The following is a 68,506-nucleotide window of genomic DNA, read 5'->3' as shown; positions in this document are numbered from 1 at the left end:
CAAAAAACAAACAAAAAAACCCAAAATATTAGACTTCAATGATAAATTTTACCAAATACTTAAGGAAAAAGAAAATAACACAAAACTCCCTGAGAATAGGTACAGAGAAAAGATTTCTCAACTCATTTTATGAGGCAAAAAGTCCTGACAAGGAAATTATAAAAATTAAATGAACAAAATATTATAAGCAAAATACTTGCAAACTGAATCCACATACATACATTATGACAAGATGATTTATAGGAACACAATTTTACTTTACCATTTGAGAATCAATAAGTGTGATTCATAACATTCAGGGGAAAAAAGATATAAAACACTTGTCATGTCAAGAAATGCAGAATAAGCACCTAATAAACTTCAACAACTATCCATAATAATGATGACTAGAAAAAGTTTTTAATAAATTTGAAAAAAATGTCCTTAATCTGATTTTTAAAAAAAGTAAATTGGAGCACACAGCAATTATCATAACTAATGTTAACTCCTGGATAATTCTTATCTAATAAAAGTAAAAAGATGAAGGGGCACCTGGGTGGCACAGCTGGTTAACTTCTGACTGTTGGTTTAGGCTCAGGTCATGATCTCAGGGTCGTGGGATTGAGCCTCATTCATGACTCCGTGCTCAGTGAGGATTCTCTCTCCCTTTGTCTCTTCTCCTCCTCCCTATCCTCTCTCTTGCTCTCTCTCAAATAAATAAATATTTTTTTAAAAACGAGAATGTCAGCTCTCAATAATTCTATGCATCATTTTCCTGCAAGTCACAATCAGTGTAATTGGGAGAGGAAATACAACAAAAGATGGAAGGATTAAAAAACAATTAAAATTTTCAAAAAAAAAAAACAATTAAAATTTTCATATTTAGAGATGTCAGGAGATTATGTATAGAAAATCCAAAAGGATCTACAGATAAAATATTAAACTGAATAAGTTAACTAAACTTGTCTACTGGAAGCAAGGTGAAACTATTTTAAACATATTTTTGTATATTAGCAGAACTCACACACACACACGTATACACATTCTCACACAAAAGGAGTTGGAAAGTCCTTGTGTTTGAGACTAAGGATCTAATTCTGAAGGCCATTCACCAAGAAGTCATAGTTAAATCATAGAAGCATTAATTAAGGTTTTCCAGGTTAAGGACAATCAGAGGAAAGTCATAAACCCAAGAAACCACCTCGGAGGGATGACTTGGGGAAGGGAGGAGACAAGGAGGGTAAATAAAAAGTATAAGAAGAAAATAAAGGAGCAGAGGCAAGACATCAGAGATCATGGGGTATTAGAATTTTCAAGCAACTAAAGTTCTAGCCCAGCCAGTTCAAAGGGAGAAATGAAATCCTTAAATAACTGTTTTTATTTGTTCTACTTTATTTGTGAACTTCATTCCTGGGTCAGCTTTACTTCTGGAACAAAACTCCACAGTGATTTCGAGCTTTGAAGACATTGTACCACCCCAACCAAGAGAGAGCCCCTTCTTCCTCAACCACCAAATAGAAAGTCAAGCTTCAGGTGGTTTGTACCAAATTAGGTCACGTTTGCACCATGAACCGATTATTCTAACTAAGCAGGGGGATGGAATTCTGTTCATTATCGTACACCTTGATTCTCATCTGGAGTCAGTTTTGCCCCATAGGAGACATTTGGCAAGGTCTGAAGATGCATTTGGTTGTTAAAACTGGGGAGGTGTCACTGGTATCTAATGGGTAGAGGACGGAGATGCTGAACATCTTAGTGTACAGGACAACTCTCCATAACAGAGAAAGATCTGGCCCAAAATGTCAATAGAGTGAATGTTGAGAACTATTTAGAGACGGGTTTCTCAAACTTAATTGTACATCAGAATAATCAGAAAGGCTTGTTAAAAATACAGATTTCTGGTTCTCATTCCTGGATTTCCTGATTCCATAGGTCTAGGGTAGGCCTGAAAACTACTTTGCTCACAAGCTCATAGGTACCATTCCAGCTGCTGATTCATTGTCCACACTCCAAAAAACACACTCATCAGAGCCCCGGGTGGTAGCTGAGGGCGCCTCTGCTCTAAGGGAAGGTGGAGTTTAACGCATCCTGGAAAACTCACCAGCTCTGGTAACAGAGAGGGGAGGAAGCTGTACATTTATTTCAGCCATCTCCTAACCTTCCTCAATCCTGAAATTCATATTCTCCTCAAATTTCCAGTTGGGAGAATTGTTTTCAGTACCTTTGGCTTCTCCAACGTCTCTGCTCATTCTAGTCTCCCTTCCCAAAGTCCTATAACAAATACCCTCAAATTCTCCCCTTTCTCCTCCTGCTATTTTAATCAAACTGAGTTTGATTTTTTCTTAAATGAGGTTTCTTTTTTTATATATATATAAATTAATTTTTATTGGTGTTCAATTTACCAACATACAGAACAACACCCAGTGCTCATCCCGTCAAGTGTCCCCCTCCGTGCCCGTCACCCATTCACCCCCACCCCCCGCCCTCCTCCCCTTCCACCACCCCTAGTTCATTTCCCAGAGTTAGAAGTCTTTATGTTCTGTGTCCCTTTCTGATATCTCCCACACATTTCTTCTCCCTTCCCTTATATTCCCCTTCACTATTATTCATATTCCCCAAATGAGTGAGAACATACACTGTTTGTCCTTCTCCGATTGACTTACTTCACTCAGCATAATACCCTCCAGTTCCATCCACGTTGAAGCAAATGGTGGGTATTTGTCGTTTCTAATGGCTGAGTAATATTCCATTGTATACATAGACCACATCTTCTTTATCCATTCATCTTTCGATGGGCACCGAGGCTCCTTCCACAGTTTGGCTATTGTGGACATGGCTGCTAGAAACATCGGGGTGCAGGTGCCCCGGCGTTTCATTGCATCTGAATCTTCGGGGTAAATCCCTAACAGTGCAATTGCTGGGTCGTAGGGCAGGTCTATTTTTAATTCTTTGAGGAACCTCCACACAGTTTTCCAGAGTGGCTGCACCAGTTCACATTCCCACCAACAGTGTAAGAGTGTTCCCTTTTCTCCGCATCCTCTCCAACATTTGTTGTTTCCTGCCTTATTAATTTTCCCCATTCTCACTGGTGTGAGGTGGTATCTCATTGTGGTTTTGATTTGTATTTCCCTGATGGCAAGTGATGCAGAGCATTTTCTCATGTGCATGTTGGCCATGTCTATGTCTTCCTCTGTGAGATTTCTCTTCATGTCTTTTGCCCATTTCATGATTGGATTGTTTGTTTCTTTGGTGTTGAGTTTAAGAAGTTCTTTATAGATTTTGGAAACTAGCCCTTTATCTGATATGTTATTTGCAAATATCTTCTCCCATTCTGTAGGTAGTCTTTGAGTTTTGTTGACTGTATCCTTTGCTGTGCAAAAGCTTCTTATCGAGACTGAAGAAAGAGAAATTAAGGAGTCAATCCCATTTACAATTGCACCCAAAAGCATAAGATACCTAGGAATAAACCTAACCAAAGAGGTAAAGGATCTATACCCTAAAAACTATAGAACACTTCTGAAAGAAATTGAGGAAGACACAAAGAGATGGAAAAATATTCCATGCTCATGGATTGGCAGAATTAATATTGTGAAAATGTCAATGCTACCCAGGGCAATTTACACGTTCAATGCAATCCCTATCAAAATACCATGGACTTTCTTCAGAGACTTAGAACAAATTATTTTAAGATTTGTGTGGAATCAGAAAAGACCCCGAATAGCCAGGGGAATTTTAAAAAAGAAAACCATAGCTGGGGGCATCACAATGCCAGATTTCAGGTTGTACTACAAAGCTGTGGTCATCAAGACAGTGTGGGACTGGCACAAAAACAGACACATAGACCAATGGAACAGAATAGAGAACCCAGAAATGGACCCTGAACTTTATGGTCAACTAATATTCGACAAAGGAGGAAAGACGATCCACTGGAAGAAAGACAGTCTCTTCAATAAATGGTGCTGGGAAAATTGGTCATCCACATGCAGAAGAATGAAACTGGACCACTCTCTTGCACCATACACAAAGATAAACTCAAAATGGATGAAAGATTTAAATGTGAGACAAGACTCCATCAAAATCCTAGAGGAGAACACAGGCAACACCCTTTTTGAACTTGGCCACAGTAACTTCTTGCAAGATACATCCACGAAAACAAAAGAAACAAAAGCAAAAATGAACTATTGGGACTTCATCAAGTTAAATGAGGTTTCTAAAAAACCATGGAATAAGCAAAAGAAGGAGCAAACGTAAATCAAAATACAACTGAATTGCTATAGCACAGATATTTTTTGAAAGCCCTCTTGAGTCTTTCGAGTGAATATTTAACAGCCCACCTGCATCATCATCATCCCTCCTCCTTCCTGCCTCTCTTTCCCACTGGAAATGTGAGGAGCAGGATCCCATCCAGATGAAGCTCTGCAAGTGGGCTAAATCACAGCACAGACACAAGCAATTTCCCATGGAAGGCTTCAGGGCAGAAAAGAGTAGAGCATGGTATTTTTTTGCTAAGTGAGAAATATCTTAGAAAGAAGAAAATCCAGAATCTCAAGGAAGGGGTTGGGGATAGGGAAGGCCATACGTTTGGAAAAGACCATTAATGAGGTAATTCTATCAACTCATACTATTTCACTGAGCAAATGCTTGTGCACGGAAGAGCTCATGCACGCTAGAGATTGACCTGAAGCAGGCCTTGCTCTCAAGGAGCTTGCAAGGAAAACGAGCAGAAACCCGGAAATAGCTCAATGCCAGGGGTACAGAGTGAAGTGACACCAGACAAGGGAGAGCCACTTCCACTGTAGCACTAAGGAAGGCTTCCTGGAGGAAGAAGCGTCTCAGCTGCGCCTCGACGGTCAACCAGGTAGAGTCGGAGACATTATGGTAAACATGCTCAGCATCTCTGCAAACGCAACCTTCCCAGCATAATGATACTTTGCCTACCTGACAAATGACATTTCAGCAGAAGCAGAAAAAAAAAAAAGGTCTAACATCAGAAGCCAAAAGGACGTTACCAGTAAGTTGTATATAATATTTCTTTTTTTTAAGATTTTATTTATTTATTCATGACAGACACCGAGAGAGAGGCAGAGACACAGGCTGAGGGATAAGCAGGCTCCATGCAGGGAGCCTGATATGGGACTTGATCCCGGGTCTCTAGGATCACGCCCTGGGCCGAAGGGGGATGCTCAACAGCTGAGCCACCCAGGTGTCCCAGTATATCATATTTCATTTATTCTGAGACACATTCTCTCCCACACTCATGTGTAGGAAGTCAAGGAGAATCCTACTCTTGATACCACCTCATAATAAACTCATGGTTTTCTCTTATTTTCCTGCTAGAGCTAGTGATTTGCATTACATCCTATAGGAACTCTGATACTATTGAATAGGAGGATTATTCGGTGAAATGAGATGCGATCGACCCCTCCCCGGCTCCCAGGGCTGACAACTTGAATCTGTGGGCTTCCAAGTGCTTATCCCAAATGGAAGAAGAGTTCATGAGATGGCGAGGGTTCATGAGATACTCTGATAGGACCTGTGAAGAACACAAGCAAAAAATAACTGCATAGTTGACGCTCATGCTCCCATGCTCATAGCAATGATATACACAAATCGCCAAAATGTGGAATCAGCCCAGGTGTCCATCGACGGGTGAATAGTAAACACCCTGTGTCCTGTTCGTGCAATGGAAATCATGACTCGGCCTTGAGAACACAGGAAATTGTGACACGTGGATGAACCATGAGGCCTTGTGCTGAGAGGAATAAGCCAATCACAAAAGGACAACGCGTAAACGTATGACTTAAATGAGGTCCCCAGAGGTGTCAAATTCCTAGACAGAGTATAGAATAGTGGGGAGCAGGGGCTGGGGAGGTGTTGTTCAATGTGTACAGAGTTCTAGTTTTCCAAGATGAGATGAGTTCTAGAAATTGGTTGCACGAACATGTGAATGTCCATACTTCTAAGGGTAGGTTTTAGGTCTTATGACGAAGGCTTACCACCATGGAAACAATAGATTTACATAAAGAAGATGGGATTGGGGAGTAAGGGAAGAGGGTCTGGTGGAAAGACTGAGGTAGTGCGATGTAATCGATAAAATGGTAGAAAGAGTGGATGTGTAGACCAAAAAAAAAGAAGATTAAAAATAAAAACTCTTTTTTTATATTTTTATATTACCCAATATAATATCCCCATTTTCATTCATTTGGGGAATATAAAAATATAAAAAATATAAAAATATTAAAAAAGAGTTTTTATTTTTAATCTTCTTTTTTTTTGGTCTACACATCCACTCTTTCTACCATTTTATCGATTACATCGCACTACCTCAGTCTTTCCACCAGACCCTCTTCCCTTACTCCCCAATCCCATCTTCTTTATGTAAATCTATTGTTTCCATGGTGGTAAGCCTTCGTCATAAGACCTAAAACCTACCCTTATAAAATATAAAAAATAGTGAAAGGGAATAAAGGGGAAAGGAGAAAAAATGAGTGGGAAATATCAGAAAGGGAAACAGAACATGAGAGACTCCTAACTCGGGGAAACAAACTAGGGGTGGTGGAAGGGGAGGTGGGCAGGGGGTGGGGGTGACTGGGTGATGGGTACTGAGGGGGGCACTTGATGGGATGAGCACTGGGTGTTATTCTATATGTTGGCAAATTGAACATAAATAAATAAATAAATGCTCAAAAAAATAAAAATAAAAATAAAAACTCACCAGCGCCTCCAAAGCCAAAACGGAAGACCTATCAGAAAGATCAAGACGGGCAGTATTATTGCCAAAGACATCAAGCCAATGGAGATGGAGTTTCCTGGAAATTAGGAAAGGACACAGGAAGTCACTTCAAAACCCGTTCTCTGATTCTTCTCGCCTTCCTTTGCCTGCTCCTGGGGTACACTCCCTCCATCCCTCCCTCTGCCTCCTTCTATCTCTCCATCCCCCTCTCCCTCCATCCCTTTCTTCATCCCTGCCATCTCACCCCGTCCCCCTCTGTCCCTCCCTCCATCCTTCCCTCCTCTTCCCCTACCCCTTCCGTCCCTAACCCCCACCCTCCTCTACTCTCCCTCTCATCTGTCCAGCCCTGCTCACGGCCAGCACCCCCTGGATGCTCGTGGACCCGTTCCCCGTGCCCAGCGGGGCCCCAGGCCCTCCTCACCCCAGTGGAGGACCATGTCCTGGCCCCCTAGACTGCTGTGCTTCACCCTGCAGGACAAGCCAGCGGCCTCCCGCGCCGCCACGTCCAGGGTCGCTTGGAGATACCACGTGCCGTCAGCATGGGGCAGGACGTCGCCTTGCCGGGTGCCCTGCTGCTCCTGCTCACCCCGCATCCACATCACCCACACAGGCTTGGGGTAGAAGCCGGAGACGTGGCACACCAGCTGCAGACGGCCAGGCCCGGGACTGGGGCCAGCGGACAGCCAGGCCTCGGGTCGCACTGGGGCAGGAGGCAGCAGAGAGGTGTCAGACAGTGACTCTGCTCTAGAGCCCAGGGATTGGGAAGCTCACAAGTTGGGACAGGGACCCCTTCTCCTCCTTTGGAAGCCAAATTATCTATTAAGCCCCTCTCTTCCCAGGCACCCGCTACTCTTGAATTTAAAACAAGTGGTGGGAACTGGAATGGAAAAGCCTCTGGGGGTGGAGGCCGGGGACAGGACTAACCTGGCCTCCTCAGCTCTGCCTTCCCGGCATCGAGTAGGCCCAGGAGAAACCGAGGGCAGGTTTCAAAGAGGAGCTTCTCCGCGATATCCCGGATGCCTTCATACTGAAGGGTGAGCTCACAGATGCGCTGCGCCCTGCTGCCGCCCTCCGGGGCAGGCACACAGGAGTGATTCTTGAGGCTCAGGAAGTCCAGGCCCCCTAAGGCTCCCCGCAAGAAGCTCACCGTGCCCCCGTCGGGGTGCAGCTGACAGCCTGCTACGCCCTGGATCTCAAAGGGGTCTGGATGGAAGGAAAATAGAGAAAAAATTATGAAGAAGCAAATGAGAAAGAAATGGGGGAAGAACCTGGGATTTGGGATTCGGGGGATGCGAAAGGTCTAAGGTGTCAAATAAGGGGCCAAAACCTCATTACAGCAAGCAGGGATTTTTCAGAAGGCTGAGACCCAGGGGAAGCATGCATGTCACTAATGGTAGAGACGCAGTTGTGCTGATGCATGTCAGTGGAAGGGAGTGGGGCAGAGTGCGAGGGCTGGGGTGAGCCATCCAGGGGGGCCCGGGAGGGGGACCGCGCGGGAGGTCCCAGGAGGGGCAGTGCAGGAGGAGGTCACCCGGACTTCGGGGCAGGGGAGTGGGGCTCCTTGCTGGGGTTTGAGGGAGCAAGTCGTGCCCAAGCCAAGCAGGAGATGTTAGAGACGGCAGCAGGAAGAACCCGGAAGCCTGTGCGGGGTGTGGAGTCAGAGCAAGCACTTGCTCCCGAGAAGGAGCGCGGGAGGGTGGGCGGGCAGGAGCTCCCAGGAAGCAGCCACCTGGAGCAGGGGGAGAGAAGGCCCCGGGAGCCCCCTCCCCGACCCCAAAGGCCTGGACTCACATTGCATCTGGAACTCCGGGGCGTGGTCCTGCACTTCCAGGATGAACCCGCTCAGGTAGACCTGGATGATCTCCTCCAGCTCGACCATCTCCTCGTCACTGAAGTTGCCCTTGGACCAGGGCTTCAGGAAAACCGCCCTGCCAGCGTCGGCGTCCCAGCCGTGGATCTGCACGTCACCCAGCCACCCAGAGCCCTGGTTCTGTGCCCAGCTGCTGTTGGCAAAGGACGAGATCTGGATGACACGGTACGAGGTGGGCCCCTGAAGGTCTGCGGGCGCTGGAAGGGCGACAGAGGGGCAGGGGAGGGACAGTCGGGGCCCATGACACACGGAGAATTGGAACCTCTGGGTCCCACAGAGAGCCCGAGACAGGAGTCTACAGGGCCTCGGCCCCTGCCCACCTCAGAGAGCAGCCCGACCCTCCCTGGCTGCATCCAGACACCACCCGGGCAGGTGCAGCCGGGTGCCCACCTGCCTCGCCGCCTCCCCCTGGGCACAGAGCCGCGGGCCACAGCAGCAGCAGCAGGAGCCGCATCTCCCCGGACAGCGGGCTGCCCCCCTCGACCGCTGGGCCCGCCACTTCCTCGCCCCTGGCACACAAGAGTTGCGCCTCCCACAGCCCGAGCCTCCCACTCACTCTCAGTTCCCCCCAGCCTGACTCTAGCGTTGATTTTCTTATCTCCCCGGCCTCTAGCTGCTTCCTGTCTTCGGTTCCCTTCATACTTAGCGCCTGGGAAGATGCCCAGTGTGGTTGGAAGGTCACTTCGCCTGCCAGGTCTGCACCCCTACAACCTCCAACAAGAGGGGGACGTCGGGCAACTGCCGGGCTAGCTCCACTCTACAGGGATGCTTCGGGTCCATCCACGTGGCTCAGCCTTCTCCCCACCTCCTTGCTCGGGCCCTGTGTCCTCACCTCCCCCAGCGTCCACACTGGCCCCCGTGGCTCATCTCACGCCTTTGACTCGTCCCTCTAACCCACATTCTCATTTCTGGGCAGGGCGGTTGGGTGGGGGGAGGTGTTGTATGCTGACCATCACTCACACCAAGGCCAGTGAACACCACCCCACCCGACTGCGGTGCTACAGATGCAGATCCCCGAGCCCAATGCAACAAATACCACTGTGCGTGATGCAAGCGATCAATCTCATGCCATAGCCAGTTTTGAGGGTAAAAATGACATCTTCTACCAGCGTATGGTCTTCTTTCAGTCACTCTCAAGCTTTGGAGCACGGGGTAACTAACCTTGAGGCCCGGAGAACCTGGGGAGTCAGTCAAGCATAGCTCTCTGTAGAAGGTTCACAAGCAATAGGGCCTCCTCCTCCTCCTCCTCCTCCTCCTCCTCCTCCTCCTCCTCCTCCTCCTCTTGCAACATCCCCAAGGTCAACATTTTGGCCTTTCTGACACCAGACAAAAGATTACTAGGTGAGCAGGGCACTTGTCGCTTTTCACCAAATGCTCAGAGGTGCTAGTCCTAAGATGCCATCCCCCGTCTTCTCTGGGATGCCCCTGGCATGCTGCAACAGTACACTGAACACCTTCTGAGTGAAATATTTGGACTCTAATCAATATTAGTTGCAAGGATGATTCTTTGATTTTTCTCCAATCAGGAAAAAAAATGACAATTTTGCATAGATCTACATACCGTCTAGCAGAAAGGTGGTGGTAAATCATTCCAAGCATAAGGAGCCTTCAGTAACGGATCCATTTATGTAGATTTAAAAAAAAACGCAAAATGAGGATTGTAACAATCTCTATGCCTGGAAATAAATGGCTCCCGGTGTTAAGAGCGGCCTTTATCCAAGACCGATTGCAAAATCCAAATTGCAAAGTATGTAAGTCAGAACAATATTCCTGGAATCCAATACCTCCTACAAGCTAATTCACTTTTTAGGTCACAGCCAGAGGACAGCAGAGACTTAACGTTACTTGACATTGTCAATTTTTTTTTCTTTGTAAGCCTTGAGTTTGAGACAGAGCGCCCAAGACTCGGTTGGATGTGCTGGCAATTCGCTGGCAAGCACCAGAGTTAAGAATTTAGGGGTGTGTGAGCATAATGAGCAGATTAATTCTCCTATGTGACTAGTATTCCACTGAGGGCGAGGTGGCAGCAGGAGAGGCAGTGCCGGCAGCTGCGGCGGGGAAGCCAGCGTCAGTGTGAGCGCCCACGCCTCCTGGAGCTCACTCAAATCCCACATGAGAACTACAGGCTCCGTTGCAGGGTCAGCACCTGACAGGTGTTCTTGTGCCCCCTTCCCCCCGCGCCCCCGACACTGTCACTGTCACCACCACCACCCCTGCTCCGTGCAAACCAGACCTAAGGCGTGGATGCAAGAGGCACACCCGGAGCTTGGTTACACAGCTACTCCACGCGCAGGCTGTCAGCCTCCTCTCCCGAATGGCCCACGCCTCCAAAACCAAACCCCGGGGGGACACCAATCTTTTGACGCCTGGTTAACGCCGATCAAGGAGCTCAGAAGACAGGGTCCTGCCTTTATGGGTGAAAAGGAGAGAGAACAGGATGAACAGGTGAAAACCCCCCTCTGATTCCTTCCTCCAAGATTCCAGAATTAGAAATACAACAAATATCCTCAAATTCTACCCCAAGAGCAAAGAAGAGAAGCATCTTGGAACCAATCATGAGATTTCTGCAGACTCGGGGCCAGCAGGGGCCCCTCCAGCAAAGCGCAGGCGGCCTGGGAGTTGGCACCCAGCTGGCATCTGGGCTGGGAGCAGCCCTGGGTCCTCAGTGGCCACAGGAGATGGAGCCGGCGGGCAGCCCACTGAATTGCTCGAATTTCGTGATTTCTTTCTTTTTTTCTTTTTAAAGATTTTATTTATTTATTAATGAGAAACACACACAGAGAGAGAGAGAGAGACAGAGACACAGGCAGAGGGAGAAGCAGGCTCCACGCAGGGAGCCCAACGTGGAGTCAATCCCGGGTCCCCAGGATCATGCCCTGGGCTGAAGGCAGCGCCAAACCTCTGAGCCACCCGGGCTGCCCTGAATTTCGTGATTTCAACCGAAGAATGAACGTCAACAACAGACCCAAAAATGGCAAGTGTGCCTTGACCTACTTGTTCATTTATGAGCTCATTCACTTATCCCCCAGGTACCGATTGAGCACCTCCTGTTTGTACGTGTGGCGGCTCAGCACTGTCTCGTCACCGTCGGAATTCCGACCCCCGTCCCGGCGTATCCCAAACCTGGAAGTCAGTTCACAGACTCGCTGTTAAGCTCAGGAACCTTGATGGGCTTGTAGCCTGGGACCCACAGACTCGTGAGAGTCAGAAAGAACCTTAAATTTGAGCTCTGAGGGGTATTTCCAGGGACAATGAACCCTGGCCTCCCCCGGACTAGGTCACAGAGGTTTAAACATTTGAGACAGACTGGAAAACCCACTGCATTTTTGCCTTCTTGGCTTTCAAACCAAACTGCATGTTTGTGGGTTTCGTATTTTTGTTTTATTTTGTTTTGTTTTGCTTCCTAACATGACTCTGTTCCTGTAGGTTCACTTTGGTTTCTGCCGTTGTCTGTCTTTTAAGAGAGCACATGGTGGGGTCCCTACAACCCTTTTATCGGAAGAGCAGACAGAGGTCCAGGTCTGTCTGGATTTCAAATTCAAATGTCAAATTCTAACTTACTATTTTCTTGCATTTGCTGTTGAAGAGGAGACTTCTGTTACCGCATTTGTCATTACTTTGTAGGCGATTTTTCTTTCCAGAGATTTTTCCATCTTTCCTTCCGTTCTTCTCCAAAGTGGGACATCCTCCACTTAGACTCTGGAGTTTCGCATTATAGTGCAAATATCTAATTGCTTATCTGTTTTGTTGTTGGGGTGAAACACAATATAGAATTAACTGTTTTATTTTTTATTTTGTTTTTGAAGAACATCTTTATTCAAAAGAATTAACTGTGTTAAAGTGTTCCGTTCGGTAGCGTTTAGTACATTACACTGTGGCACCACCACTAGCTCCAACAACTTCCAAAACATGCATATCACCCCAAAAGAATATCCCATATCCGTTACCCAGTCCCCCCCACCCCGACCTCATCCCACCCCCGTGCTGATTCTCTGTTAACTGATAATCTTCCTAATGTTTCAAAGGACTTACCTATTCTGAGCATTTCATATAAATGGAATTACACAGCATGAGCATGTTTGTGTCTAGTTTCTTTTACCAAACGTCGTATTTCTGAGGTTCACCCACATTGTATCATTTTTTCTTTCCTTTCTGTGGCTGAATGATGTTTCCTTGTTTGAGTCTACCACATTTGGGGTCACCATTTTTTCACTGGTGGATATTGGGGTTGTTTCTTCCTCTTCCAACGCTGCTGTGAACATCTGCATACAAATGTTTGTCTGGATATCTATTTTCTTTTTCTTTTTAATTTATTCATTTATGAGAGAGACAGAGAGAGAGGCAGAGACACAGGCAGAGGGAGAAGCAGGCTCCATGGAGGGAGCCCGATGCGGGACTCGATCCCAGGACCCCGGGATCATGACCTGAGCCAAAGGCAGACGCTCAGCCGCTGAGCCACCCAGGTGTCCCTGAACATCTATTTTCAGGATATATCTAGGGGTGAAAAGTCTGGGCCAAATGGTTAATTCTATGGTTAACCTTTTGAGGAACTGCCAAACCATTTTCACGGCAGATGTCCCACTTTACGTGCCCCTTGGTGACATAAGAGAGATGGAGTTTTAGATAGTTATTATGTTCGACGTAAACACGAATACATTTTTAAGATATGTGTTTCTTCACTGACTTAAAAACAAACTGAATGTGTCTTAAAAAAAAACATGAGAATAGTCGCTTTGTAGGTTTCTAAAATAGTTTTTGTAATTCTCTTTAACATCTGACTTAATAGAAAGCAGCTATATTTTCATATCTCCTTCCAAATAAAATCGGATGCAATATTACATGCCCATAATCTCTGGAAAGCGATGTACACTAAAATATCATCATAGTGTTGTTATAAGAATAGTCTTGAGCTCACAGAGCCTCCGGAAGGGGGCCAGGGGCTCCCAGGTACACCTGAACACACTGTGACAATAACTGGCCTAAATGTGGTGTTTCTTCGGGGGAAACGCAAAGGTGTTGTACCTTTTTTATTAGTTAAAATATTTCTACAAAGATATATTCTCCTAAATAACTATCTCATTACCCTGATATAACCAAAGACAGAAGAAGTAAGAGATTTTTCCCATTTGTGTACCAGTCTTCTAGAGAATGAATTGTTTGTGTAGCTTCCCAGGTAACCAATGAGTCATTTTTTTCTGCAATAGATGCACGAACGTCAACGTGTTTGAATGGCAAATCAAACTCCAATTAAAAAAATACCAAAAAAGAAAAGAAAATGCTGGACTCTGTCCTAGCCATTGTATTTGCTGAGTCCCATTTGTGACTTGGGATCCTTTCCGTGTCAGCCTGCTTCTGAATTCCCAACACCCCCTCCTCACTGAGCTCTCCATCCCTTCCTGGTGCAGCAGAGCAGCTCCAGACTCGGGTACAAACTCTGCCATTTCCCCCCGGCTCTCGGGTCCCTTATAATGGGAAAATACGATATGGAAGCCGTACGCCGAGACCCGGCTCAGTCTTAGATTCTGGGCTTTGTAAGTGGCTGACCTTTTTTTTTTTTTTTTTTTTTTTTTTTTTAAGAATAAACATGTTGGAGAAGTCCAGATAGACGGAGTGGCTAGCCGACGCTGACAAGGCTGCAGAAAGGAGCTGGTGGCCGTGGGGCTGGGCAAGTGGCTCCACAGCAAGTCCGAGCACACGGAGCAGCATCCGGGAGCACAGTCGCCCATCAGTGTCGTGCAGAGGCCGGAACATCGATGTCACCAGCAAGACCATTGTGAAGAGCGACAATTATCCCGGGGATCTGGAAGGTGTAAGGGCTGGACCTCATGGTGTTAGCCATTGTGTGTCCAGCGCAGCCCAGAGTGGCTCTCAGTTCACGTGGACAGACTGGGTGCCGGCCTGGGTCGAAACACTGCTGTGGGATTCTTGACAACACAGTGTGACCCCCAGAAACCATGATGCCACCGTCACACCCTGTCAGGGGCCCGGGGCTCTCTAGGGGGTCCCAGGAGCTGCTGAGCATCTGCACAAGGAATGACCTCCAGAAGCTCTCGCCCTTGACCCAGGTCTGATGTCCCCACCCCGGCCCTCCAGTCCTCGTGAGCGCGAAGATGCACCCGGGAATAGAGTGGGCCAGTAGGCACCCACAAGGAGCTCTCGCATCTTTGACACCTCCTACCCTTTCTTTTGGTTTGCTTTTGCTTAATATTCTAGAATCTCTCATTCCTTCCAGGCTCTTCAGATTTTAACAACACAATGTCTGGAGGAGCTGTTTCCATACTGCATACTGTTGTACTTTGCTTTCAATGGCTAGGAACTGAGACTCTTGTTGGTTTGATTTATAATGTTACAACATGTCTACATGGAGCAGGACACCCCAATGGCTGGGTGAGGGGCTCAGCACATTCTTTCCCCCAAATACCAGCGATAATACCAGACATAATTTTCTAAATAAATCATTTCAGAATTCTGGAAAAAGACCAAAGGCGTGCAACAGATGGAGAAGCACTTTGTTCAAACATTGCCTTAGCGTCAGCAAGAGCAATGGGGTGACTGAACACACGGCTGCTTCCTTCCACCCCTGGTGCAGTGATTGTGGAGACCGAAGACCTGTAGCGTTGAGGCCACCAGAAGCGTAGACCCAATGTGGAATTCCACAGAGAGGCCCTATGCCCAGGGAGCTTGTAGGAAACAATAGCAAAGGGTAGCAAGAGTCAAAGGTCTACATGCCTGCTGCCTACAGCTGCAATTCCACTCGAAGCAAAGAAGAGAGCAGCTGAAATTTCATAGACACTGGGGAAGTGAGTCATCCACGGTGGACCTTGATGAGCTCTCGAGTACTCCTAGAGACGTGGAAGGTTGCACACAAACTAAGGAGAGAGCAAAGCAGGCCATGGTTACCTGCTTCTTCCTGGCCAGACGTGAAGCTTTGCACAAAGTAGAAGCCAGGGCAGGTCTGTAAGCTGCTTGAATGGTGAACGTGTGCTCCAATCCACACGCGTCCCCCCAACAAAGGGTGTAAACCTTACCTCCTTACCTGTTTGACATGTTGCTAAAACACACAGTTCAACCAAGTGAATCTGAAGATGTCTTGGCTTTATTAAATCATTCATGAATGGGGCAGCATCCCATCTAGGAAGTAGAGGTAGGAGTGACTCAGAGGAAGATGGGACAGTGGGAGGAAAATAGGAAGGGAGGAGAGAAAAGTGATCTTACAGTGACCACTTTGCAGTGTAGACAAAAACCCAAATATTACGTTGTACACCTGGAACTAATATAATGTTACATACCAATTGTCACCTCTATTAAATAAAAAAGAGAGAGAGAGAGAGAGAGCAGGGCAAATGTCAGGGCACCCAGAATCCACAAAATTAGTCCAGGGAGGTAATGGAACAAACAAAGCAACTTTATTCAAAGAACCTCAACCTAGAAACAGAACAAATAACCATCAAAGAAGAGGTGAATGAAAAAAAAGTGCTTTATTCATACATGCAATCAATTGGGCAATAACAAGGAATGTTGACTGACCTACAACCATATGCTAGGTGGGGGGAAAAAACACCTGGATACAAAGAGTACATACAGATGATTTCATTTTAATAAAAATATAGAAAAGAAAAAAAAGAAAAAATATAGAAAAGACAAATGTAAGCTTAACTATAACAAGTAAGCATGCCAGTAGTTGCAAGGGTGCCCCGTTGACAGTTGAGCTGCAAATGGGTGCAGATATATCAGGGTGATGAGTTGTGCTGCATCTTGATTGTGGTCTTGCTTGCATGGGTGTACATGTCTTTCAAAAGGAGCGGAACCACGCACTTAAAACTGATGCATTTTACTGTACGTAAATTCTACATTTACATACAGTAAAATGCGTCAACTTATCTATGGAACTGATTCAGAATTCCTAAAAAGAAACAAAATGATGTACCCAGGACGAAGGACGTAGACTGAAGAAGTAGGCATTGTACCTCCAGGCAGGGGGGTACGGCCCTCACCGTTTCCTCGCCCACCGATTTACGGGTGCGTGTTCCTGTCTCAGGTTCAGTGCTTGACAAGTATTGAGCTTGTGAATGAAACTTAAAGGAAACAAAATCCAGACGAGCGTGTCTGAGATAGATAGGGGCTTGTCTTCCACATGCATCCCTTGCCTTGATCCCATCCTAATGCTGGGGACCAGTTCTCTTTTTCCTTTTTGTTAACCATCCAGCAACATGCCTGCTCCCCTGCCCTGCAGATGTGGCCTATTCAGTCTCTCTTCTTGTTTAGAGTAAGTTGGAGAGAGTTGCCCCATTGTATTTACAAAGTAAGGAGGGCAAGGAGCAAAGCTGCACTTACGTGTTAGGAAGAAAATGAGGGAGCTAAAGGAATGTGGGCTTTCTGGGCTGGGGACACTCTGGAACGTGAAGGGAAATGTCAGTCCTCCCAATACTGCAACCACGTCAGGAAATCGAACTTGGATATGGGTTATTTGGGTTTGATTCTCACTGAGCATATGTTGCATGCAGGAAACGCACCTTCGTCTCGGTCGTTGTCCCAAAGGAGCTTGCACGTTGGGAGGGGAAGAAAGACCTGAGTAACGGCGTGCGGGGTAGAAACGAGGTGCCGGTGTAGCAGAGCTGAAGAAGGGCTTCCCGGGTACGGATGAGGGAACACCCTGGAGGCTGTGAAGCCGAATGGGCTTCAAAAGCACAGGACTATGGACCAAACGGAGATTACAAGCAAGGCGTCCCATACAGAGTCACAGAACTGAGCTAGTTTGTGTGAACAAGGGGTCATAATGCAGAAACAGGAAAAAAAAATTACACGGAGGGTGGAAAGAAGGGTATCATCAGTCTGTTGTCCGAGGCTCCGGAGCCGCTGGGGGAGGCGAGGAGACGAAGCTCACGGGATGTCCTGATAGGAGCTGGGAAAGAGAGACGGGAGACACTGGGTGCGCTGGAGGTGGCGCGGTCAGGACACGGACGCTAAGACAGGTGGAAATGGAACGCGAAATAAGGTAGTGGGAAGAGAGGAGAAAACGGAACTCACCAGCGCTTCCGAAACCACAACGCAAGGACTATGAGAAGCACTAGGGGCACCGTCACGGCCAGCAGGATCAAGTACGTGGGGACGTGATGTCCTGTGGGCATTGGAGAGACACACGGGTGTCGTGGGTGACCCACCGCCAGTTCTACTCCGTCCACACCGACACGTACATTGGCTACACGCACCGTCTCCAACCAGCCCAGTCGCTGTCCTCACACCTGCTCAGGGAAGGCCACCCATCCCTCCCCAAGTCCCTTATATCTGAGGCTCCCTGCGCTCCATCCTCACATCCTTGAAATCACTTGTATTTCTTCCTTCCTGCTGTTACAGGCCCTACTTCTGGCCTCCAGAAACCGTCCTCTGCCCCAGCCTCTAGGCTCAGGAACCCCCGTCGCACACCTCCAGACCCCATCTTCCTCACCCCAGTAGAGAACGATGTCCTGGCTCCCTAGACTGCTGTGCTTCACCCTGCAGGACAGGCCGGCCGCCTCCCGGGCCACCACGTCCAGGGTCACTCGGAGATACCACGTGCCGTCAGCATGGGGCAGGATGTCGCCTCGCCGGGTGCCCTGTTGCTCCTGCTTGCCCCGCATCCATGTCACCTGCACAGGCTTGGGGTGGAAGCCGGAGACGTGGCACGCCAGCTGCAGCCGGCCAGGCCCGGGAGTGGGGCCCATGGACAGCCAGGCCTCGGGTCGCACTGTGGGGAGCATGAAGCACATTCAGAGGGGGGCTCTAAGACACAGCTTAGGGCTTATTAACCGCATCGGCACGTGCGTATTATCTTGCTTTAGGAACATGAACCCAACAAACCTTGTCCCTCTTGAACTCTTCCTTATTCCAACTTGGATAGGGACGGTGGGAAGGGGCAAGAACTGTGTGGAAAAACCTTAGAGGAAGGGGCTGTACGAACCTTGCCTCTTATAATCCACCTTTGCTGCATCGAAGAGACCCAAGACAAATCGGGGACAGGTGCTTGTGATGAGCCTGTACACTATTTCCTTGATGCCTTCGTACTGGTTTATGAGATAACAGACACTCTGGGCTTTGCTATCAGCTCCTGGAGATGGCACCAGGGACATGTTTTGGAAAGTCACAAAATCTGATCCTTCATAAGCTGACTGCAAGAAGCCTTTTGAAATGTCACTGGAATGTAGCTCACAGCCAGCGACCACCTGTAGTTCAAAAGGATCTGGGAAGAAGGAGAAACAGATTTGTGGGGAAAATTGAGAGAAATTATTTAAGAATTTTATTAAAAAGTGGCACATGGTATTATACCGAGTGAAATAAGTCAGTTGGAGAAGGACAAACATTATATGGTCTCATTCATGTGGGGAATATAAAAAATAGTGAAAGGGAATAAAGGGGAAAGGAGAAAAAATGAGTGGGAAACATCAGAAAGGGAGACAGAACATGAGAGACTCCTAACTCTGGGAAACGAACTAGGGGTGGTGGAAGGGGAGGTGGGTGGGGGGACGGGGTGACTGGGTGATGGGCACTAAGGGGGGCACTTGATGGGATGAGCACTGAGTGTTATTCTATATATTGGCAAATTGAATAACCAATAAAAAATAAATTTATAAAAATTTTTCAAAAAGTGGCACATGAAAAAATAAATAAAATAAATAAAAAATTTTAAAAAGTGGCACATGAAAAAATAAATAAATAAAATAAAATAAATAAAAAATTTTAAAAAGTGGCACATGAAAAAAATAAAAATAAAATAAAATAAAACAAATAAAAAATTTTTTAAAGTGGCACATGAAAAAAATAAAAATAAAGTAAAATAAAATAAAAAATTTTAAAAAGTGGCACATAAAAAATAAAATAAAATAAATAAAAATTTTAAAAAGTGGCACATGAAAAAAATAAAAATAAAATAAAATAAAACAAATAAAAAATTTTTTAAAGTGGCACATGAAAAAAATAAAAATAAAATAAATAAAAAATGTTAAAAAGTGACACATGAAAAAAATAAAAATAAAATAAAATAAAATAAAAATTTTTAAAAAGTGGCACATAAAAAAATAAAAAATAAATAAATAAATAAATAAATAAATAAATAAATAAATAAATAAATAAAAGTGGCCCATGAAGATTTTATGAGGATGGAGGTGTAAGCCAAAGATGTGTTTGGGAATGAGGAAGAGAGTTGATGGGATGGGGAAGGTGCCGTAAGGGATACATGGCAAGAATTAAGGATTTGATCTGAAGAAGTCCGGGAAATGATGAGTGAGCCGCAGGTCAGAGGGTGGGGACAGGGGAGGAGCCCAGGTGAAGGAGCTGCAAGTACCGCTCTCCAGGTCTCATGACGTGGGCCATGAGGGTTGTCGAGTTGTGGACATAGACTTGGGGAGACACCCATTGGGGGAAGAGATTATACTTTAAGGGAGTCAGGCGCAGAGGGGGATGGTTGTGTGTCTCCATGTTTTAGGCCATAGAAGGGAAACCACTGGGGAAAGATGAAAATGCACAAGAGAAAAGGAATCCGAGGAAGCGAGAGTCTACGACATCTTGAGAGTCGATATCTGGAATGACCCCCAAGAAGTTTATGCACAAAGATTTTTACGGTGGAGCAGGAATAACAGGCAGAAGGTCCAGAAGGGGGTGAGGATGCTCCCCAGAAATCGGAGAACCTCCTGAGGGGTTCCCTTAGGAACTTATTCCTAGGAACTTTCCTAATTCCCTTAGGATTGAACTTACACGTGAAGTGCAGTTGACTGGCATATTCTTGGGCCTCCCGGGTTAATCCAATGAGGTAGACACGGAACAGCATCTCCAGATCTATGAGTTCCTCGTCACTGAAGTTGCCCTTAGACCAGGTGTGCAGGAAAATGATGGTGCCAGAGTCGCTGTCCCAGCCATGAGTCTGCACGTCACCCAGCCACCCTGAGCCCCGATGCTGCGCCCAGGACTGATTGACAAAGGATGAGATCTGGATGATAGTGAACACAAGGTGTTCCTGGATGGCTGTGGGTAGTAGAGGGGTAGTGGGTCAGGTAGAGAGAGAGACAGGGAGAGACAGAGAGACAGAGACAGGGCGGGGGGAGATGAGCTGTGACTGGGTTGGTGATGGTGCTTCTGGGGCCCCCGACTCACCACCATCCCATCAAGGAGTAAACAGGACCCCTCCGGGCGTGAGCACTCTGGTGACCTGAGAGTCACCGTCTGTCTTGGGAGCGGCCGGGATGTCCCACCAGGCCCCAGGGACTGGGCGGCCGGCGAGCTCTTACCTTGCGCGCTGTCGCCCCACAGGAGAAGAGCGGCCAGCAGGACACGCTCCAGAGGCAGCATGTCACCTGCAGATGCTTCCCTGCTCCCTGCCTTCTCAGCAGAGCTGCCCCAGCACTTCCGTCCTGACTTCCTTCTTTCATCAGGACGCCGCGCTCCTCCCCACAAGCGCCCATTGAAACAGAAGACGGTCTGCGGCTCCCTCAACCTCCCACTCATGCTCTCGTTTCCCCTCCAGCTCAGACCAGCAGTGGCTCCTGCTTGGTGGCCCGCTGCTCCCTTGTCACCAGCCTCCCCGCTGCTGGCTTCCCTCCACGAGCCCTGGAAGGTCCCTGCACCTGTTGGGGCCTCGCGTCACACGGCGACAACCACAAGACACACACTGCAGCGCGTCGCCCAGCCCCGCTCGTCCTGAGAGGTCAGGGTTCCGGGTTCTCCATGCGGCTCTGCCTCAGTGTCCCCACCCCGCCTCCTGTCTGGACACTGGGTCCGCCTCTTCCCCGCTTTCCCATCTCACCCCGTAGCCGTCCACCTGTCTTGCTGGTCCCCTTTGTAGCAGGAGGATTTGCCTCCTCCAGTCCTCAGCCTCTCCCGGGGCATCTGGTAAACCATGGGGGGCCCTCCGCTGCCCCAGGCGGTGGAAGGGCGGCCCCCCCACGGGGCACAGAGCAGTGCAAAAGTCCTCTGCCCTCCTGGTGACTCTAATTCATATATTCACGCACTTGAGAAAGTCCCTCAACACACACTTGTCACCAAGTGTGTTGGTGGGTAACATACAGAGACAGGCAGGGGTATTTAAACCAACGGTTGAAAGCCGTCGAGACCGTTGTCCTTTCAGCGTCCAGCATCCCAGACCCAAAGTCGAGCCTTTCCGGGGAGGTGTGCTGACCTCCCCGCCCCAGGAGCGTCTGCAATCGGAACACTTGGGAGAGGCTCTCTTCTCAGTCCCGGGCTGCAGTGGGCGCTGTGCCAGGGAGGGCCGGGGGGTCACGGGTGCAGCCTTCTGAGGGGACACGTGCAAGGGGGGACCTGGCATGTCCTCGACGATGGCATGTGTGGTGATCAGAGCAAAATACATTGTCAGGAAGAAAGAGTGGGGTCTGTTCATGCTCGAGGATACGCAGGTGCCCGTCGAGGGGCGGCTTGAGGTGGATGGTTGTAAGCGGCTCTTGCCAGGGCCGTGGGTTTATGACAGCGCCCTTTAATAACTTCCCAAGTTTGCGGAGGGCAAGGGGACGGACACGTCATGAAATCCCACGTGCGGCCATCCCTCTTTCACGTTTGTCACACGGCGACCAAGTCACGGTCGGCGGGCTCTTTCTACAACGGCCACGGGTAGAAACAGACTCCTCCGGAAGCCAGCGGCCCCGCCCGGACCGTGCTCACACCCCAGGTCCCCTCGCTGCCTGAATCTTCTTGCCAGTGGCAAGCTCTGGTCCCAAACCACAGCCCACACGGTGCTGGATGGTTAGCACCCCGCCCCCCGCGGCCCGCAGGAAACTCGCAGCCTTCAGCTCTCACAGCAGGTCGGGGCAGTGGGGTGTGCAGTGCTGCAGACATGAGGCACCTGCACCCCACGGCCCGCACAGTCAGGGAGCCGCCACCGCGGGTCGGAGCCGCGTGTGGTTCGCTGCCGTCGGGAATCAACGTGCTGCATGTGGCTAAGACACTCAGGTGTACCCGGGCCTGCAGCCCAGCCAGACCCGGCCTCGCCCGGGGGCCCACAGGGCGACGTGCATCCTCTCCCCGTCCTGAGCTCAGAACCAAAGGAGGTACAGACAGGCAGCGTTAGGATGAGCAAACTGTCAGCCCCACCTCTGAGAAAGCTTCCGGAGAATTTCCCTTACGTGAGCCATCCAGGGAATTTTGCTGGCATCGAACTCTGAATGGACTGGTCTTATTGTAGAGAGATTATTTGTGGGCCCCCCCCCAACATTCCTATGTTAGCAGCCCTAAGTTTCCCCCCCCACCCCACAGCTGCGGGGTTCTATTCGAAGGTGGGACCCCTGAGCAGGTGGCCATGTTACACAGGATGCCAGCAGGGGGGCCGACAAGAGGAGACACCGCAGAACGAGGGCGCTCCCTCCCCATCCCCCCAGGAAAGGTCACCTGAGCGCATGTCAGGAAGGCCGCTGTGCGTTGGCCCTGGGAGAGGCCAGTATCTTGTACCTCTGGTCTCAAGGGCCTGTGCGTGTTAGGCCCCGGCAGCCCAGCCCTGCAGACGCCCTGTCTGCCCCCCAGAGCCCCGAGGGCAAGACACCCCCCAAAGACACCCCCAGGGGCCCCTGCAGATGCCCTGGCTGCCCCCCCACAGCCCCAAGGGCAGGACACCCCCCAGGGGCCCCTACAGATGCCCTGGCTGCCCCCCTGCAGCCCTGAGAGCAGGACAACACACCCCAGGGGCCCCTGCAGACGCCCTGGCTGCCCCCCAGAGCCCCGAGGGCAGGACACCCCCCTAGGGACACCCCCAAGGGGCCCCTGCAGACTACCTGGCTGCCCCCCCCACAGCCCCAAGGCCGGGACACCCCCAGGGACACCCCCAGGGGCCCCTGCAGCCAGTTCCCGCATGATTCACGTCTGAGGGACAGAGCCTGACGCCCTCTCACTTTGCCATCATCTCTCTGGGGCTCTGATCATGTTCATTTCTATTTACAGAACTTTTTCCTTCTTCTCCCACGTCTCACGTGTCACCTTCCATCTTGTGTCCACACTTGTCTCCTTGCCCTTCACCTGAGCTCCCGGCCTCCCTCCCTTGTCCCCCCTCCTGCTTATCTCCCCCATTCCTGGAGGACCCGCCACCGCCGTGAGTGACCCCTGGACCCTCCGGCACTGCTTATGCCTTGACCATAGGCTTCTATGCGTCATGACATACGAAGGGTCCTTTTCTTTTGCAAAACAGAAACCAGATATTTTTTGCAAGCTCACGGCTTGCATGAGCAGTTTTTACAGTCCCACACTCTTATGCAAAGCGAAGACTGACTTTGAATCATAAGATTTGGAGTCAAAATTTAAAAATGGCAATTTGCATCGATGGCCCCCTTCTTAGTGACATCATCACTTCATTTTTCCTTAAAAAAAAAAAATCCCTTAACCCTGTGACAGTTATAAGGAATTAAGCACATTGACCTGGAATTCTAATCTCATTCTGCCTACGGTACTAATCGCACTAAAACATCATGACAGGCCAGGGCTACAGACATCAATTTACGGGATGTTTTGGAAGTAGACCTTTGACTTTTTTTTTTATGTTTTTATTTATTTATTTATTTACGATAGTCACAGAGAGACAGAGAGAGAGAGAGAGAGAGAGAGGCAGAGACACAGGCAGATGGAGAAGCAGGTTCCATGCACCGGGAGCCCGATGTGGGATTCGATCCCGGGTCTCCAGGATCGCGCCCTGGGCCAAAGGCAGGCGCTAAACCGCTGCGCCACCCAGGGATCCCGACCTTTGACTTTTATTGTACTAAAAGGTCACATTAGCAGCATCTTTCGAGCGATCATGGCTTAGCGCTCTCCAGTGAAAAAACTGGAAGCAGGCCGTTCAGGGCTGTTGTGGCTTCTGCTACCTCGGGACTTGGTGTGTAGGTTCCTCTTTTGTTTGGGGGGTTTTTGAGTGTTTTGTTTTGTTTTGTGTCATGTCTGGTCTTTCTATGCTTGGTCCTCCTTCTGAAGGTCACCTCATACTTGAAGGTGGTTTTCGGAGACCCTTCCTCGAGCCACCACGAAGCCAGCAATGTGGGGGCAGGACGAAGGTGGGCACAGCCCCTACTACCGCTGCGGTCCCCTTGCTGAGCTGGGCAGTCCTGGGTCACTCCACTCGAGGATGCAGCTCTGTGTCCCCATCTAACATCTAATGCTTGGGGGGTTGGTTTACTGTCGAGCAAGCATCTTTGAGAGACAGCGGTGGGGTCTCCCGTGGAGGCCCAGGTGGTGGGTAGGTGTGTGGCTGGCAAGCAGTTTCAGGTGACGTCCCCGGAACCAACTCAAGGCCCTACGACGGTGGCTGCTCCCCTCAGGACACGCTGGAGCCATGTCAGGGCTGGCACCTGTTGCCAGGTCGGGCCGGGTCAGGCCGGGTCTGGCCTCCTGGCCGAGCAGGATGGTACAGAGTTGGGCCGCAAGGGCCTCTGCCTTAGAGCAGAGCCTCGGGTTCACCTCAGGAGGAATCGGGGCTCCCCACGGGGCCAGCAGCAATCTCCGTGGACCCTCGTGGCCACTTCTGAGCACGTGTGCAAGCCTTCGAGAAGCGTCCAGCTGCCACCTCCACCGCAACTCAGCCGGTGTCCAGCCGCCGCTCTAACAGGTGGTGTGAGATCATGGCAGGTGGTGCGGAGGTTAGAGCATGCGGCCTAGAAGTCACCGCTGCTCAAAGCCCACAAAGCGGGTCCCCGTGGACTGCGTGGACCCCCGGAGCCTCTCAGGCCAACCCTGGGTGCCCCCGGAGCCTGCTGCGCGGAGGCCACTTTCCGCGGGGGCTTATAGTCAGGTTCCTTGGGTCAGGAGCCCATGAACCTGCGGGCAACAGGTGCCACCCGTGGGACACAGCTTCCCCAGAGCCTTGTTCTCTGCACCACGCAGCTTGGTCCTCGTAAGAACCATCGGGAGAAACTGCCATGTGGCCTGAGGACGGCAAGAGCTGCGCTTTCTCAAACGACTGGGCCCCGCACCTTCCTAGGCCCAGGGACGGCCCCTCGGGCCCCCAAACCTCCTGCCCTCCGCTCCACTCCACCCTCCTTCAGCAGCCGTGGCCCCCCTTGACTCGGTGACTGCGCTATTCTCACCGCTTATCCTCAGTCTCACGAGCATGTTTTTGTGAATAATTTCAGTGCCTCGCCGGCAGCTTCCTGTGGACATAAGCGTGGGTCTGCTGGTCACTTGATTTGGGGGACTTCCGATGTCGTAGGAACAAGGACACACTCTGGTTTACTGTCCACTGCCACCTGGAGGCAAGGCGTAGACGGTGGCTCTGACCCGTAGCCTTGGGTGATTACAGAAACCCCGACGTTTGCAACCAGACGGTTTTGATGCTGCACATGTTTTGCTTCTGTGGTTAGAAATGGGAGTGTGGGGGGATTCCCGGGTGGCTCAGCGGTTTAGCGCCTGCCTTTGGCCCAGGATCTGATCCTGGAGACCCAGGATCGAGTCCCACGTGGGGCTCCCTGCATGGAGCCTGCTTCGCCCTCTGCCTGGGTCTCTGCCTCTCTCTCTCTCTCTCTGTCTCTCATGAATAAATAAATAAATAAATCTTAAAAAATAATTTTTAGAAATGGGAGTGTGTTACACGATATCATATATTGTCATGTTGCTCCCCCGGTGTTTTATCCATGGGGCAACCTCTTATCCCAGCTCAGCCTCTCTATTCTATAGAACATGATTTTAAGACATTTTCCATTATTTGTTTTGCTCCATTGTGTTTTGCCTGTAGGATCTTGAGTGCAGGAGGTGGGACTAGTCATTCTCATCCACGTGTGGCCCCCGAACCAACTTTTGTAACCTGCCTCTGTGCTCATCCCCACTCCCTTCTCCCCACATTTAGCTGTGTAATGTGCTGTCCTTCTGTTTCTATGTGTTCTTAGAAGATGTAATGCAAAAAAAAAAAAAAAAAGCATTATTTATTCATGAGAGACACACAGAGAGAGGCAGAGACCCAGGCAGAGGGAGAAGCAGGCTCCATGCAGGGGAGCCCAACGTGGGACTCAATCCCAGGACCCCGGGGTCACACCCTGACCTGAGCCGAAGGCAGATGCTCAACCACTGAGCCCCCAGGTGCTTCAGAAAATGCGGTGCTTTGATGTACACAACTGGGATTTCCACAAAACGTATTATACTATATGCTTTATTTATGAACATATCTCAGCGAGCTCTGTTCTAAACATTTTCCCATAGTGTTCTAAATATATATATATATATATGTATATTTAGAATTCCAAATATTTCTCCCAATTATCCACCATTAATTTTGTTCAGTTGATGCTTGGTTAATAAGAAAGCCTTAATTTTGCAAAGTAAAATTTAACAGCTTTTATATTTTTTTGTTTAATTTTTTTTCCCCAAAAAGTCCATCCGTCTTACACTCTTTGTGGTTCTGAAGCAAGAAAATATGCAAACAGAGAAATGGTCTGTATTGCCGCCACTCCTCCTGGACGTGCCCATCGCTGTTCCCGAAGGGTGGAGAGCTCAGGACCCAACTGGGCAGGCAGGCAGGACCCAACTGGGTTCTAGGTCCCTGGGAGGGACTGAGCTCTTGGAGCTTGAGGCTGGGAGGGAGGCTGGGAGGGCGCCCTCAGGCCCCCCTCCGGCCCCGCTGCTCACCCGGAACTGAGTACGTTACACGTAGAGTGCTTGAGTGACCGCCGCAGGCCGTTTCTCACCAAGCCTCTGCAGTGTCTAATTTGGGAACTTACTTTAAGAAATAATTCCCCGCCAATAGATCATAAAAACATTCTGCTTTGGTAAATGCTACTGATTTTGTAGGATTGTCTTTTGCATTTGCAACTTTATTCCATTGTCAATGAATCTTTGCTCTACTCTTTCAAGAATGACTTAGATATTTGTAATCATTTATTCTTTTTTTAATAAATTTCTTTTTTATTGGTGTTCAATTTGTCAACATACAGAATAACACCCAGTGCTCATCCCGTCAAGTGCCCCCCTCAGTGCCCGTCACCCAGTCACCCCCACCCCCTGCCCACCTCCCCTTCCATCACCCCTAGTTCGTTTCCCAGAGTTAGGATCTTTCATGTTCTGTCTCCCTTTCTGATATTTCCCACTCATTTTTTCTCCTTTCCCATTTATTCTTCTACGTAATGTAGAAAATAAGCTTACTATGTTCCTCCAGAAATCCAAATGGAATTTTATTTTTTATTTTTTATTTTATTTTGTTTTTAGTTAGTTCATTTATTTTATTTTTTAATTTTTTTAAATATATATGCCATATATAATTTATTTTAATTTTTGATTTGCCTTTATTTTTTTATTGGAGTTCAATTTGCCAACATATAGTATAACACCCAGTGCTCATCCCATCAAGTGCCCCCCTCAGTGCCCGTCACCCAGTCACCCCAAACCCTCTGCCCCTACCCCTTGTTCATTTCCCAGAGTTCAACTGAAATTTTAATTAGAAATTTGCTGAAGTAATAGAATGACTTAAAGAGAACTGTAACTTTTTATAATAATTCCTTCCATACTACTCCAATTAATTAGAAATACTTTTATGATCTTTAATAGTTTTTATATTTCTCTATAGAATTCTTGTACATCGGGATCCCTGGGTGGCGCAGTGGTTTGGCGCCTGCCTTTGGCTCAGGGCGCGATCCTGGGACCCGGGATCGAATCCCATATCGGGCTCCCGGTGCATGGAGCCTGCCTCTCCCTCTGCCTATGTCTCTGCCTCTCTCTCTGTGTGACTATCATAAATAAATAAATTAAAAAAATTTAAAAACTTTAAAAAAAAAAGAATTCTTGTACATCCTTTCTTTAGCCAATTCTTAGCTAGATTTTGATGCTGTTATAAATGGTTTCTAATTTCATCTTATTTGTCCTTGTTGCATGTATAAAAAAGTGTTGTTGATTTTTTTAATATATAGTTTGTGCCTAAAGAACTTGCTACATTTTTGGGCGCCTGGGTGGCTCAGTCAGTTAGGTGTCAGATTCTTGGTTTCGGCCCTGCATCGGGTTCCATGCTCAGTGCGGAGTCGGCTTGTCCCTCTCTCCTCCCCCGTGCTCGTGCTCTCTCTTTCTCAAATAAATAAATAAATAATCTTTTTAAAAAACTTGCTATATTTTTACATTAGTTATAATTGTTTGCTTTTTATTCCACTAGTTTCTAGGTAGAAATCATATCATCTCTTGAAATCCTTACAATTTTTATTTACATGTTAATTTTTTTATTTAGATAAATTCCTGAACTCTCGTCACTCCCAATATTTTAGTTATTTTTAATTTCCTCATTACAACCATATGATCTGTAAATAATAATAATTTTTATTTAATTTCTGTTTTCATGCCTCCTTATATCCCTTGCCTTGCTGGATTAAGGAGAGTTCGTAGTATTCTACAGAAAAGCAAAGATTCCAGCAGGTGGGCATCTTGTCCTTGATTTTCACTGGAATGATTTCAAACCTTCGGAATCAAATATGTGTCATACAGGCTATTTGCAGCCACGTGTCCCTGTATTCTGGGTTGTTCAGGTTTTATCAGAAGGGACATTTAAATACCTCAAATGAGTGGAGGTTCCTCAAAGAGTTAAAAATAGACCTGCCCTACTACCCAGCAATTGCACTGCTGGGATTTACCCCAAAGATTCAGATGCAATGAAACACCGGGACATCTGTACCCCGATGTTTCTAGCAGCAATGTCCACAATAGCCCAACTGTGGAAGGAGCCTCGGTGTCCATCGAAAGATGAATGGATAAAGAAGCTGTGGTCTATGTATACAATGGAATATTCCTCAGCTATTAGAAACAACAAATATCCACCATTTGCTTCAACGTGGATGGAACTGGAAGGTATGATGCTGAGTGAAATAAGTCAATCGGAGAAGGACAAACATTATATGGTCTCATTCATTTGGGGAATATAAATAATAGTGAAAGGGAATAGAGGGGAAGGGAGAAGAAATGGGTAAGAAATATCAGAAAGGGAGACAGAACATGAAGACTCCTAATTCTGGGAAATGAACTAGGGGTGATGGAAGGGGAGGAGGACGGGGGGTGGGGGTGAGTGGGTGACGGGCACTGAGGGGGGCACTTGACAGGATGAGCACTGGGTGTTATTCTGTATGTTGGCAAATTTAACACCAATAAAAAATAAATTTATTATTAAAAAAAGAAAAATAATAAATAAATAAATACCTCAAATGCTTTTTCTGTGATTCTGGAGATGATTATATGGCTTTATTTTCTTAATCTGTTAAAGTAAGTGAATCTATTGAGATTTTTAATGGTAAACAATCCTTGTATTCCTGGCAAATCCTACTTCATCTAGTGCTGGTTTCTGCTGGCAATTATTTTGAGTCTATAGACCTAATTTCCCTGTAAGTATGCAAAATGAGGTTAACAGATAGTCACTATTTTAATAATTGTTTTTTATTTCTGGAAAAAGCCTTGCTGGTTTGGGTACCATGAAGATTTTGGACAATTAGTTGGGATTGTTTTTTGTCTTTTTCTCTGCTTGGAACGATGCATCTGGAGTATAATTACTTGCTACACCTGTAGTTTGTACCTAGCAGGAACAAGCAGGAACTTTGGTCTTCACTCCTATTCCTTAGTGAGCACAGTGCAGGCATTCAGACTCTCCCTCTTCTAGGATTTTTTAAAATAAAATGTTATCTATAACAAATATGTTGATATAAATCATAAATAACATGTTCTTATTCAATGTATGTCATTCCTATAATATGTCTGCTTTTCTCATGCTTATGACTCTTTCAACCAGTTCTGACAGAGGTTTTATATTTTGATTGATTTTCTCAAGAGGCCGTGGTTTAGTGTTGCCAGTCACCTTTATAATTTTTTTTGTTTTACTTTTAGTGCTTTTAAATGAATTTTTTACCTTTTAAATTTTTACTGATTTTGCTCTTTTCCTAGCTTCCTAATTAAAATCTTAACTCCTATGCTTTTAGTCTTTCTTGTTTACAAATAAGTGCTTTTGAAGCAGTAAATTCCTCCGATACCTGTCACCTCGCAATCATTTTAAGCCAGGAAAAGAGAATATGTGCTCAGCAGTGTAAAAACAATGACCGTGAAAACCACTAAGGAGTGACCACTGTTTAAAAATCTGGAATATTTTAAATTGCACTAACGTAGGCACTGAGGGGGGCGCTTGACGGGATGAGCACTGGGTGTTATCCTATATGTTGGCAAATTGAACCCCAATAAAAGTATTTTAAAAAATTACACAAACACAGAAACAGACAGGTGTGAGGCCATATACACACCGGGCTCACAGTTCAGGTCTGAATCCTGTTATAAATGCTCAAGGCCTGAAGTTACAAGTCACCACAAAAAAATGGGACAAAGCGTACGCAAATTATTTCTGAAACATAGAGACCGTACCCATGTTCAAATTCACCAGTGAGTGTTCCTAGCCCCAAACTAAAGTCACACAGAAAGTGGATTTCACAGCAAGAAAGGCTAATTCTAACTGTCCTGATCCAAGCTAGGTTGATTTATCCTTCTTGGTAATGAGGAAGCTTGCATTTGTGCGTGGACGTGCCCAGCCCTCATCCGAGAGGAAACGTCCTTTCCCTTGTTTTTTACTGCAGATGCTCATCTTTGCTCCCAGGTTCACTTTTAATCTTTCTAGAAAGGAGAAATGCCTGAACGCTTACAGCTTACTGTGGACTTGGCCAACTAAACTTCCTCTCATGTGGGACGAAGAGGATTTTTTTAAAGCTGACCACTAACAGTTAAAATAGTTAGAAATTAAAGGATTCATAATGAAACTATTATAAATAGTACACATAATGATTCATAAAAGTGAGCATGCAGTGATGAGCTAACTCTTCTCTCGTGTACAAAGCTGACTGTAGTCATCTGGTCACATGTCTAGATGGCCTAAAAAAAAAAAGAAGAAGAAGAAGAAAGAAAGAAGAAAGAAAGAAAGAAAGAAAGAAAGAAAGAAAGAAAGAAAGAAAGAAAGAAAGAAGAAAGAAAGAAAGAGAAAGAAGAAAGAAAGAAAGAAGAAAGAAAAAGAAAGAAAGAAAGAAAGAAAGAAAGAAAGAAAGAAAGAAAGAAAGAAAGAAGAAAGAAAGAAAGAAAGAAAGAAAGAAAAAGAAAGCTCATACATGCCATTAAAAAGTTTGGAACAAAATTAGGATCTAATGAATAAATTAGGAAAACATCAAATACTAACTTAACACACTTTTCCTGTGCAACACAACTTCACATTTTAAAATATCTCACCCTTTAACTTGATCAAATTACTTAGGGATGCAGAGTGGGGGCACAATGCCCAGCACCCACCGCATGCGCACAGCACGAGGGCCTGCCATCACTCCCTCATCTGCTCCCTGTCTGCCCGTGGATCTGACAAGACGGACTCTCCTTCCAACTGCCAGATCCAGAAAGTTTACATTTCAGCTTCTCCTTTCTCCCCTGTCCAATCACAAACTGGCCTCCCGTTTGTACTATACTCTCGAACCTTCCATGAGGAGCTCCTCCCAGTGGACATTTCCTTCTCTTAAACATGAGCCCACTGTGGCTGCAATAGAGACTCTGTTTAGGAAACCAAGAGGGGGATGCCTGGGTGGCTCAGTGGTTGAGCATCTGCCTTTGGCCCAGGGCGTGATCCTGGAGTCCTGGGATCGAGTCCCACATTGGGCTCCCTGCATGGAGCTTGCTTCTCCCTCTGCCTGTGTCTCTGCCTCTCTCTCTGTGTGACTCTCATAAGTAAATAAATAAAATCTTTAAAAAAAAAAAAAAAGGAAACCAAGAGGAACGCTTATAGGGAGAGGGGAAAGCTCTGTCTCTGCCCATGTGGGGGTTCATGAAGCCCACCATAGGGAAGGAAAGATAAGGTTTTCAGAGACTTTGTAGAGCACGACTTGGCAAAGACAAAAGCTAGAACAGAGAAGCTACAAAGATTTCTAAAGTTTGTCTCTGGGTGATTAAATGTAGACATCAAAAAAGGAAAGAGCTTGGAGGAAGAGATTACTCATATCTTAAATACCTGGACACAGAGCTGCTTCTCATAGTGTTGGAACCACTCTCAGAGAATGTGCTTATCACACAAATAGGAAATGCTGAGTAAGTGATGAAAGAATGAGTGGATGGATGGATGAATGGATTGTGTCAGGAAGCAATCCATGGAAAATGTCTTACATCTTAAATATTTACCTTCCTGGTTAACTTCCTGCCATGACACTTCCTGGTTTATTACATGCTGGAGCAGCTTGTCCCCTTGTCTCTAGGAAAACCCTGGAGTATAAATACCTGCCAGTCGTGTAGCCCGCAGCAGACCCAGCACCTCGTTCCTGACCTGTGGTCTGTTAGAAATCCATGAAAACACCCAGAACACGGACTGATCCAGATGTCAGGGTTAACACACAAGATAAGGTAAGAGAGTCACAAGATGAGGACACACGAGGGAAAAAGAAAATGGGCAAGAAAAATAATGAAGAATATTTTAAAGACTCGAGGGAAAGGAAGAGGAAAGTGAAGAAGAGCTTTGCAAGGAAGACAGACATTAGCCCCGCATCCCCGGAGGGCACACCCACATCCACCAGAGGGGAGCTTCCAGTCACTAAGGATAGAAATCCACCTTGTTGGGCTGAAACCACACAGGGAAGGTATTGCCTGATGGAACTGGGGAGCCCAGGGTCGTGGGAGTTCCAGCACCTTCTGTGGATCTGTGTGTCTGCCTTTGCTTTTCCGATGCTTTGGTTTCGTTATTGCTGCTGTTTTCAGACTCACTGGAGGATGATGACACCTGAAAACTGTGCCTGTGGACAGCGTGCAGCTTTCCAGCCGCCCAGGGAGGAAGGTGGGGGCCACCTCGGGCCATGGGGGCCCTCGCCGGCTCTAACAGGTGCAGCAGAGCCTGTGACACCACATGAACGAAGGTCCTCCTGAGAAAGTCTTCCAACGACTTCTCAGAGAGGCCGGCCTGAAGATCCCGGGAGCCTGGTACACACGGAGCATCCAGGGAGCCACGCCTGCATACTCACGTCCGTACCTGCCCTGCCTCCCATGAGGCGTGCAGCATTTCAGAAGGAAAATGCAGAATTGGTCCAGAAAACCTCCACTGAAGCAGATCATGAAAATTAATACTTTATATAGTATTCATCACATGTTTGAGCAGTTTAATTGACATTTCTCCTAAAAACATAGACTGAAATAACCACTGGAAGTTTGGTATATATGTACGTGGTGATATCATGCCCACAACCAGGCCACCACCTCACTCCCAGAACTTTTCTTTTTTCTTTTCTTTTGTTTTTATTTCTTATGGTGAGAACACTTAGGATCTACCTTCTTGGCAAATGTCATGTGTATAATTTCTCTGCCTTCTTGCAGGCAGGCTTCATCCTCAGGCTTGCTTCTCTGGTGCTGAGAAATGGATTGTACTTGTCTCAGGCTTCATACCTTGACCTTATCATCCAGGCCAAGAGAGGGCATTTTTTTTCCTCTCTAATATCCATAGGAATCAGGATTCATGTGTCCTGTGCCACCTGGAGCAGGTGCCTGGCCCTGAACTATCACTCTGAGTCAGGACAAGTGACACCTGTCCGGTGATTGGCCTGACCTGGAGGCTACCTGTCCATCCTCCAGCCTGTCTCAATGTCAAGGATGCTTCCTTCTGATGGCCTCAGGACGATCAGAGCCCAGAGATACCCATGAGGGTGGATCCAACCAACCAAAACCACATGGTGCCCATGCGAGGGGAGCAAGGTGGACTGAACTTAGGGAAACAGCCAAGCAGCCTGACCCAGGCAGGAACGTTACAGAAGTCCTGTGATGTGTTCTCCCCCCTTCCCATATTTGCATCTTCACCTCTTCTCCCACCTCAACGTTATTTTCCAGAAATGTCTACACATGTAGACATTTGAGACATTTGAGAACATGCACGTGTCCCTCTGGGAGTTCTCCTACCCTGGCCTCCTCTCTCAGCCCCTAAACAAATTAGAACTAAGTCTCTGTCTCCTAGTTCAATGCAAATAAGTCACTGACTAACAAACTGGTTTAGAAACAATGATGAAAACCATAATGAGATCAGGAAAAGCAAAAATTTCAAGCTCAGAAACAGGGAGGACCTTTTCCTCCCTGCGACTTGACACTCGGAATATCCCCGCTGCCTGCTCAGGACTTGAGAATGGTTTGTTGAGTTAATTAATGAAACCTAAAGTAACTGAAGGCAAGCTGTGGGGGTCTCCACTCGCACTGCCATGGGGTCACCAGTCACAAAGGGTCCGTCTTCATTATTCATGGACTCTGTGCTGATGGACCTACCTGCTGACGTTGATTTGTAGCCCCAGACATGAGCTCGGCGCCATTCACAGATACCTAGAGGGGCCTAACAGGTGTCCCCCACCTTGGGTGATCCCAGCTGAGGCAGGACCAGGCGCCCCTCTGCCTTCCCGTGCTAATTCCTACACTGTTAACACATGTCCTAGTCATGGTCCATTTGGTGCCACAGTTTCTGCATTGATGAGCTCTTTCTAGGTGATTTCACAGTTTAAAACCATTCTGAAGCCCAGAGCCGCAGGGCTAACGGGTGTTCCTAAGTGTAAGAAGGGGGGGATGTGCCTCGCAGACACAAACCCTGTAAGTGAGTAAGGCTCACTGAGGTCCCGATGCAGACTTGTGGGTCATGAGGTCCAAGGTAACGAGTCACCAATGCCGTAAATCCAGGAAAAGAAATAGACATTCACAACGACTATGTGGAGCCACTCCAGAAAGTGCTGAAGTATCATCTGGGACGCTATGGTGACCCCAAGGGAAAAGGGGGGAAAGGGGTTATGCTCATGGATCCATGAGACGGTGACTGTTTCTTGTTTGTTTGGTTTTTTTCTAAAACCATCCTGGGCAGCACAGCTGTGGGGCTGCAAGCCTAAGATGCTGGTGGTCACAGTACCCAAGCCGAGAAACGTTAGACACTTCTGAGCTGGTATTTCAGTATATAGTTTACAAGTATATGTTTTAAAGACGCTGTCTTTATTTGTTAAAAAGATTTTTTATTTATTTGAGTGACAGAGCACAAACAGGGGAAGGCGCAGAGGGAGAGGGACTATCGGACCTCCTGCTCAGCAGGAGCCTGGATTATTATTATTATTATTATTATTATTATTATTATTATTACTATTCCATCCCAGGACCCCTGAGATTATCACCTGAGCCAAAGGCAGCCGCTCAACTGCTCAACCAAGGTGCCCCCAAGAGGCTGTCTTCATACAGGCACACCTGAAACCAAGCTGCGTAGTCAGCAGGTGGCAGGTGCTGTGAGCAGAGGTCCCAGGACCTGAACCCCGCATTGCCCCAGGAACACTGGCTCAGTGTGGCTGACTCCAGGTCCTCAGTGGCTGTGACACAGCGCCCAGGAATGCGAGAAGGCGCTGTGTGCACGCCCCTTGCTGAGTCCCCACTCATCCCTGACCACAGCACTCCTGTTCTCTTTCCCCGAGCATCTCCTTTCCCTTCAGGACATACTTGCCCTGCTCCTTCTCAGGCATCATCATGTTTATGCACCTGCGAATCAACTGCTGATTTTGCTAAAATGCAAATTGTCATTCAGGAAGTCAGCTGACCTTTTATTTTTAAAATACCCCAGAGTGGTAGGTCTTCTGGTGCCTTGAGCCCAACAAACATTAAAAACCTGAATCCTCATTTTCCCCACTCATTTTTTCTCGGGATTCAGGTTTTTGATGTTTTTGGGGAAATATCAGAGAGGGAGGCTGAACATGAGAGACTCCTAACTCTGGGAAATGAACAAAGGGTGGTGGAAGGGGCGGAAGGTGGGGAGGATGGGGTGACTGGGTGACGGGCACCAAGGGGGGCACTGGACGGGATGAGCACTGGGTGTTATGTTATATGTAGGCAAATCGAACTCCAATAAAAAAAATACACAAAATAAAATAAATAAATAAAATGGTTAAAAGAAAAAAAAAGAACCTGGATCCTACCGTTCTACTTAATTCAGAATACTTGGAAAAACAATCCTCCAAAAGGTTTATGTAGTTAAATAATACAAATCTTAATAGAAAACTTGTTTCTACATAGAGACCTGGAAGTGTCAACAGGAACAGGGAAAGTGTGAGTCCCCTGGCCAGGTGACAAGACTTCTAACAAGAAGAGGATCAAACCACCCAAAAAAAAAAAAAAGAAGAGGATCAAACATCTCAGTTACTACAAACATGGTAGGAAGGAAAAGAATAAGAAAAATCTAAGAATTTAACGCAGGTTTTTATTACTGAGGACATTTTCCCTGTAGCTGAGGCTCCTTGCCAAGGATGCAAATATTAAAAAGACATGGACTTTGCTCTCAAGAATCCTAAGAATTAGAAGGGAAAAGGACCTGATGGGGGCAACAAGGGATGGGGGTCAGGAATAGAATTGCCAAAGTGAAGGAAAAGGTGGTGGCAATTGTCGCCAGGCAGAGACGGCCTCCACCACTGACTCAGGGACGGCTCACTGGTGGAAAGGATGACTCACTGGAGGATATGATGTCTGTGACCTATGAGGTTGCTGGGGCATCAGGTTATGCTGAGTTAAATTTTGAAATTTAAGTTCCAGAACCAAGTCAGAACAACAAATCCCCCTGAATCATGCTGAGCTCACACTGAGAACCGGTCGACAGGGAGGACTAAGGAAGAGTTGGCCACAGGGAGTGGCCAGGACGTCAGTGCTGAGCTGGGTTTAGGTAAGTGCTGGAGCCTGGGCGGCTGAGATCCCGCTCCGAAGGGAAGTCTGTGCACTGAGGTCTCCAGTGGGCTTTCCTGGAGGAACAAGGAGGAGGCCCCCTGCAGCAGGTGGAGGGGAGGCTGCAGGGGGGAGGGCACGGGCGACAGGAGGGCTGAGGACACACGGAAAGGTGGGGAGACACGTGGGAAAGAGCAGGAAGGGGGCTCCAGAGACTCACCAGCGCTTCCAGAGCCACCACGCCAGGCCTGCCAGGAGCACCAGGGGCACGATCACCACCAGGAAGACCAAGCCCACGGAGTGGGGCTGCTCTGTGGGGTTGGGCACAGAGGGTGTCATTTCAGGTCCACCCCGGGTTGAACTGCACTGCCCACAACCTCTCTGCCCCTGTCACCCTCTCCCTGACCAACCGCCCATCCTCCTTTCACTTCTCCCATCCCTCCACAGAGATGGACACTCCACCTAACCCTCCGCATCCTCCCACATATTCAGGACCCCCACCCTCAGCTCTTCCATTTCTTGGGATACAGATATTTTAATTTTGGGGACTAGAATCACTAGCAAACTAAATTTTTCATCAGGCTCCCCAACTCTACTGAAGGACCCCGTGCCCATTTCCCAGGCGGACCCAACTCTTCCTCACCCCAGTGGAGGACCATGTCCTGGCCTCCTAGACTGCTGTGTCTCACCCGGCAGGACAGGCCAGCTGCCTCCTTGGCTTTCACATCCAAGGACACCTGACGGTACCACGTCCCATCAGTATTGGGCAAAATATCGCTATACAAGGTGCCCTGCTGCTCCTGCTCACCCCGCATCCACGTCACCCACACAGGCTTGGGGTAGAAGCCAGAGACATGGCACACTAGCAGCAGATGGCCAGGCCCAGGGCTGGGGCCAGTGGACAGCCAGGCCTCGGGCCTCACTGCAAAGACAGGACAGGGATTCACAGACTGAAGGGAGGTGCTCATATCACCTTAGACAGACACACCTTTCTGCCTCTTTAAGCCCATCACCATCACCCTCATCTCCCTCCTGACTCCATCTCACTCTGAATTTGAGAGACTGGTACAAATTTCTGAGTGCAGGATGCAGAATTTGGAGGGAGGGTGAAGGACTGACCTTGTCGCTGGAGATATGCTTTCCCTGCATCAAGAAGACCCAACAGGAACCGGGGGCAGGAGTCAAAGAGGAGCTTGTGGACTATTTCAATGAAAACATGGTATTCATTGAAAAGACTGCAGACCTTCTGAGCCCTACTTCCTCCCTCTGGAGATGGCCTCCATGACGTGTTCTGGAAGCTCAGGAGATCAGATCCCTGATAAGCCAACTGCAGGAAGCCTGCTGATGCTTCTCCAAAGTGGGAATCACAGCCTAATACCAGCTGAATCTGAAAGGGATCTGGGGAAGAGAGATGTGGGTGATAAGACAGCTGGAGTGGAAGAGATGACATGAGACGAGTGGAAGCCATGGATGGTGGAAGCAGAGGGAAAAGTTCAGGGGATTGAATGGAATGGAGCACAGTTTGGTTTGAGGGGAGCCTCACACAAAGGGGAAGTGGTGGTCGCTGGAAGCAGAGGAAGAGGTAAATGATAGAGGAAGGAGCAAAAGTTGGAGGAGAGACATGAAGGATGTGGGCATAAAATAGGGAAGGGCTTGGCGGGAGAGCTGGGCTAGAAACAACCGAGGGTGAAGGGAGCACGGGGGGGTGACAGGGTCGCATAGACAGACATCGCTGCTGGGATAGGATGGGGAGAAAAGCACACAGATCAAGGAGTCAGTCACAGAGCGAGGACCAGAGCTGCCTGGTTGGAGGCCAGGGAAAGGGGTGGTCGTGGGAGAACTAGTGTGACGGGAGACCCCAGCCTGTGGCCAATGAGAGGAGCGGGACGGAGCAGAAGATGTGGATCTTTTCAACAATCGGGGTCTGGCTCCACTCTCTGCCCAGATGAGTGTGAACCTTTATATGGCAGAGAAACATGAGGTTCAGAGTCCGGTGGAGCTCATTTCCTAGAGGAAGAAGGAACTCAAGGAGACACACACGCACCTGCCACCTGCCACCCAAGCCCGAGGGAACAGAACTCACATTCAAGTTGCCAGTCACGGATGTGGTTATGAAATGTGGAAGGGGATCGGATGGTGTATGTGTAGAATAAGTTCTGCACTTCCAGGAGCTCCTCGTTGCTGAAGTTGCCCTTGGACCAAGGCTGCAGGTAACGGAAAGCTCCTGTCTTGTTGTTCCAGCCGTGAGTCTGCAGCTCATCCAGCCAAGCTGAGCCTTGATTCTGCGTTGAGGAACTGCTGTAAAAGGATGTGGTCAGGATGATCCGGAAGGAGATCGGCTCCTGGGAATCTGTGGGGAAGGACATAAGCTTTGGGAGTGCAAGGCCTGGAGAAGGAAAGGGAGTGGAGACTAAGGTGCCGGGGACGGGACCCAAAATCTGCAGGACAGAGAAACCGTAGTCGACTCAGGAGACACATGCTGCCCCTGAGCCCGAGCCTCCTCGCACCCATCCTTCAGGAGAGCACAGGGCCCTGGGGCCGGGGATGCTTGGGAAGGACCCAGCTGACTCTCTCCCTGCCCAGGTCTGTGCCGGGAACCCACACCACCCGTGCACACACACAGAGACAATTGCACACACACAACCACGCAGAGATTACACATGTGCACCCACATATGCGCGTCTACACACAGAGACACCCAGACACTTACCCACACATGTGCACGGACACCAGACAGGCACCGGTACACACTTACGTATACACGTACTCAAATGCACACATGCACATGTACACACATAGCAGACACAGACTTAAAGACACACAGACTGAGGGAAATACACAGAGACACACAGGAACACGTAGACTCAAAAGCACATGTACACACACACACACACACACACGCACACGTGCGCCCACTGGGCAGGACCCGAGCTCTCACCATCTTCGCTGTCACCCCCCGGGAGGAGAACCGCCAACAGCACAAGTTGCAGGAACAGCATCTTGTTTGCAGATGTTCTTTCTCTTGCAAAGTCGCTCTTTGACTTCTGTCCTCACACACCGACCCCCTCCCAGGCCCTCTCCTCTGACTTCCTCTCCACACACAACCCTTCCCTGAGTCTCTATGACAATGCAAATGTGCTCCTCCCTCAGCCTTGGGCACCTACTCAGTCTCACTTCCCCTCCTGCTCTGCCTCCCCTCTGGCCTCCAGCTTCTCCCTGTCACCAGCGTCCATCCCGCCCCCGCCCCCTGATTCAGATGCTACAGACCAAGTCCTGTGTGGCCTGGAAAAGTGGCCCCACTTCTCAGCCCTTTCTTCTCACCCAGACAGTAACCCAGGAAAACACCCAGCTCCCAGCACCAGCCCTGGACCTGCTGTCCCTCTGTCCCTCCTGCCCTGTGACGCACCCCCCACCCCGGTATTTCCTTCCCTGTCTCACCCCCACCCCAGCTCCTTCACATCCCCGACTTCTCACTGCTTGTGCCAAAAAACCAACCAAAGAACTCAATTCAGAGATCCACCTGGTTTTATTAAGTGATTCAAGAATGGGGCAGCCTCCCACCTGGCAGGTAAGGGGAGCTCTGAGCTGTGGTGCAAATGGAGGGTTTCATAGGAAGGAAGTCGGTGAGAGAAGAGAAAGGAGTGTTTCGGGGAAGGTCCCTTACCCTTACCTGGGATTGCAGGGGGTCTAACCACGCGATTGACCTCCCCTCCGTGGGAATGGAGAGGGCGCATGTGACAGAGGACCTCCCTGGGCCAAACCAGAGAATCCTTCACTGATGGTGAAGACTTCCCTTTCTGGGGGAGGTGGGAACTGCAGCTGGTTAGAGATTAAGCCAGATCTGGGGACTTGGTCTGGACCAAGGTGCCATTTGGCCCAAGGGAAGGGTCTTCTTTTCCACAGATGCTCTATTTGCTTGTCCAGATTCCCCATGATTGTAGCAGCCTCAGCAACCCCGAGTCCTCCATTATTCTTCGGGAGGAACCAGCAGGCATCACAGAGACCACAGGACATGGAATCATCTGAAGAGTTCCCCCTCCATCTGACTGGCATCAATACATATTCACTCACCACCAGACACTTAGCACCTGCTTGGACCCAAGCGCTGTGCTGCCCTCGTGAAGGTACAGTGTGCGCAGGGCAGGCACTTTATTCAAGAAGTTTTTAGGGAAGAAAAACACATAGACCAGGAAGTATAAATTTGGGGGCGCTGAATTCCTTTTCCCTTGTTCATTTCGTCTATTTTAAGATTCAAGACGGCTTACATACTGTGTTCGATTAGTTTCAGGTGTGCAGTACAGGGGTTTAGCAATTCTATATATATTATCCGTGCTCTTCAGTGTGGGTGCAACCCTGCTCCCCTTCACCTATTCCCCATCCCCACTCCCCTCCCCTCGGAGAACCAGAAGTGTGTTCTCTATAGATAGCAGTCTGTTTTTAACTTTGTCACTTATTTCTGTTAGTTTTCTTTGTTTCTTCAATTCCTCATATGAAGGGGGCCACTGGGTGGCTCAGCGGCTGAGCGTCTGCCTTTGGCCCAGGTCGTGACCCCGAGGTCCGGGATCAAGTCCCATGTCGGGTTCTCTGCATGGAGCCTGCTTCTCCCTCAGCCTGTGTCTCTGCCCCTCTCTCTGTGTCTCTCATGAAAAAATAAATAAAATCTTTTTTTTTAATTCCAGGTATGAAGATGTCATATGGCGCTAATCTTTCTCTGATTATTTCACTCACCATCATACTCTCTAGCTCCATCCATGTTGGTGCAAATGGCAAGACTTCAGTCATTTTTATGGCTGAGTAATATTCCATTGAGCGTGGATACCACACCTTTTTCATTTTTCCGTGTTCATCTCTCTATGGACACTTGGGCTGGTTCCATACATTGACTACCGTAAATAATGCTGGAGTAACATTGAGGTGCATGTTTCTTTTCATTAGTGCTGTTACATTGTTTGGGTAAATAGTCAATAGTAGAATGACTGAATCATATGATAATTCTGTTTTTAATTTTTTAAATTTTATTCATTTATTCATGAGAGACACAGGCAGAGGGAGAAGCAGGCTCCATGCTGGGAGCCCAACGAGGAACTCGATCCCGGGTCTCCAGGATCACGCCCTGGGCTGAAGGCGGTGCTAAACCGCTGAGCCACCCGGGCTGCCCTGTTTTTAATTTTTTGAGGACCCGCCTCACTGTTTTCCACCATGGCTGCACCAGTCTACGTTCCCACCAACAGTGCACAAGAATTCCCTTTGTTCCACTCCCTCTACGACACTTGTTTCTTGTGTACTTTTGAATTCAGCCAATGTGACAGGTGTGGGGTGATATCTCATTGTGGTTTTGATTTGCATTTCCCTGGTGATGAGTGATGTTGAGCCTTTTTTCCTGTGTCTGTGTCTGTTGGCCATATGGGTGTCTTCTTTAGGGAAATGTTTACTCATGTCGTCTACCCATTTTTTTTCTTGTATTTGTTCTTGTGGTGTTGAGTTGCACAAGTTCTTTATGTATTTTGTATAGTAGCTCTTTATTGAATATATAATTAGGAAATACCTACTGACATTCGGTGATCGCTCTTTAGCTTTATCGATTCTTCTTTCTGTACAAAAGAATTTTATTTTGATATATTCCCAAGAGTTCATTTTTGCTTTTGTTTCTTTCGCCTCTGGAGACGTATCTGGAAAAATGATGCTGTGGCTAATGTCTGAGACCTTAATATCTGTGCTCTCTTTTAGGATTTTATAGCTTTAAGTATCACATTTAGGTCCTTAATCTACTTTGAATTTATTTTTCTGTCTGGTATAAAAAAGTCATCCCGTTTCATTCTTTTGCATTTAGTATCCAGTTTTCACAACATCATTTGTTGAAGAGACTTTCTATTTCCCATTGTATATTCTTGCCTCCTTTGTCAAAGTTTAATTGACCATAAAATCATGGGTTTGTTTCTGGGCTCTCTCCTCTGTTCCATGGATCTATGCGTCTACTTTTATGCCAGTACTATAATATTTGATTACTGCAGCTTTGTCGTATGACTTGAAATCTGGAATTATGACGCCTTCAGCTTTGTTTTTCTTTTTAGATTGCTTTACCATTCAGAGTATTTTGTGGTTCCATACAAAGTTTAAGGTTGTTTGCTCGAGCTGTGTGAAAAATGCTATTGATATTTTCAAGAGATTACAAAAATCTGTAGATTCCTTTGGGGAGTATGGATATGTCAGCAATATTTGTTCTTCCAATCCATGAACATGGAATGTCTTTCCATTTCTTTGTGGCCCTTTCAATGTTTTCATCAATGTTTTATAGTTTTCAGAATCCAAATCTTTCAATTCTTTGGATAACTGTATTGCTAGGTATTGCATTATTTTTGGTGGAATTGAAATGGGTCAATTTTCTAATTTCTCTTTATGCTGCTTCACTCTTAGTGCATAGAAATATCAGAATGTGTAGTCTGCTCTTTTAGGATGGAATGGTCTGAAATATCATTTATCTATCCGGCTCAATGCATCACTCAAGGTGATTGTTTCTTTGTTAATTTTCTGCTTGGATGATCTGCTTACCAATGCAAGTGGGGAATTAAAGTCCCCTACTATTATTGCATTACTATGGATTACCTCCTTCGTGCTTGTTACCAGTTTTTGAGCGCTCCCATGTTAGGCACATAAATATTTACCTTTATTATATCTTCTTGTTGCACTGTTCCCTTTATTATTATATAGAGTCCTTCTTTGCCTCATGCTAGTCTTTCTGGTAAAGTCCATCGTGTAGGATAGAAGCATTGCTATCTTGGCTTTCAGTTCAAAGCCATTTGCTTGATAAATGTTTCTCCACCTCTTCAGCTTGAATCTCATGTGCCTTTAGGTCTGAAATGAGTCTCTTGTAGGCAGCATATGGATGGATCTTGCTTTTTTATCCATCTCATCACCCTATGTCTTTTGATTGGAGCATTTAATCCATTTACATTCAATGCAATTATTGATTGGTATGTACTTATTGTCCCCTTGTTACTTGTTCTATGACTCTATTTGTAGTTCTATGTTCTTTTCTTTTTTTTTTTTTTTTGCTCTTTTCTCCAATGGTTAGTTGGCTTCTTCAGTGATATATGTGGATTATGTCTCTTGAATTTTTACATACATATTACTAATTTTCAATTTCTAGTTATTAATCGGTTTGTATAGAACAGCTTTTGTATATAGCAGTCAGTATCAAGTTAAGGTCACTTTACGCACCTTTTACTCCTTTCCTGACCCTCACCTATGTTTTAGGTATATTTTGTCGTAGTTTACAACCTTTTATTTTGTGAGTCCCTTAACTGACGTTTACGAATATCCTTATTTTTATTGCTTTTATGTTTCCTTTCCTTTTGATCTTTGCTTTCCACTCAGAGTCCCCTTTAACATTTCTTGCAGTGTTGGGTTAGTGGTCATGAATTCCTTTAACACTAAAGTGTCTGAGAAACTCTTTATCCCTCCTTCTATTCTGAATGAGTCTTGGTGGCTAGAGTAATCTTGGCTGCAGTTTTCCCTTTCAGTACTTTGAATACATCATGCCATTTTTTTCTAGCCTGCAAAGTTTCTGCTGAAAAATCAGCTTCATGGGTTTCCCTTCTATGTCTTCTTTTCTTTTGTTGGTTTTAAAATTCTCCTGTATCACTACTTTTTGCCATTTTAATTAATATGTATTGTGGTGTGGACTCCTTGGGTTGATTTTTTTTTTATTTGGGGCCTCTCTGTGCCTCCTGATTCTGGATTTCTGCTTCCTTCACCAGAATGGGGAAGTTTTCAGCTATTTATTTCTTTGAATAATTTTACCCCCTTTTCTATCTCTTCTGTGATCTATAATGCAAATGTTTTTATGCTTGATGGTGTCATTGACTTCCTAAGTGTGTTTTCATTTTGTATTTTTTCCCTCTCTCTCCTATTCAACTTAACTGCTTACTATTACCCTGTCTTCCAGGTCACTGATCTTCTGCTTCCTCAATTCTATTAACCATTCCGTCAGTATCAGTATTTTTACACTGAAATTTTTCAATTTCATTTATTGACTTATCCATCACTGATTGGTTCTTCTTTATCTTTTCTATCTCTTTGTTGAGGATATCACTGAAGTTCTCTACTCTTTTTCTCAAGTCTAGTGAGTATCCTTATGACCATTACCTTAAATTCTTTGGCATGCTACTTACTTCCTTTTCACTTAGTCCTATTGCTGTAATCTATCGTGTTCTTTCACTTGAGATGTATTCCTCTGTCTCTTCATTTCATCCTAGTCTCTGCTTCTGTTTCTGTATGTTAGGAATATTAGGTACATCTCCTGTTCTTGAAAGAAGTGGTCTTAAAAGAAGAGGTTCCGTTTCCTCTGCAGTGCAGTGTCCTCTGTTACCAGAGCCTGGCATTTCAGAGGTGCCTCCTAATGTGTTGCATGTGCCTTCATGTGATAGTTGAGCCACTTTTCCTCTGATGGAGACATCTTCAATGCCTGTTGTGGGCAAGAGTTGGTCCCTATGTTGTTGGTCGGCCATTCTGAGGCCTCATTGCCTTTAAATTGTGTCATACCAAGAATTTGCCAGAGATAATCTAGCGCAAAACTGTAGGGTACATTCCCTATGTTGTCCTCTGAGAAACTTTCATTGGTGGGAGGGCCCTTCATCACATGATGTCTGCCTCCAACTCATTTCTGGGGCCTCAGTCACAATGTTCTGTGTAGTTTCTTTTCCCTCTCACAGGGCAAGATTCACCTTGGAGTGGTGTGGCCCATGCCAGGACTGCTTGCACATTGCCAGGCTTATGGGACCACTTTGAATACACTTTTGCCAAGAGTGTAATGGAGAAGACAGATCTGCCAAAGAACACAGGGATTGGAGGCACAGTGTCAGGAAGTGTTGTTGGAGGGGTCTGCTGCCAATGAGATGCTGGCAAGCTGGGTCGGAGGGAGTGGATCCACAGAGAGCACTGGGGAAGGATGAATGGTGTTAACAAGGTTTACACAAGCCTGCTGTGGAAAGGCACCCAGAGTATTAACCCAACTGGAATGAGTGTGCCTGCAGGGGAATGTGAGTGTGTGGTGTGCTGATAGCAAGGGAGTTAGTGAGTGTTGGCTCAATACAGGTCAGACGGTCCACACGTATGAGGGTGAAAGATCCACACGTATGAGGGTGAAAGATACCTTTTTCTCCTCTTTCCCACTCTGTCTCTCTGAGGTTTCCATTTCCAATGTAAGGAAATCTTGCCAGCGGCAGCTCATCTAGGGCAAATCTGTACACATTACAGACTCAGTTAGGATCATTTAGGGACCTTGGCTGACTCAGCCACCTTACCTTCTTCAGCTCTCATCCCTTTATTCCTTTGTTCCTGTGGGTGCAGTCACCACCTTGATCTATAGGCTAAATACATTCCTATATGTCTGAGTAGTGAGTCTTCCCCCTCACTTTCCAACCTGGAAAGTTGGTTTGGCCAACTGATGTTCAGCTCTCCCTGTTGCAAGGGACCGGAACCCCACCAGGAATTGCCATTGCCGTTTGCCGTGACGTTCTTCTTGGGAGGATCCGCAGTAGAGTCAGTCACCCTGTATATATTCAGATTCTTTTTGAGATCAGTGGGATGCCTTGACACATTGCAACGGGGAGTCAGAGCTCCTTCCCTCTGGCAGGACGGCCCTTTGGAAATAGGCGGTTCCTCTTTCCAACTATGGCAAAATGCCGTCTATTCCTGCAGACTCACCCTTAGGCTGTATTCTTAAAATCCAGAACAAATTTGACCTCTAAGGCCTGCAGATACAAGATATCATCTTTTTATGTAATGATTCCTGGCCTTAGTACAAACTCTCAGATCAAGAGGAAAGACTCTTCATGGAAATTTTCTTATGTACTATTTTCCAGCTTGACACTTTTGCTAGAACTCCTCCAAATGATTGGAGGCCTCATATGTGCAAGCCTTCATTGCATGACCCCAAAAACCTAGCCTCCACAAAAACTGTAGAAGGTATCTTGCTCAATTCTATGGCCCATCTGACCTTGCGGACATTCTAGACAACCCCTCCTTCATTCCATCCCATTGTCTTACCACTGCCTCTGAATACCCAGAGGCTCTCCTGGACCCTACTAATGTCCTAGGAGTCCCTGCCATTGTCACCACCATGCCACCTCCTTACCAAAGTGCCTTCTCCCTGTACAACATTCAATCTGGCACTAACTACAAGCCTAAGGACCTTCTCCCTGTACAACATTCAATCTGGCACTAACTACAAGCCTAAGGACCTGCCTTCTGTTTTTCTACAAAATGTCGTGCCCCTCCAGGAGGTAGGAAATGAGGATGCCAGGACCATTAGGGTCCACGTTCCCTTTCCAATGTCTGATCTGTCTCATATAGAAACAAAACTTGACTCCTTTAGCCAGGATCCTTTCGGATTCACTAAGGTATTTGAAAGCCTTACAATTGTTTTTGATCTCACCTAGCAGGACATTCATATCATCTTTACCATGTGCTGTATCCATGAGGAAAAAAAAGCTTGTATCTGATCTTTGGCTCAGAACTGGGCTGATGAGGCCCATGTCTGTACCCATGACTGAGCTCTCTCATGGGTATGTGATTCCAAGTGCCAACTCTAGATTGATTTATCAGGAAGGCAGAATTAATCAAGATTACAGGGTAACTTGCCTAATTGAGGATATGCAAAAAAGCAGTCTTCAAGCCTGTAAATTATGCAAAACTTAAAAAAATAACCCAAGGCCCAAATGAAAATCTCAAGTAATTTCATTCTTACTTAGCAAAGGCCATGAGAAAATACAAAAAAAAAAAAAAAAAAAAAAAAAAAAAAACTAGATCCTGAGGGCCCAGAGGTCATGGAAACATAAGCAATGCATTTTGTAAGCCAGGTATTCCCTGATATCAAACAAAAGCTTCATAAGCTGTATCAAGGACCTCAATCCGTGCTCCCACCCTTCTGAATATGGCTTTTAAGGTCGTCAATAACTGAGAGGTAGCTCTGAGTGCTAAAAGGGAACAGAGACACAAGAGGCAGGCCCAGGCCCTAAATTCTAGGGCATTTCATTGGATCTCCTAGACTAGAACTACAAAATACCAAACCCTTTCATTAGAAACACCAGAACACTGTGTGTCCCCAGACTTTATACATCCTTCACAGAGGCATTATAGCACCTGCTGGGCTCCATATGAGACAAAGTGCAGACCTCTAAAACTCCATCCAGTCTTTGAGTCCACTGGTTGTAAAAACTCATGAAAATCAGCCCCTCTTGTTTTTCCAGTCATTGGCTTTGGAGAACTGTTTTCCTTGTGTGATCTCCTGATCTCTCTCTCTCTCTCTCTCTCTCTCTCTCTCTCTCTCTCTCTCCTCTGTCATTGACCAGGGTTCCCTCCACTCTACAGCACTCACAATCCATATATCTTCCAAATCACAGCTCTGGACATCCTACCTTCCATGATGTGGCCTCTTCACTGCCCTAGCTGTGCACTTTTCTACAGGCCTCAGGTTGATTTCTGGGGTATTCAGAATGATTTGATATTTATGCAAAACTTCATCTATACAATTTCTCAGCCTTCTTGGAGGCAGCTTTCATCCTCAGGCTTGATTCTCTGGTGCAGAAAAATGGGTTGTACTTCTCTCACGTTTCTTGCCCTGACCTTATCATCCAGGAAAAGAATGAGCAACTCATTCCCCTGCCATCAACCAAGAGAAACAGGCAACAGGCCACTCCCATAAGTGTCTGCAGCTAAATAACTGGAATGGTCACAGCCAAAACTGTTTCTCCTCAAGGGCTCAGATACATCAGCAAAGACCCAGAGGAGTGTGAGTTCCCTAGGCCAGGAGACAACTTTTAACAGGAAGATTATCAAACATCCTAACTACCATAAACATGTCAAGAAGCAAAAGAAGAAAAACGTATAACTGTGGGATAGAGTCAACACAGATTTTTACTGAGGACATATGCCATGTAGTGAGACACCTCGCCAAGAATACAAATACTAAAAAGACGTGGACTTAGTTCTTAAGAATCCTAATATTAAAAAAAAAAGAATCCTAATATTGTACTGGGTGTTATTCTGTATGTTGGCAAATTGAACACCAATAAAAATAAATATATTATTAAAAAAAGAATCCTAATATTAGAGGAGAAAAGGAACATAACTGGAGGTAATGAGGAGTGGGCTGGGAAACACAGATTTACAAAAGGTCAGGAAAAGGGGGTAGAGATTCTCAACAGGCAGAGACTGCTTCTACTTGTGAATCAGGGAGGGCCCTCTGGAGGACATGACATTTGATGTCTCTCGATCCATGTAGGCGCTGGAACATCATTCCATTCAGAGATAAATTTGAGATTTAAATTCCAGAATTAAGTCAGAACAACAAAACTCACTAAATGATGCTTAGCTTATATTGACAACTGATCATTAAGAAGAAATGAACACAGAGTTGCGCACGGGGAGTGGCCAGGACATCAGTGCTGAGCTGGGTTTAGGTCCTGGGGCCTGGGTGGCTGGGATCTCGCTCCGAAGGGAAGTCCGTGCACTGAGGTCTCCAGTGGGCTTTCCTGGAGGAACAAAGAGGAGGCCCCCTGCAGCAGGTGGAGAGGAGGCTGCAGGGGGGGAAGGGCATGGGCGGCAGGAGGGCTGAGGACACACGGAAAGCTGGGGAGACACGTGGGAAAGAGCAGGAAGGGGGCTCCAGAGACTCACCAGCGCTTCCAGAGCCACCACGCCAGGCCTACCAGGAGCACCAAGGGCACGATCACCACCAGGAAGACCAAGCCCATGGAAGGGGGCCGCTCTGTGGGGTTGGGCACAGAGTGTGTCATTTCCCGTCCACCCCGGGTTGAACTGCACCTCCCTGCTCCTCTCCACTCCTGTTACCCTCTCCTTGACCAACCGCCATTCCCCCTTTCCCTTCTCCCATCTCTCCTCAGAGATGGACACTTCATGTAACCCTCCACATCCTCCCACATATGCAGGACCCCCACCCTCAGCTCTTCCATTTCTGGATTACTGAGTATTTTAGTCCTCTTTGGTCTGGAGCCACTAGAACAAATATTTCATCAGGTTCCCAGCTCTAATGGATGACCATTTACCATGTTGTCCAGCCTGCCCCAGTCCTTCCTCACCCCAGTGGAGGACCATGTCCTGGCCTCCTAGACTGCTGTGTCTCACACGGCAGGACAGGCCAGCTGCCTCCTTGGCTTTCACATCCAAGGACACCTGAAGGTACCACGTGCCGTCAGCATGGGGCAAGACGTCACCTCGCTGGGAGCCTGTCTCCTCCTGCTCGCCCCGCATCCACATCACCCACACAGGCTTGGGATAGAAGCCGGAGACATGGCACACGAGTTGCAGACAGCCAGGCACGGGGCTGGGGCGAGCGGACAGCCAGGCCTCGGGCCTCACTGCGGAGACAGTACAGGGATTCACAGACTGAGGGGAGGTGCTCACATCACCTTAGACAGACACACCTTTCCGCCTTTGAAGCCCATGACCATCACCCCTTCTCCCTCTTGACTCTCCCTTACTCTGAATTTGAGGGCACAGTACAGATTTCTGAGCGCAGGATGCAGAAAGCTTGGAGGGAGGGTGAAGGACTGACCTTGTCGCTGGAGATCCGCCTTCCCCGCATCAAGAAGACTCAACAAGATCCGGGGGCAGGAGTCATTGAGGAGCTTACGTACTATTTCATGGGAAACATGGTCCTGGTTGAATAGACTGCAGACCTTCTGAGCCCTACTTCCTCCCTCTGGAGATGGCCTCCATGACGTGTTCTGGAAGCTCAGGAGATCAGATCCCTGATAAGCCAACTGCAGGAAGCCTGCTGATGCTTCTCCAAAGTGGGAATCACAGCCTAATACCAGCTGAATCTGAAAGGGATCTGGGGAAGAGAGATGTGGGTGATAAGACAGCTGGAGTGGAAGAGATGACATGAGACGAGTGGAAGCCATGGATGGTGGAAGCAGAGGGAAAAGTTCAGGGGATTGAATGGAATGGAGCACAGTTTGGTTTGAGGGGAGCCTCACACAAAGGGGAAGTGGTGGTCGCTGGAAGCAGAGGAAGAGGTAAATGATAGAGGAAGGAGCAAAAGTTGGAGGAGAGACATGAAGGATGTGGGCATAAAATAGGGAAGGGCTTGGCGGGAGAGCTGGGCTAGAAACAACCGAGGGTGAAGGGAGCACGGGGGGGTGACAGGGTCGCATAGACAGACATCGCTGCTGGGATAGGATGGGGAGAAAAGCACACAGATCAAGGAGTCAGTCACAGAGCGAGGACCAGAGCTGCCTGGTTGGAGGCCAGGGAAAGGGGTGGTCGTGGGAGAACTAGTGTGACGGGAGACCCCAGCCTGTGGCCAATGAGAGGAGCGGGACGGAGCAGAAGATGTGGATCTTTTCAACAATCGGGGTCTGGCTCCACTCTCTGCCCAGATGAGTGTGAACCTTTATATGGCAGAGAAACATGAGGTTCAGAGTCCGGTGGAGCTCATTTCCTAGAGGAAGAAGGAACTCAAGGAGACACACACGCACCTGCCACCTGCCACCCAAGCCCGAGGGAACAGAACTCACATTCAAGTTGCCAGTCACGGATGTGGTTATGAAATGTGGAAGGGGATCGGATGGTGTATGTGTAGAATAAGTTCTGCACTTCCAGGAGCTCCTCGTTGCTGAAGTTGCCCTTGGACCAAGGCTGCAGGTAACGGAAAGCTCCTGTCTTGTTGTTCCAGCCGTGAGTCTGCAGCTCATCCAGCCAAGCTGAGCCTTGATTCTGCGTTGAGGAACTGCTGTAAAAGGATGTGGTCAGGATGATCCGGAAGGAGATCGGCTCCTGGGAATCTGTGGGGAAGGACATAAGCTTTGGGAGTGCAAGGCCTGGAGAAGGAAAGGGAGTGGAGACTAAGGTGCCGGGGACGGGACCCAAAATCTGCAGGACAGAGAAACCGTAGTCGACTCAGGAGACACATGCTGCCCCTGAGCCCGAGCCTCCTCGCACCCATCCTTCAGGAGAGCACAGGGCCCTGGGGCCGGGGATGCTTGGGAAGGACCCAGCTGACTCTCTCCCTGCCCAGGTCTGTGCCGGGAACCCACACCACCCGTGCACACACACAGAGACAATTGCACACACACAACCACGCAGAGATTACACATGTGCACCCACATATGCGCGTCTACACACAGAGACACCCAGACACTTACCCACACATGTGCACGGACACCAGACAGGCACCGGTACACACTTACGTATACACGTACTCAAATGCACACATGCACATGTACACACATAGCAGACACAGACTTAAAGACACACAGACTGAGGGAAATACACAGAGACACACAGGAACACGTAGACTCAAAAGCACATGTACACACACACACACACACACACACGCACACGTGCGCCCACTGGGCAGGACCCGAGCTCTCACCATCTTCGCTGTCACCCCCCGGGAGGAGAACCGCCAACAGCACAAGTTGCAGGAACAGCATCTTGTTTGCAGATGTTCTTTCTCTTGCAAAGTCGCTCTTTGACTTCTGTCCTCACACACCGACCCCCTCCCAGGCCCTCTCCTCTGACTTCCTCTCCACACACAACCCTTCCCTGAGTCTCTATGACAATGCAAATGTGCTCCTCCCTCAGCCTTGGGCACCTACTCAGTCTCACTTCCCCTCCTGCTCTGCCTCCCCTCTGGCCTCCAGCTTCTCCCTGTCACCAGCGTCCATCCCGCCCCCGCCCCCTGATTCAGATGCTACAGACCAAGTCCTGTGTGGCCTGGAAAAGTGGCCCCACTTCTCAGCCCTTTCTTCTCACCCAGACAGTAACCCAGGAAAACACCCAGCTCCCAGCACCAGCCCTGGACCTGCTGTCCCTCTGTCCCTCCTGCCCTGTGACGCACCCCCCACCCCGGTATTTCCTTCCCTGTCTCACCCCCACCCCAGCTCCTTCACATCCCCGACTTCTCACTGCTTGTGCCAAAAAACCAACCAAAGAACTCAATTCAGAGATCCACCTGGTTTTATTAAGTGATTCAAGAATGGGGCAGCCTCCCACCTGGCAGGTAAGGGGAGCTCTGAGCTGTGGTGCAAATGGAGGGTTTCATAGGAAGGAAGTCGGTGAGAGAAGAGAAAGGAGTGTTTCGGGGAAGGTCCCTTACCCTTACCTGGGATTGCAGGGGGTCTAACCACGCGATTGACCTCCCCTCCGTGGGAATGGAGAGGGCGCATGTGACAGAGGACCTCCCTGGGCCAAACCAGAGAATCCTTCACTGATGGTGAAGACTTCCCTTTCTGGGGGAGGTGGGAACTGCAGCTGGTTAGAGATTAAGCCAGATCTGGGGACTTGGTCTGGACCAAGGTGCCATTTGGCCCAAGGGAAGGGTCTTCTTTTCCACAGATGCTCTATTTGCTTGTCCAGATTCCCCATGATTGTAGCAGCCTCAGCAACCCCGAGTCCTCCATTATTCTTCGGGAGGAACCAGCAGGCATCACAGAGACCACAGGACATGGAATCATCTGAAGAGTTCCCCCTCCATCTGACTGGCATCAATACATATTCACTCACCACCAGACACTTAGCACCTGCTTGGACCCAAGCGCTGTGCTGCCCTCGTGAAGGTACAGTGTGCGCAGGGCAGGCACTTTATTCAAGAAGTTTTTAGGGAAGAAAAACACATAGACCAGGAAGTATAAATTTGGGGGCGCTGAATTCCTTTTCCCTTGTTCATTTCGTCTATTTTAAGATTCAAGACGGCTTACATACTGTGTTCGATTAGTTTCAGGTGTGCAGTACAGGGGTTTAGCAATTCTATATATATTATCCGTGCTCTTCAGTGTGGGTGCAACCCTGCTCCCCTTCACCTATTCCCCATCCCCACTCCCCTCCCCTCGGAGAACCAGAAGTGTGTTCTCTATAGATAGCAGTCTGTTTTTAACTTTGTCACTTATTTCTGTTAGTTTTCTTTGTTTCTTCAATTCCTCATATGAAGGGGGCCACTGGGTGGCTCAGCGGCTGAGCGTCTGCCTTTGGCCCAGGTCGTGACCCCGAGGTCCGGGATCAAGTCCCATGTCGGGTTCTCTGCATGGAGCCTGCTTCTCCCTCAGCCTGTGTCTCTGCCCCTCTCTCTGTGTCTCTCATGAAAAAATAAATAAAATCTTTTTTTTTAATTCCAGGTATGAAGATGTCATATGGCGCTAATCTTTCTCTGATTATTTCACTCACCATCATACTCTCTAGCTCCATCCATGTTGGTGCAAATGGCAAGACTTCAGTCATTTTTATGGCTGAGTAATATTCCATTGAGCGTGGATACCACACCTTTTTCATTTTTCCGTGTTCATCTCTCTATGGACACTTGGGCTGGTTCCATACATTGACTACCGTAAATAATGCTGGAGTAACATTGAGGTGCATGTTTCTTTTCATTAGTGCTGTTACATTGTTTGGGTAAATAGTCAATAGTAGAATGACTGAATCATATGATAATTCTGTTTTTAATTTTTTAAATTTTATTCATTTATTCATGAGAGACACAGGCAGAGGGAGAAGCAGGCTCCATGCTGGGAGCCCAACGAGGAACTCGATCCCGGGTCTCCAGGATCACGCCCTGGGCTGAAGGCGGTGCTAAACCGCTGAGCCACCCGGGCTGCCCTGTTTTTAATTTTTTGAGGACCCGCCTCACTGTTTTCCACCATGGCTGCACCAGTCTACGTTCCCACCAACAGTGCACAAGAATTCCCTTTGTTCCACTCCCTCTACGACACTTGTTTCTTGTGTACTTTTGAATTCAGCCAATGTGACAGGTGTGGGGTGATATCTCATTGTGGTTTTGATTTGCATTTCCCTGGTGATGAGTGATGTTGAGCCTTTTTTCCTGTGTCTGTGTCTGTTGGCCATATGGGTGTCTTCTTTAGGGAAATGTTTACTCATGTCGTCTACCCATTTTTTTTCTTGTATTTGTTCTTGTGGTGTTGAGTTGCACAAGTTCTTTATGTATTTTGTATAGTAGCTCTTTATTGAATATATAATTAGGAAATACCTACTGACATTCGGTGATCGCTCTTTAGCTTTATCGATTCTTCTTTCTGTACAAAAGAATTTTATTTTGATATATTCCCAAGAGTTCATTTTTGCTTTTGTTTCTTTCGCCTCTGGAGACGTATCTGGAAAAATGATGCTGTGGCTAATGTCTGAGACCTTAATATCTGTGCTCTCTTTTAGGATTTTATAGCTTTAAGTATCACATTTAGGTCCTTAATCTACTTTGAATTTATTTTTCTGTCTGGTATAAAAAAGTCATCCCGTTTCATTCTTTTGCATTTAGTATCCAGTTTTCACAACATCATTTGTTGAAGAGACTTTCTATTTCCCATTGTATATTCTTGCCTCCTTTGTCAAAGTTTAATTGACCATAAAATCATGGGTTTGTTTCTGGGCTCTCTCCTCTGTTCCATGGATCTATGCGTCTACTTTTATGCCAGTACTATAATATTTGATTACTGCAGCTTTGTCGTATGACTTGAAATCTGGAATTATGACGCCTTCAGCTTTGTTTTTCTTTTTAGATTGCTTTACCATTCAGAGTATTTTGTGGTTCCATACAAAGTTTAAGGTTGTTTGCTCGAGCTGTGTGAAAAATGCTATTGATATTTTCAAGAGATTACAAAAATCTGTAGATTCCTTTGGGGAGTATGGATATGTCAGCAATATTTGTTCTTCCAATCCATGAACATGGAATGTCTTTCCATTTCTTTGTGGCCCTTTCAATGTTTTCATCAATGTTTTATAGTTTTCAGAATCCAAATCTTTCAATTCTTTGGATAACTGTATTGCTAGGTATTGCATTATTTTTGGTGGAATTGAAATGGGTCAATTTTCTAATTTCTCTTTATGCTGCTTCACTCTTAGTGCATAGAAATATCAGAATGTGTAGTCTGCTCTTTTAGGATGGAATGGTCTGAAATATCATTTATCTATCCGGCTCAATGCATCACTCAAGGTGATTGTTTCTTTGTTAATTTTCTGCTTGGATGATCTGCTTACCAATGCAAGTGGGGAATTAAAGTCCCCTACTATTATTGCATTACTATGGATTACCTCCTTCGTGCTTGTTACCAGTTTTTGAGCGCTCCCATGTTAGGCACATAAATATTTACCTTTATTATATCTTCTTGTTGCACTGTTCCCTTTATTATTATATAGAGTCCTTCTTTGCCTCATGCTAGTCTTTCTGGTAAAGTCCATCGTGTAGGATAGAAGCATTGCTATCTTGGCTTTCAGTTCAAAGCCATTTGCTTGATAAATGTTTCTCCACCTCTTCAGCTTGAATCTCATGTGCCTTTAGGTCTGAAATGAGTCTCTTGTAGGCAGCATATGGATGGATCTTGCTTTTTTATCCATCTCATCACCCTATGTCTTTTGATTGGAGCATTTAATCCATTTACATTCAATGCAATTATTGATTGGTATGTACTTATTGTCCCCTTGTTACTTGTTCTATGACTCTATTTGTAGTTCTATGTTCTTTTCTTTTTTTTTTTTTTTTTTGCTCTTTTCTCCAATGGTTAGTTGGCTTCTTCAGTGATATATGTGGATTATGTCTCTTGAATTTTTACATACATATTACTAATTTTCAATTTCTAGTTATTAATCGGTTTGTATAGAACAGCTTTTGTATATAGCAGTCAGTATCAAGTTAAGGTCACTTTACGCACCTTTTACTCCTTTCCTGACCCTCACCTATGTTTTAGGTATATTTTGTCGTAGTTTACAACCTTTTATTTTGTGAGTCCCTTAACTGACGTTTACGAATATCCTTATTTTTATTGCTTTTATGTTTCCTTTCCTTTTGATCTTTGCTTTCCACTCAGAGTCCCCTTTAACATTTCTTGCAGTGTTGGGTTAGTGGTCATGAATTCCTTTAACACTAAAGTGTCTGAGAAACTCTTTATCCCTCCTTCTATTCTGAATGAGTCTTGGTGGCTAGAGTAATCTTGGCTGCAGTTTTCCCTTTCAGTACTTTGAATACATCATGCCATTTTTTTCTAGCCTGCAAAGTTTCTGCTGAAAAATCAGCTTCATGGGTTTCCCTTCTATGTCTTCTTTTCTTTTGTTGGTTTTAAAATTCTCCTGTATCACTACTTTTTGCCATTAAGGATCAGAAAACACTAGTTTTAACCCTATTTGAGGAAATGAGAATCTTACACTGGTTCCTTTAGGACACAAGCGTGTGCTAATGATCAAGAAGTTCACACACAGAGTCCTACTGCAATCTTCCATTATTTGAAATAAGAAACCACTGAGAATTTGTACCAAGTGGATTAAGTAGCATTCTGGATTCACAGATCCAGATTCCCTTCTTACTGTTGCTCATGAAATGTTCCATTCTGTTTAATCGTGAGCTGGCCTATGCTGGACAACTGACCTTCCTCTTTCATGGTGTTCCTAAGTATTTAAAGGCTCCTCAATATGTTGTTATGCTTTATATCATCTGTATATATGTGTTTGGGTTATTTACCTGGTTACTTCTTAGTTGACCAATAACCGTAAATAATCTCAGTCTAATGAAAGGAAGGAAATATTTTTTTAGAGAGTATGGATTGGAACATAGAAACCTAGAAGGAAATCACTCCCATACTTAAGATTACCAAAAGCTGGATAATCAGCATCACTTTTCTTGAATCCATCAGGCAGCTGAAGGACCAGGGCAACTTGTTAACCCAAAATCTAGGGAAATACAAAGTCCCCCCAGACAACAGGATATGTATACAGGTCACTTTTATGCAATGAACCTGAGCAACAGAAACCTAAGCAAGGTAAGAGAGCCCACAGTGACCCCATACCCCCTGGTGAATATAAACAGGCCCATTAGGTGACCCACCTCAAAACACCCATTAGCCTTAGCTGACCAGTGGGTTAGTTACACCCAGACCAGGTACCAAAAAGGGAAAACTCCTTATGGTCTCATACCTGCTCACCTTCCCCTTAACTGCAGCTGCCCATCACTGCCTCCTCCCAGTCACTCCATTATCGTCCTGCCCACAGCTCCTTGACAGTTTATTCAATAAATTTCTATCTTCTTTGTTAATTCTATCGCTTGTGCCACTGGCCTCCACCCTATTGGATCAGCTCAGATATGGTGGCCCGAATGAGAAGACCTGGCTGGCTCTGGGCTCTCGCCAGATTCTCTCGGAATTTCTTGAGACTTGCCCTTAATGGACTAACTCCAGTTACTTCTTGGAGAACTGATGACCTGTAGCCAAGGTCAGTCTTGGTGAATATTCGAAGCCACTGGAGGAACCAGCAGACCTCCCTTGCCCAAAGGATGATGGATTTTACCCTCTTGCCCTTCAGAAGGATCCTTCTATCCCTCTCCTTTTGCCATTTGGCCTTTCTGCAACCTATCCCTGGTAATTCCCAGACAACTGAATATCTTTGGCCAGTGCAGCTCCCCAGGTCGGTTTGAAAGTCTGACAGCAAGCAGGTCAGACAGTCCACGCGTATGAGGGTGAAAGATACCTTTTTCTCCTATTTCCCACTCTGTCTCTCTGAGGTTCCCATTTCCAATGTAAGGAAATCATGCCAGCGGCAGCTCATCTAGGGCAAAGCTGTACACATTACAGACTCAGTTAGGATCATTTAGGGACCTTGGCTGACTCAGCCACCTTACCTTCTTCAGCTCTCATCCCTTTATTCCTTTGTTCCTGTGGGTGCAGCCACCACCTTGATCTATAGGCAAAATACATTCCTATGTGTCAGAGTGGTGAGACCTCTAAAACTCCATCCAGTCTTTGAGTCCACTGGTTGTAAAAACTCATGAAAATCAGCCCCTCTTGTTTTTCCAGTCATTGGCTTTGGAGAACTGTTTTCCTTGTGTGATCTCCTGATCTCTCTCTCTCTCTCTCTCTCTCTCTCTCTCTCTCTCTCCTCTGTCATTGACCAGGGTTCCCTCCACTCCACAGCACTCACAATCCATATATCTTCCAAATCACAGCTCTGGACATCCTACCTTCCATGATGTGGCCCCTTCACTGCCCTAGCTGTGCACTTTTCTACAGGCCTCAGGTTGATTTCTGGGGTATTCAGAATGATTTGATATTTATGCAAAACTTCATCTATACAATTTCTCAGCCTTCTTGGAGGCAGCTTTCATCCTCAGGCTTGATTCTCTGGTGCAGAAAAATGGGTTGTACTTCTCTCACGTTTCTTGCCCTGACCTTATCATCCAGGAAAAGAATGAGCAACTCATTCCCCTGCCATCAACCAAGAGAAACAGGCAACAGGCCACTCCCATAAGTGTCTGCAACTAAATAACTGGAATGGTCACAGCCAAAACTGTTTCTCCTCAAGGGCTCAGATACATCAGCAAAGACCCAGAGGAGTGTGAGTTCCCTAGGCCAGGAGACAACTTTTAACAGGAAGATTATCAAACATCCTAACTACCATAAACATGTCAAGAAGCAAAAGAAGAAAAACGTATAACTGTGGGATAGAGTCAACACAGATTTTTACTGAGGACATATGCCATGTAGTGAGACACCTCGCCAAGAATACAAATACTAAAAAGACGTGGACTTAGTTCTTAAGAATCCTAATATTAAAAAAAAAAGAATCCTAATATTGCACTGGGTGTTATTCTGTATGTTGGCAAATTGAACACCAATAAAAATAAATATATTATTAAAAAAAGAATCCTAATATTAGAGGAGAAAAGGAACATAACTGGAGGTAATGAGGAGTGGGCTGGGAAACACAGATTTACAAAAGGTCAGGAAAAGGGGGTAGAGATTCTCAACAGGCAGAGACTGCTTCTACTTGTGAATCAGGGAGGGCCCTCTGGAGGACATGACATTTGATGTCTCTCGATCCATGTAGGCGCTGGAACATCATTCCATTCAGAGATAAATTTGAGATTTAAATTCCAGAATTAAGTCAGAACAACAAAACTCACTAAATGATGCTTAGCTTATATTGACAACTGATCATTAAGAAGAAATGAACACAGAGTTGCGCACGGGGAGTGGCCAGGACATCAGTGCTGAGCTGGGTTTAGGTCCTGGGGCCTGGGTGGCTGGGATCTCGCTCCGAAGGGAAGTCCGTGCACTGAGGTCTCTAATGGGCTTTCCTGGAGGAACAAAGAGGAGGCCCTCTGCAGCAGGTGGAGAGGAGGCTGCAGGGGGGAAGGGCATGGGTGGCAGGAGGGCTGAGGACACACGGAAAGGTGGGGAGACACATGGGAAGGAGCAGGAAGGGGGCTCCAGAGACTCACCAGCGCTTCCAGAGCCACCACGCCAGGCCTGCCAGGAGCACCAGGGGTACGATCACGACCAGGAAGACCAAGCCCATGGAAGGGGGCCGCTCTGTGGGGTTGGGCACAGAGGGTGTCATTTCCCTTCCATCCGGGGTTGAACTGCAACTCCCTGCTCCTCCACTCTTGTCACCCTCTCCTTGACCAACCGCCCTTCCCCCTTTCCCTTCTCCCATCCCTCCTCAGAGATGGACACTTCACCTAACCCTCCGCATCCTCCCACATCTGCAGGACCCCCACCCTCAGCTCTTCCATTTATGGATTACTGAGTATTTTAGTCCTCTTTGGTCTGGAGCCACCAGAACAAATATTTCATCAGGCTCCCAGCTCTGATGGATGACCATTTACCATGTTGCCCAGCCTGGCCCCAGTCCTTCCTCACCCCAGTGGAGGACCATGTCCTGGCCTCCTAGACTGCTGTGTCTCACACGGCAGGACAGGCCAGCTGCCTCCTTGGCTTTCACATCCAAGGACACCTGAAGGTACCACGTGCCGTCAGCATGGGGCAGGACGTCACCTCGCTGGGAGCCTGTCTCCTCCTGCTCGCCCCGCATCCACATCACCCACACAGGCTTGGGGTAGAAACCGGAGACGTGGCACACCAGCTGCAGACAGCCAGGCCCGGGGCTGGGGCGAGCGGACAGCCAGGCCTCGGGCCTCACTGCGGACACAGGACAGGGATTCACAGACTGAGGGGAGGTGCTCACATCACGTTAGACAGAAACACCTTTCCGCCTCTAGAAATCTCCACCATCATCCCCTCTCCCTCTTGACTCCATCTTTTCCTGAATTTGAAGGAAACATTGCAAATTTATGAGTGCAGAAGAGAGAATTATGGAAGGAGGGAGCCGTATTCACCTTGTTGCTGGAGATCCGCCTTCCCTGCGTCGAGAAGACCCAAGAAGAAGCGGGGGATGATGTTACTGATGTGCACGTGTACTATTTTATTGACCACGTGGTACTGATTTAATAGTTTGCAGACCATTTGAGCCCTACTTCCTCCCTCTGGAGATGGCCACCATGACGTATTCTGGAAGCTCAGGAGATCAGATCCTTGATAAGCCATCCGCAAGTAGCACTCTAAAACTTTCCCAAAATGCAGCTCACAGCCTTTGACTACTTGTACCTGAAAGGGATCTGGAAAAAGAAATTGTGAGTTACAGGACAGGGTGAGTGAAAGAGATGAAATGAGATGAGTGGATGCCAGGGATGGTGTAAGCAGAGGGAGAAGTTCAGGGGATTGGAGGGAACCAGTAGACAGGCTCAGACAAGGGGGGAACTGGTGGTCATTGGAGGCGAAGGAAGAGGTGAACGATTGAAGAAGGAACAAATGATGGAGGAGAGATATGAAAGATGTGGGCATAATATAGGGAACAGCTCAGTGGGAGAGCTGGGCTAGAAACAACCTACAGTGAAGGGAGAGCAGTGGGGTACAGGGAACACGTAGGCAGACATGCTGGTGGGATAGGATGGGGAGCAAGGCAGAGTCAAGGAGTCAGTCACAGAGCAAGGGAGCAGAGGTGCCTGGTTGGAGGCCAGGGAAAGGGGTGGTCATGGGAGAACTAGTGGGACAGGAGAGCCCAGCCTGTGGTCAATGAGAGGAGCAGGTCGGAGCAAAAGATGTGAAGCTTTTCAAGAATTGGGGTCTGGCTTTTACCCCCAGCACAAATGGGTGCAATTCAGTTGTATAATAGGAGAACAAGAGTTTTAGATGCCAGTAGAGGCTCTTTCCTAGAGGAAAAAGGAGCTCAAGAGACATACAGACTCGCCATTTCAATCCCACCTGCCCATATGGACCCGAACTCACACTCAAGCTGCCATTGGCTGACATGCTTATGAAATATTGAAGGAAATCCAGTGAAGGCTAAATGCAAGCTCCTTTCTTGTTCCTTCAGCTCCTCATTGCTGAAGTTGCTCTTGGACCAAGGCTTCAGGTAAGTGAAAATACCAGTCTTGGGGTTCCAGCCATGAGTCTGCAGCTCATCCAGCCAAGCTGAGCCTTGATTCTGCGTCCAGGAATGGTTGTAAAAGGATGTGGTCAGGATAATTCGGAAGGAGATTGGGTCCTGGAAGTCTGTGGGAAAGAGCAGATGGACTGGAAGAGGAGGACACTGGGAAGGAGAAAGAATGGAGATAAGGTGCCGAGGATGGGACCCAAAAATCTGGAGGACAGAGAAGCCATAGTTGTCTCAGGAGAAACGTGCTGCCCCAGAGCCTGAGCCTCGTACCCATCCTTCAGGAGAGCACAGGGCTGGGGATGATCAGGAAGGAACCAGGCTGACTCTCTCCCTGCCCAGGTCTGTGCTGGGAACCCAAGGAACAAGTGCACACATGTACAGACATAAATGCACACAAGTACGTACACCCCACAAGTACACAGATGCACATGAACACATATATGGATACACAAACCTATAAACTTCCATACATTAACAAACTCTTACACCAATAAACATACATGTGCATATGCACACAAGTATACAAAACAAAGACATGCATACACATGTACAAACTCATAATAAAAGAGACGCATACATAGAGACAAGGACATGTACACACGTACACATACACAGACCTGCAGACACGAAAACACACACAAAGACACACACACAGGCATCTAATACACACACAGAAACTGACACATACCTACATGTACACATACAATCACACAAGCACAAGAACACACACACACACACACATGCACACGTGCGCCCACTAGGCAGGACCCGAGCTCTCACCATCTTCGCTGTCACCCCCTGGGAGGAGAACCGCCAACAGCACAAGTTGCAGGAACAGCATCTTGTTTGCAGATGTTCTTTCTCTTGCAAAGTCGCTCTTTGACTTCTGTCCTCACACACCGACCCCCTCCCAGCCCCTCTCCTCTGACTTCCTCTCCACACACAACCCTTCCCTGAGTCTCTGCGACAATGCAAATGTGCTCCTCCCTCAGCCCTGGACACCTACTCAGTCTCACTTCCCCTCCTGCTCTGCCTCCCCTCTGGCCTCCAGCTTCTCCCTGTCACCAGCGTCCATCCCGCCCCTGCCCCCTGATTCAGATGCTACAGACCAAGTCCTGTGTGGCCTGGAAAAAGTGGCCCCACCTCTCAGCCCTTTCTTCTCACCCAGACAGTAACCCAGGAAAACACCCAGCTCTCAGCACCAGCCCTGGACCTGCTGTCCCTCTGTCCCTCCTGCCCTGTGACACCCCCCTCCCAGGTATTCCCTTCCCCGTCCCACCCCCACCCCAGGTCCTTCACATCCCTGACTTCTCACTGCTTGTGCCAAAAAAAAAAAACAACCAAAGAATTCAATTCAGAGATCCACCTGGTTTTATTAAGTGATTCAAGAATGGGGCAGCCTTCCACCTGGCAGGTAAGGGGAGCTCTGAGCTGTGGTGCAAATGGAGAGTTTTCATAGGAAGGAAGTCGGTGAGAGAAGAGAAAGGAGTGTTTCAGGGAAGGTCCCTTACCCTTAACGGGGAGAGCAGGGGATCTAACCATGCAGATGACCTCCCCTCCGTGGGGATGGAGAGGGCGCATGTGACAGAGAACCTCCCTGGGCCAAACCAGAGAATCCTTCACTGATGGTGAAGACTTCCCTTTCTGGGGGAGGTGGGAACTGCAGCTGGTTAGAGATTAAGCCAGATCTGGGGACTTGGTCTGGACCAAGGTGCCATTTGGCCCAAGGGAAGGGTCTTCTTTTCCACAGATGCTCTATTTGCTTGTCCAGATTCCCCATGATTGTAGCAGCCTCAGCAACCCCCAGTCCTTAAAACATCAGAAGAATACCCTCTCCATTTGACCTGCATTAATATATATTCTCTCGCCACCAGTCACTTAGCACCTGCCTGGACCCAAGCAATGTGCTGCCCTCGTGAAAGTACCGGGTGTGCAGGGCAGGCACTGTATTCAAGGAGCATTGAGGCTACCTGGGAAGAAAAACGCATAAACTAAGAATATACATTTTAGAATGCTGGGTTAGGTTTTCTTTCTTTGGTTATTTTTTTAATTCCACTCTAGTTAACAATGTTATTTGAGTTTATGGTGTAGAATAGAGTGATTGAGCAATTCTATACCTTATCAGTGCTCATCAATGTTAATGGAATCCTAACCCCCTTCACCTGTTTCCCCCACCTTCTCCACTCACCTCCCTTTGGGAACCAGCAGTGTGTTCTCTGTAGATAAGAGTCTGTTTTTGTCACTTGTTTCTTTGTTCTTTTGTTTTGTTCCTTAAAGTCCACATGTGAATGAGACCATTTGGTATTTGTCTTGATCTCATTGACTTACATCACTTCCCATCATGTTCTCTAGCTCGATTCATGTGGCTAGTGGAGAGATCAGTTATTTTTATGTCTGAATGATATTCCATTGTGTGTACATACCACACCTTTTCTTTTCATTCATCTATCTATGGATGCTTGGGTTGTTTCTGTATGTTGCCCACTTAGTACATAAGGCTGCAGTGTACATCAGGAGGCATGATTCTTTTCAATGAGCTGTTTTCACATTCTTTGGGTAAATATCCTATAACACACACAAAAAAATCCAGTAGTAAAATTGCCAGATCTAATAGTAATTCTGTTTTTAATTTTTTTGAGGAGCCTCCGTAGTGCTTTCCATGGTGGACATACTAGTTTACACTCCTCCCAACAGTGGGTAAGTGTTCTTCTTTCTCGACAGACTCATCAACATTTGTTTCTTTCATGGTTTTTGTCTTGTTTGCTTTTAATTTATCCAGTGTGACATGTGTGAGATGACATCTCATTGTGGTTTTTGATTTCTATATCTCTGATGATGAGTGACACTGAGCATTTTTTCATCTGTGTGTTGGACATTTGCATGTTTTCTTTGGAGAAATGGCTATTCATGTACTCTGTCCATTTCTAATTGGATTATTTGCTCTCTTAGGTGTTGAGATGTACAAGTTAGTTATATATTTTGCATCCTATTCACTTACCACATATGTTATTAAAATGCCTACTCATATTCAGGAGATTGTCTTTTAGTTTTGTTGATTATTCCCATTGCTGTGCAGAAGCTTTTTATTTGGATGTGCTCCCAACAGTTGTGTTTGTTTATTTTGTTTTGTATTTTAATTGTGTTTCCTTTGCCTGAGGAGACATATCTAGAAAAATGCTTCTAGTGCTAATGACAAAGACCTTATTGCTTCTGCTGCATTCTAAGATTTTTATGATTTCAGGTCTCACACTTAGGTCCTTAATCTACTTTGACTTTATTTTTCTATGGCATAAAAAAGAGGTCCAATTTCCTTCCTTTACATGTAGCTGCCTGGTTTTCCCAACACCATTTGTTGAAGAGACTTTCTTTTTTTTTAATTTGTTTTTATTGGACTTTGATTTGCCAACATATACTATAACACCCAGTGCTCATACAATCAAGTGCCTTCGCAACACCTATCACCAGTTACCCCAACCCCCACCCCAAAAATCTCCCTTTCTGCAACCCTTTCTTCATTTCCCAGAGTTAGGAGTCTCCCAAGGTTTGTCTCTCTCTCTAATTTTTTCCCACTTGGTTCTCCTCCTTTCCTCTTTAATCCCCTTCATTATTTCTTATATTCCCTGTATGAGTGAAACCATATAATTGTTGTTCTTCTCCAATTGACTTACTTCACTCAACATAATGCCCTCCAGTTCCATCCACCTTGAAGCAAATGGTGGGTATTTGTCATTTCTAATGGCTGAGGAATATCCCACTGTACACAGAAACCACATCTTCTCTATCCATCATCTTTCAATGGACACCAAGGCTCCCTCCACAGTTTGCCTATCGTAGACATTGCTGCTATAAATATAGGGGTGCAGGGGTCCCAGCGTTTCACTGCATCTGTATCTTTGGGGTAAATCCCCAGCAGTGCAATTGCTGGGTCATAGGGCAGGTCTATTTTTAACTCTTTGAGGAACCTCCACACAGTTTTCCAGAGTGGCTGCACCAAGTCACATTCCCACCAACAGTGCAGAGGTTTCCCCTTTCTCCACATCCTCTCCAACATGTGTTGTCACCTGTCTTATTAATTTTCCCCATTCTCACTGGTGTGAGGTGGGATCTCATTGTGGTTTTGATTTGTATTTCCCTGATGGCAAGTGATGCGGAGCATTTTCTCATGTGCTTGTTGGCCACGTGTATGTCTTCCTTGGTGAAATGTCTGTTCATGTCTTCTGCCCATCTCATGATTGGATTTTTCCTGCTTTGCTGTTGAGTCAAATAAGTTCTTTATAGATCTTGGATACTAGCCGTTTATCTGATAGGTCATTTGCAAATATCTTCTCCCATTCTGTAGGTTGTCTTTGAGTTTTGTTGACTGTATCCTTTGCTGGGAAAAAGCTTCTTATCTTGATGAAGTCCCAATAGTTCATTTTTGCTTTTGTTTCTCTTGCCTTCATAGATGTATCTTGCAAGAAGTTGATGTGGCCAAGTTCAAAAAGGGTGTTGCCTGTGTTCTCCCCTAGGATTTTGATGGATTCTTGTCTCACACTTAGATCTTTCATCCATTTGAGTTTATCTTTGTATATGGTATAAAAGAATGGTCTAGTTTCATTCTTCTGCATGTGAATGTCCAATTTTCCCAGCACCATTTATTGAAGAGACTGTATTTTTCCAGTGGATGGTCTTTCCTGCTTTGTTGAATATTAGTTGACCATAGAATTGAGGGTCCACTTCCTGATTCTCTATTCTGTTCCATTGATCTATGTGTCTGTTTTTGTGCCAGTACCATGCTGTCTCGATGACCACAGCTTTGTAGTACAACCTGAAATCTGGCATTGTGATGCCCCCAGCTCTGATTTGTTTTTTCAATATTCCCCTGGCTATTCGGGGAATATTCTGATTCCACACAAATCTTAAGATGATTTGTTCCAATTATCTGAAGAAAGTCCACGGTATTTTGGTAGGGATTCCATTTAATGTGTACATTGCCCTGGGTAGCATTGACATTTTCACAATATTAATTCTGCCAATCCATGAGCATGGAATGTTTTTCCCTCTCTTTGCGTCTTCCTCAATTTCTTGCAGAAGTGTTCTGTAGGGTTTAGGGTATAGATACTTTACCTCTGTGGTTAGGTTTATTCCTAGGTATCTTATGCTTTTGGGTGCAATTATAAATGGGATTGACTCCTTAATTTCTCTTTCTTCAGTCTCATTGTTAGTGTATAGAAATGCAACTGACTTCTGGGCATTGATTTTGTATCCTGCCACACTGCCGAATTGCTGTATGAGTTCCAGCAATCTTGGGGTGGAGTCTTTTGGGTTTTCTATGTACAGTATCACGTCATCTGAGAAGAAGGAGAGTTTGACTTCTTCTTTGCCAATTTGAATGTCTTTTATTTCTTTTTGTTGTCTGATTGCCGAGGCTAGGATTTCTAGTACTATGTTGAATAGCAGTGGTGAGAGTGGACATCCCTGTCTTGTTCCTGATCCTAGGGGAAAGGCTCCGAGTATTTCCCCATTGAGAAGGATATTTGCTGTGGGCTTTTTGTAGATGGCTTTTAAGATTCTGAGGAATGTTCCCTCTATCCCTACACTCTGAGGAGCTTTGATCAGGAATGGATGCTGTATTTTGTCAAATGCTTTCTCTGCATCTATTGAAAGGTTACTATGCTTCTTGTTTTTTCTCTTGCTGATGTGATCTATTACATTGATTGTTTTACTAGTGTTGAACCAGCCTTGCATCCCAGGGGTAAATCCCACTTGGTTATGGTGAATAATCTTAATATACTGTTGGATCCTATTGGCTAGTATCTTGTTGAGAATTTTTGCATCTGTGTTTGTCAGGGATATTGGTCTATAATTTTCCTTTTTGGTGGGGTCATTGTCTGATTTTGGAATTAAGGTGATGCTGGCCTCATAAAACGAGTTTGGAAGTATTCCATCCCTTTCTATCCTTCAGAACAGCTTTAGTAGAATAGGTATGTTTTCCTTTTTTTGTATTATTTCCTCCTTAAATGTTTGATAGAAACCCCCTGGGAAGCCTTCTGGACCTGGACTTTTGTTTCTTGGGAAGTTTTTGATGACTGCTTCAGTCTCCT

General features: G+C 46.8%; 5 protein-coding genes across 11 annotated transcripts; all 5 read right to left on the bottom strand.

The window, feature by feature from the left end:
• Window positions 1-5,043: 5,043 nt before the first annotated feature.
• Window positions 5,044-9,236, bottom strand: LOC129515289 (T-cell surface glycoprotein CD1b-like). 2 transcript variants are annotated; one of them, XM_055334106.1, is made up of 6 exons: window positions 9,225-9,236; window positions 8,504-8,715; window positions 7,637-7,915; window positions 7,134-7,412; window positions 6,695-6,788; window positions 5,044-5,512 (listed from the first exon to the last, which is right to left on the bottom strand). In XM_055334106.1, exons 2-6 carry the CDS (start codon window positions 8,589-8,591, stop codon window positions 5,491-5,493), a joined length of 762 nt encoding a protein of 253 aa, XP_055190081.1. In that variant the 5' UTR covers window positions 8,592-8,715; window positions 9,225-9,236; the 3' UTR covers window positions 5,044-5,490. The 2 variants fall into 2 exon arrangements, with proteins under 2 accessions (XP_055190081.1, XP_055190080.1); XM_055334105.1 differs by lacking the exon at window positions 9,225-9,236 and adding an exon at window positions 8,973-9,037 and having other exon boundaries at window positions 8,504-8,779.
• Window positions 9,237-16,086: 6,850 nt separating this feature from the next.
• Window positions 16,087-20,916, bottom strand: LOC129515271 (T-cell surface glycoprotein CD1c-like). Its single transcript, XM_055334070.1, has 6 exons — window positions 20,840-20,916; window positions 20,310-20,576; window positions 18,520-18,798; window positions 18,028-18,306; window positions 17,610-17,700; window positions 16,087-17,484 (listed from the first exon to the last, which is right to left on the bottom strand). The coding sequence occupies exons 1-6, from the start codon at window positions 20,898-20,900 to the stop codon at window positions 17,463-17,465; spliced, it is 999 nt and encodes a 332-aa protein (XP_055190045.1). The 5' UTR covers window positions 20,901-20,916; the 3' UTR covers window positions 16,087-17,462.
• Window positions 20,917-36,718: 15,802 nt separating this feature from the next.
• On the bottom strand, window positions 36,719-40,308 carry LOC129515089 (T-cell surface glycoprotein CD1a-like). Of its 4 annotated transcripts, XM_055333805.1 has the most exons (7): window positions 40,132-40,308; window positions 39,277-39,543; window positions 38,313-38,591; window positions 38,002-38,115; window positions 37,837-37,930; window positions 37,414-37,504; window positions 36,719-37,270 (listed from the first exon to the last, which is right to left on the bottom strand). In XM_055333805.1, the coding sequence occupies exons 1-7, from the start codon at window positions 40,190-40,192 to the stop codon at window positions 37,109-37,111; spliced, it is 1,068 nt and encodes a 355-aa protein (XP_055189780.1). In that variant the 5' UTR covers window positions 40,193-40,308; the 3' UTR covers window positions 36,719-37,108. The 4 variants fall into 4 exon arrangements, with proteins under 4 accessions (XP_055189780.1, XP_055189781.1, XP_055189779.1 ...); XM_055333806.1 differs by lacking the exon at window positions 38,002-38,115; XM_055333804.1 differs by having other exon boundaries at window positions 37,092-37,270; window positions 37,837-38,115.
• An 8,794-nt stretch (window positions 40,309-49,102) lies between these two features.
• LOC129515244 (T-cell surface glycoprotein CD1a-like) lies at window positions 49,103-52,767 on the bottom strand. Of its 3 annotated transcripts, none has more exons than XM_055334024.1 (6): window positions 52,591-52,767; window positions 51,734-52,000; window positions 50,770-51,048; window positions 50,261-50,572; window positions 49,872-49,962; window positions 49,103-49,726 (listed from the first exon to the last, which is right to left on the bottom strand). In XM_055334024.1, the coding sequence occupies exons 1-6, from the start codon at window positions 52,649-52,651 to the stop codon at window positions 49,651-49,653; spliced, it is 1,086 nt and encodes a 361-aa protein (XP_055189999.1). In that variant the 5' UTR covers window positions 52,652-52,767; the 3' UTR covers window positions 49,103-49,650. The 3 variants fall into 3 exon arrangements, with proteins under 3 accessions (XP_055189999.1, XP_055190000.1, XP_055190001.1); XM_055334025.1 differs by having other exon boundaries at window positions 50,294-50,572; XM_055334026.1 differs by having other exon boundaries at window positions 50,429-50,572.
• Window positions 52,768-59,678: 6,911 nt separating this feature from the next.
• On the bottom strand, window positions 59,679-63,342 carry LOC129515243 (T-cell surface glycoprotein CD1a-like). Its single transcript, XM_055334022.1, has 6 exons — window positions 63,204-63,342; window positions 62,273-62,539; window positions 61,324-61,602; window positions 60,848-61,126; window positions 60,427-60,517; window positions 59,679-60,282 (listed from the first exon to the last, which is right to left on the bottom strand). The coding sequence occupies exons 1-6, from the start codon at window positions 63,262-63,264 to the stop codon at window positions 60,270-60,272; spliced, it is 990 nt and encodes a 329-aa protein (XP_055189997.1). The 5' UTR covers window positions 63,265-63,342; the 3' UTR covers window positions 59,679-60,269.
• Between the last annotated feature and the right edge of the window lie 5,164 nt (window positions 63,343-68,506).

Source organism: Nyctereutes procyonoides, unplaced genomic scaffold (assembly GCF_905146905.1).
Source record: "Nyctereutes procyonoides isolate TBG_1078 unplaced genomic scaffold, NYPRO_anot_genome, whole genome shotgun sequence".
Lineage (NCBI taxonomy): Eukaryota > Metazoa > Chordata > Mammalia > Carnivora > Canidae > Nyctereutes > Nyctereutes procyonoides.
This window is presented reverse-complemented; position numbering and strand designations above follow the sequence as displayed.

What these genes read in the sequence shown, in the direction of transcription:
- LOC129515089 (XM_055333804.1), bottom strand. Translation starts at nt 40,192, where the DNA reads ATGCTGTTCCTGCAACTTGTGCTGTTGGCGGTTCTCCTCCCGGGGGGT. An exon ending in AGCATATCTCCAGCGACAAG is followed by an intron (nt 38,116 to 38,312) that starts GTCAGTCCTTCA and finishes CTGTCTTTGCAG; the next exon opens with TGAGGCCCGAGGCCTGGCTG. An exon ending in GGACATGGTCCTCCACTGGG is followed by an intron (nt 37,505 to 37,836) that starts GTGAGGAAGAGT and finishes CCAACCCCACAG; the next exon opens with AGCAGCCCCACTCCGTGGGC.
- LOC129515243 (XM_055334022.1), bottom strand. Translation starts at nt 63,264, where the DNA reads ATGCTGTTCCTGCAACTTGTGCTGTTGGCGGTTCTCCTCCCAGGGGGT. An exon ending in CAGCCAATGGCAGCTTGAGT is followed by an intron (nt 61,603 to 62,272) that starts GTGAGTTCGGGT and finishes TTCTTTTTCCAG; the next exon opens with ATCCCTTTCAGGTACAAGTA. An exon ending in GGACATGGTCCTCCACTGGG is followed by an intron (nt 60,518 to 60,847) that starts GTGAGGAAGGAC and finishes CCAACCCCACAG; the next exon opens with AGCGGCCCCCTTCCATGGGC.
- LOC129515289 (XM_055334105.1), bottom strand. Translation starts at nt 9,036, where the DNA reads ATGCGGCTCCTGCTGCTGCTGCTGTGGCCCGCGGCTCTGTGCCCAGGG. An exon ending in GGCAGAGCTGAGGAGGCCAG is followed by an intron (nt 7,413 to 7,636) that starts GTTAGTCCTGTC and finishes CTCCTGCCCCAG; the next exon opens with TGCGACCCGAGGCCTGGCTG. An exon ending in GGACATGGTCCTCCACTGGG is followed by an intron (nt 6,789 to 7,133) that starts GTGAGGAGGGCC and finishes CCTAATTTCCAG; the next exon opens with GAAACTCCATCTCCATTGGC.
- LOC129515271 (XM_055334070.1), bottom strand. Translation starts at nt 20,900, where the DNA reads ATGCTGCCTCTGGAGCGTGTCCTGCTGGCCGCTCTTCTCCTGTGGGGC. An exon ending in CAGTCAACTGCACTTCACGT is followed by an intron (nt 18,799 to 20,309) that starts GTAAGTTCAATC and finishes CCTTCTTCCCAG; the next exon opens with ATCCTTTTGAACTACAGGTG. An exon ending in TTGTGGTTTCGGAAGCGCTG is followed by an intron (nt 17,485 to 17,609) that starts GTGAGTTCCGTT and finishes TCTCTTTCCCAG; the next exon opens with CTCCTATCAGGACATCCCGT.
- LOC129515244 (XM_055334024.1), bottom strand. Translation starts at nt 52,651, where the DNA reads ATGCTGTTCCTGCAACTTGTGCTGTTGGCGGTTCTCCTCCCGGGGGGT. An exon ending in GGGGGGTGACAGCGAAGATG is followed by an intron (nt 52,001 to 52,590) that starts GTGAGAGCTCGG and finishes CCTTCCCCACAG; the next exon opens with ATTCCCAGGAGCCGATCTCC. An exon ending in GGGGCAGGCTGGACAACATG is followed by an intron (nt 49,963 to 50,260) that starts GTAAATGGTCAT and finishes CCAACCCCACAG; the next exon opens with AGCGGCCCCCTTCCATGGGC.